This window comes from Trichosurus vulpecula, chromosome 1, assembly GCF_011100635.1.
Source record: "Trichosurus vulpecula isolate mTriVul1 chromosome 1, mTriVul1.pri, whole genome shotgun sequence".
NCBI lineage: Eukaryota > Metazoa > Chordata > Mammalia > Diprotodontia > Phalangeridae > Trichosurus > Trichosurus vulpecula.
In genome coordinates, this window is record NC_050573.1 from 522543720 (window position 1) to 522615808 (window position 72089).

General features: G+C 45.0%; 1 protein-coding gene across 1 annotated transcript; it reads right to left on the reverse strand.

Annotated features, from left to right (window-relative positions):
• Positions 1 to 1685: 1685 nt before the first annotated feature.
• On the reverse strand, positions 1686 to 56097 carry NATD1 (N-acetyltransferase domain containing 1). Its single transcript, XM_036751289.1, has 3 exons — positions 55672 to 56097; positions 16777 to 16895; positions 1686 to 4127 (listed from the first exon to the last, which is right to left on the reverse strand). Exons 1-3 carry the CDS (start codon positions 55766 to 55768, stop codon positions 4011 to 4013), a joined length of 333 nt encoding a protein of 110 aa, XP_036607184.1. The 5' UTR covers positions 55769 to 56097; the 3' UTR covers positions 1686 to 4010.
• Between the last annotated feature and the right edge of the window lie 15992 nt (positions 56098 to 72089).

Below are 72089 nucleotides of genomic sequence, written 5' to 3' on the forward strand. Positions count from 1 at the left end.
AGTAAAACCTTGGTGGTGCCTTCCAGCATTCCGCAGGTGACTCAAGAAGACAGCCTTCATGGGTATGAGACAAGACGCCCCCATGTCTATTCAAGTACTAAGGGTTTTCGTTTTTTTAATTGTGTTTATATATTTTTAAAAAAGCACAGTTACTGATAACACACAGGGTTGTCAGCTTAGCTTCAAGTTATCAAAGAACTGGGATTAAATACAAAGATTTGTGGCAAACCTTGTACTATTCCCTCGGTCATGCCATATCAACTGATCTCATCTGTCCTGGGACTCCTGACCAACCTGCAGGTGGAGTGGATACCCAGGGCAAGGCCCTGCAAGTTGCATACGCCAACATTCCATGCCAGTCCCTGTCCTCCTCCTGACTCCCTGAGATGGGTGAACAGTCCTCTCTCCCTTTGACTGTCATGAGGAGAAAGAATGGTTTTCATGATGCTGCCCATCATTACAAAAGACAGAACTAGAGGGGGGTGTGGCAGGGACTGGGCCCAGGAAGGATGTTCTAGGAAGCTAGCAAAGAGAGGGGAGAGGGAGGTAGCACGCACCTGCTGAACCAGCCTTTCACCCTAGGTCTTGCTGCCAAGGAGATTCCTAGGGAAGATGCTTCCTACTTAAGCTTGCTAACCCCCAAGGCGCCAGCTTGAGTAGAGGAAATGAAGAGTCCTGACCCTGACACTCCCTCCCACCCCGAGCCTGGAAAGCACCATTTCTGTGTGTGTGGGGTTTGGGGGGTGGTGGGGGGAGGAAGGCATCCCAGCTTCCAACTCCACTTTCCATTGGTCAGTCTTTATCCACACCACTCTCTTTCCTCCCTGATACTCAAAATTTTTAAACACAACTTAAAATTCCAGGGGCTTTCCTTTTTTCCCTGACTGGCTCTAACCTGTACAGGCCTCACCTGCTGGAAGACCACCCCACTGGTGGTACCCAGCCTGTCCCATGAAAGGCAGTGTCATGTCATGACCTGCAGAGGTATGTGGAGGGCAGAACTGGGTAAGAGTGGGGTAGGGTAGGGTGTCACTGTGGCCTCATCCCTTGCAACCTCCTAGAAGGGAGGGGGCAAGGAGAACATGTCCTGGAAGGGCCTCTTCCACAGAAGGGTGGGTGTACAACAGGGGCAGCAGTTAGGAATACGGCACCCTCGCCACAAGGCCTACAAAAGTATCCATCATAACCAGCTGCAATATGATAGATCTACTTTGGGGAAACCTCAATTTACGTCACCAGCCCAGAAGCACTAAGAATGGACAGCTGATGAGCCCTGGGACCACTGTGTTCCGGGTCTCCTTTCAGGGCCCCTGGAGAATGGGGGCAGGGGGCAGTTTCTATACGGAAGACCAGCTAGAGTGGCTTTGAGCACAAGGCTGAGAGAGAGGTGTCCCAGTAGTGCGGGACTAGTGAAGGCAGTACCTCGGCAAATGGAAAATATGACTCTGCAGTACTGCCTTTTAATCTAAACAGAGACCAAACAAAGGAAGCATTAACGCTGAAACCTGAGGCCCAGTCTGTGCGTTCCCTCCACCCCACCCCAGCATCAACTCTTCGGACCTAAGCCATGGCACAGAGAGGGTGGGAGGCCTGTTAAAAATCACCAGGCACCCTTTCCCTGGCCCCTTCTCCACCCTCCCCCCCTCTACTTCCCAGCACTCTGGATCAGGGCAATAAAGCTCCCACCGACCACTAACACACACACACACACACACACACGCCAGTCTTGGCTCACTCGGCACCAGGCGGCTTTCCTTGCACACTTGAGGATGCAATGCCACAGGAAGTCTCAGTTTGATAGCCCTTAGCACTGGTGAGCTTCTCATCCAGTCTCACAGAGGAATTGAGGCCCATCATCCCCCAGCCCATTCTTGTCAGTGTTTCTTCTAAGGTAGCTGCCTCTTCTGCCAAAGACCAGGAGGAAGGCAAAGATATAATACTGAGCCAGCGAATGAAAGACGTGTGAGAGGAGGAAGAGTTTAAAATGGGAAGATCTGATCTCTGCGAGTGCTACTGGTGACCAGGGATGGGGAATGGAATGAATTGGCTATTCAGGAAATACTGTTAAGTGAAGAACACACCCAGGCTGTGGAGGGACAGACAGAAGCACAGCTCTATCCATTAACATGGATTACTGATGTCTCATGACACAAAGAAAATATCCTTTGGGAGTGAGAGTTGAGCAATGGGGGTTGGGATGCCAAGACTGACACTGTTTCCTTCTCCCATCTTCACTCAATTACTTCCAAGCATCAGCATGATGTCCTGTCCAAAGCCCAGCTTTTAAGCAGGCAAAATAATGTTTTGTGGAAGGCAGAGGTAACAAAAACGCTGAGCTTGGTCTCTCAGCAAGAACTGGTTGCTTAGTCCCAGGATGGGTGATACCAACAGTCTACCACCAGGCTAGCTTGGCAGCTGCACTATTAATAGGGCAAAGAGCAGGGAGCATGGCATATTTTAGGACCAGATAGAAGGAAGGTGTACAAAGAGAGGCTGGCACCAAGATCAACCACATTGAATAGAAATTGTCTCCATGCAGAGAATCCCATGGGTGCCACAGTAGGACCCTTGGCTGTACAAGTCATATTCCTCTGAGGCATTTACCCAATCTGCTTATTATTCAGCGTAGATGTACACTTAGGTGCATGTGTTTGACAATGCAGGATAGAGAATCTTAAACTTTAGCTGACACAATTTTTTTTCTTTTTTTGTTTTAATCAAATAGGCCCGTGTATCATCCTGAAAAGAGAAACGGCCTCTTGTGCTTCACCCACCTTTGTTCTCTGAGATGGCTAGAGAGGGAAGTGTAAAAGGAGTGTGGGGGGAGGGGCTGTGTGAGGGCAGCATCTGGGATTTGACGCACCAAGGTCAATGGAGAGGGACCCTCCAATCACTAATGATGCTTATTGCTCCTAGATTCAAGCCACCATGTTCAAAGGGAGAGGGGAAAAAAAAAAGATGGGGATTCAAATGAACGTGGAAGAGAGTGGATCAAGAATCGTCCTTCCATCCAAAGACATAGTCAAGTTAACTTCCTGTCCCCTGACTGGGAGAAGTGCATCACTCCTGGAGGGCCAGGAGGGCTCTAGAGATAGCCACAGATGAATTCCCTTCCTCTTCTCCTTGTGCCCCTCACCCCCACCTCAATCTCATCCACGTCAGCCTCGGCAGTAGAACATGGCACCCAGGACCTTGGCTTACTGCAGGCGGGGAGGTAGGTGTGCACCTGATTCTTGCGGCTCATTGGTGTAAGCCGGTGAGAGAGCCACATCCTACTCCCACTCGGACAAGATGCGGGCTAGGACCTGCTTTGATGAATCCATTCCTGGTGTATCCCCTTGATGACTGGTGGCCTTTATTCCTGAGGGATTGGAAGGAAGAGCACTGTCTCTCCCCCTCTGACTCCTTTCCCTGCCCTTCCCATCTTCTGCCCCTGTTTCCCTTTGCTGCAACAAAGGGAAGGGAGAGCGAGGAGGGCTAGATTTGTCCTCCCTTGCCCTGGTAAAAATCCAGTGGTTGACAAACATTTTGCTTGCAGACCTAAAAAGGGAGGGAGTGATGGTCCTGAAGTAAAGCCCAGGAGGTGATGAAGGATGGAAAGGGAAAAAAACCCAAACCAAAGAACTGCCCCAAATCCTTTCTCCAGGTACCTCCCTGGGTAGGACATTAGGCAGTAAGATTCAGACAGGAACAGTACCTCTCCCTAGTTTCCACGACCCACCATGGGGATGTGGCAGAGAGACGAGAGGGGTAGAGAGGAGGGACACGGGAGAGAACCCCATGGCAGCCACAGTTGGTCCCCACAGAAGAGGAGGGGCAGCTTCCCTATGAGGTTTCGAGCATCCTTAGAAAAATAATTCTGAGTCTGTTCCCTGGCGGGGAAGATGTTTCCTGAGACCATACGGAAGCAAAGGCCGCACTGAACAGTCAGGAACAGAGTGTGCTGGTGAGACAAAGGAAGACAGAGGGAGCTGAAGAAGCGAGCGTCCCAGGCTCTGTCCGGGCTGGGATTAAGGCTGCAAACGTTCCAGGTATTGGGGCAATGGGTTTTCCTTGACATACTTCTGAATGTACCAGCAGGTCAGGTGGGCTTTCAGATCCTCCTCCACTACGAAGTCCAGGGCAGCCTGGGAATCCGAGGGGAGAGAAAAACAAAACAAAATGCAAGAGACATCATCAGCATCCAGAAATATAACTAATTAAATATAATTAAGCATTAATACTTAATATTATTAATAATGGACAAAATATTAATTACAGCGATCATTGGCATTTCATATAGCACTTTAGGGTTGGCAAAGTACTTGGCAAATATTCACTCATTTTACCCTCCGGGCCGGGGCTCCATCCACTGCACCAGCTGGCTGCCTCTATCTGTGTCTCAGCCAATGGCAGAGACAGTTTTGGGCAAGCGGAACCACCACGTTACTCTGTGAGCCTGCCTCAAGGTCAGTAGTGCCTGTGGTTGTCTCAGAGATATTTTGAATCTATCTTACCCCTCACTTAACGCCGTCTTCCCACCCTGACCCCAGGTCTCCCAGCAATGACAAAGTGGGAAGTACCAAAACGTTTAGGGCAGAACTACTGTCGGGAAGAAGTGGGCCAAATATGGGGTTTTTTTTACTTTGATTCTTATTTGCCTTACACCCTGATTTCCCTTCATTGGGACCCCCTTATCCTCTGGAAGGACTCAAGGACCGTAGGGGACAATCTGAGGCGCACCTACCCCTCCTTCCCAAAAGAGGCCCTATTTGCTCTGGACTCTCCAGAATCCTCCTCTTTTTCCTCTCCCACCCCACTGCCGCCACCCTGAGACCCTCCTTTCCTCCCTGGTGACTCTCTCCTCAGCACCGCCACTTTAGGAAGGATACCAGCCATTCTCTACCTTACTTATGTCTAGCTTCTTCCCAGAATCCCCAGGGGCCCTTCACAGGCACCATTCCTCACCGCCCTCCCACTTCTTTATGAGTTATCTCACCACATCCTCCGTCTCTCCCCACCTCCCCCCACTAGAACCTAAGCTCCTTCAGAGCAGGGCTTTCACACTTGCTTGTATTTGAATCCCAATTCCTTAGTACAGTTCCTGGCACACCATAAGCACCTAACAAATGTTCTAACTTTAACAACAAGAGAAGGGGGTTGTTGGGTGGTCTGGTCCACCATCTGGAGACCCAGTGGACACTCAGGCTTGATCCTAATAGGCTCATCGATTTAAAGCTAGGCAGAGTATCCCACAACACCCTCCTTTTTCAGATGAGAAAACTCAGATTCAGAGCCAGGGTCACACAGGCAGTAAAGAGCGCTATGGTAGGGATCCCTGCTGCAGCAGAAATAACTGTTCTATGCTAAGAGGAAACCAGACTCTAAGTCATCGTAAGGACTGGTGTGGGTCTCAGAAAACATGTAAGTAAACACACCTTCCTCTTCCTGACTGAGAGGTGGGGGAATATGGGACTAGAACACGGCATACATTCATCAAACGCAGCCACGGAGTCAGCTGCTTGGTTTTTGTTATTAGGGAACCTTCCTCGACAGGGGTGGTGGGTCAGAGCTTTATCTGGAAAATGGCTATATTTTAAAAAACAGTAAGTTGTTTTAACTTGTCTGAAGGTCTGCAAAGCCCTTCACAAATGTGATCCTCTCAACAACTTTGGGAGGGAGGTGCCGTTATCATCCCTGTTTAACACATGAGGAAGCTAGTATGAGTCTGAGGACACGTTTGAACTCAGGGCTTCCTGACTCCAGGCCCAGCACTCTAACCACCGTGCCACCGTGAGCTGGTCTGGCCTGGACACCTAAGCCTCAAGGACAAGCCACAGCCCAGTATGGAAAACAATCAGGGTATATCTGAATGGCACAATTTATTGCCGAGTAATGTATACTGAAATATTAGGAACAAGCAAACTATTATATATAATCAAACCTCAATGAAACTTAGCTAACCAGAACTTATAACTTACTGGAATATGTGTGTGTGTGTGTGTGTGTGTGTGTGAAAGAAAGAGAGACTGAGAGAGAGAGAGAGAGGCCAAGTGGGGGAGGGAGAAGAGAAACAATAACCAGGGCTTGCACATGGTGCCTAATAAATGCTCGATGAATTGAATGCGATTTACAAAACTGTTTACTATTTTCAACACGTATATACTTATATACAAAAAAAAATACATTTTGTTTGTGATGCTCTCCATAATAATGGCCCTAAGGCAACCCAAGATCCCACCCCATCCCCCCATTAAAAAAATTCAATGGTATTCCACATACTCTAATTACTAAGGCAGGAAAGCATGGTGGTACAGTTTAGAAACAAACAAAAGATGTTCTAGTTAAATCTCCCTTAGCTAAAATTTAAATTCATCTCACCCTCCCCCCCCCCCCCCCGCCACCCTCCTCCCCAAATCCTAATCATTCTAGGTAAGTAAGCTATCACTGTTTTTAAGTTCTAGCTGAAATGTCCATGAATTCCTCTGAGGCGAAGGTGACCTTCTTTCCAGATGCTAGAAATCCCTTTCCACTTTATACCCTACCCCCCTCCAAAGTGGTTGCTGTTCTCTCCACCCCATCCCCTCCACCCCCACTTCTCTTTAAGACCAACTGAACTTTGAGTTACTCTTATTCAACTCTGGCCCAGCAAATACTCCTGTTTTCAGGGAGTGGGGGGAACAAGAGAGAATGGAGGGAAAACAAAAATATGAAATGGGACACTGTGGCCTGTTGCCAGTATAAGGCAGAGTCTAATCTTACAGACAAAAGGCATAGTATATTCAAAGAAAGAAGTTAAAAATTCAATGCACATGCATGTACTTTGTAAGCTGTAAACTGGTGTTTATATAGAATAGATGCTTTAGGGCATAAATTAGAGGGAATGAAAAGGAAGTCTAAGAATAAGATGAAGAAAGAAAAGTATAATCTTGGGCCCAGAGAACGGAAAAAGCTTGTTCTCCTCTCGGTTAAGAGGTGGAGGGCAGCAGGTGCAGAATACCACATACCCTGTTGGAGGGGGTTATTTTGCTGGTTGCTTGTCATAACAGTTTTTCTTTATTATAAGGAAGAGTCCATTGGATGAGAAAACAAATTGGGAAATGACTGTGGCTTAAGAAAAATGGTGTAAACAGTGACAGCCATAGTGTGTGATGACTGACTGATAGACTTAGCTCTTCTCAGCAATGCAAAGACAGAAACAACTCCAAAAGACTCATGATGGAAAATGCCATCCACATCTGGAAGAAGGAACATGGAATCTGAATGCAGACCGAAGCAGACTATTTTCTTTTTTTGTTTTGTTTTACGTTTTTCTTTCTCGTGGTTCATTCCCTTGGTTATAATTCTTTTATACAACATGACTAATGTGAAAATGTTTAATGTATATGTAGGGCCTATATTGGACCGCACGCCATCTTGGGAAGAGAGAGGGGAAGAAAATAGAAAACTTATGGAAATGAATGTTGAAAACTAAAAATAAATAAACTTATTTGAAAAAAGAAACTAAAAAAAGAAAGGAAAATGGTATAAAAAAGCTTTAAAAGGAGAAAGGGGAGGTCAATGGATTGGACTGAGGTTTCCATTTACATCGAGTATGAAGTCAAGGGGGTCAACGACTGACTGGCAGCAGATGTATGGGCACAGGACGGCTGAAAAGGAACAAGAGGAGTGTAGCCGAAGACCTTGTCCATCTGATACCGGCTATTTCACTCCATCTGGTTGCTTCATGGCTCATACTTTATAAAAGAACTGAGCATCATACTCCATGTTTCCATCTCATCCAGACAAACACATCTTCAGCATCATGTGCAGCCATCTGTATTCTCATGGGATACATGCAGTCTGTAACTTGGATGGTCCATCTTTCACTCAATTATCCTGGTTAAGTAACCAAACCAGCATCTCTTTGCAATATAAACTGTCTCCAATGCAACTGCCACAGAGAACTTTCTGTTCTCTTCACTCATGACCAGAATACAGAAAGATTCTGCTAGGTTCTTTCAACCCTGCACTTGGGATCAAAGGACCAGATTTTAAGCTGGAAGGGACATTAGAAGCCACCGAACCCAACTCCCTCATTTTACAGGAGGCTAAGAAAGGTTAAGCAACTTGCCTGGCATCACACAGCTATTGTACATGGCAGGATTTGTACTCAGGTCTTCCTGACTCCTAACCCAAGTCTCTGATCATTGAGCCACCTTATCGCCTCAGTGATCATATACTTCTGCTCTTTGTTCTTTGGAGACCGACACATATGCATAGTTATCCCTTCCACTTTGAGGGGGATTAGGTCTTTACAGCTGTTATACCTGCTCCCCTACATCTCTGGGGGCCTGGGGAGAGGACCTGTGTAAAGAGTCCACTTTCTTTTCAATTACTCCCCCCCCCCCCGAACTCACTTCAATAGAATTTCCTTTAGCAGCTCCAGACAAAGGCAGCAGCAATTTCATTACCGAGAGTGACCTTTCTTCCTTCTCTCTTCTCCCAGCGTCTTAGTTCACCAGCTTCCTATTCCTGCATCTCCCCTTTCTAGGGGCTGGCTGCCAATCAATTAATCTTAACTAATCAATTCATCTTGCATTTATCAAGTGCCCACCATGTGTCAGGCTCTAGGGACACAAAGACAAAACCTCTGCCTTTCAGGAGCAAACACTCTTACCGGGAGAGACAACACGTATGTGTGAGCACGCATATATGTACAAATTTAAAAACAGACACAAGGTGATTTTGTGGGAAAGGCTGTAGCAGCCGGGGGAGGTGAGAGGGGAAAATCAGGAAAGGGTTTGTGGAGAAGGCGGTGCCCGAGCTAAGCTTTGAAGGAAATTGTTATCACCATTATCACACATGCAAAGGAACCCATCTATCCAAGTCAACAGGAAAAAAACAAACCCAGAAATCAGAGAAAGAACACATTAGAGATTATATATCAGACAAGTCAGGGGGAAGGAGCTCCCTCACTGGGAGTGAAGGAAATTAAAGATTCTAGGAGATAGATGTGAACAGCGGGTACATTCCAGGTATTGGGAACAGCTAGTGTAATGGTCTGGAAGTAGGAGATTGGAGTGTCTCCTATGAGGAACAGGAAGAAAGTTGTTTTGGACAGAGCATGGTATTCAGGCAGCTAGGTGGAGCAATGGATAGAGCCTGGCCTGAAGTTAGCAAGACTCAACTACCTGAGTTCAAATCTGGTCCCAAACACTTACTAGCTGTATGACCCTGGACAAGTCACTGAACCCTGTTTGCCTCAGTTTCCTCATCTGTAAAATGAGCTGGAGAAGGAAATGGCAAAACCATTCCAGTCTCTTTGTTAAGAAAACCCCAAATGGGGCCACAAAGAGATGACCAAAATGACTTAACCACAAACACAATATGCAGGAAGAATTATACGAAATAAGCAAGAAAGCTACGTTGAAGCCATGTTGTGAAATGGAGACAAAGTATCGACATTACGCTGTCATCACTGCTGAAGGGACTACTCACAATGGAGAGGAAGGGAGGCACTCACCATGAGACTGTCAGTTCTTAAACATAATTACAGAAGGCCACCCGATAAAACTGGACAGCAGTCCTGCTGGTTCCAGAAAGGCCCTGAACCACTAAGGACTCCATCGGCTGAGAGCTCCCCAGCAGGAGCTTTTCCTAGAGGGCTAGGTTAGGCAGTATTGGCTTTGTTTTTATTTAAACAACACTGAGCTTTTTTTCTTTTTTTAGGAGGGGGAAGGCAGGGGTTAAGTGACTTGCCCAAGGTCACACAGCTAGTAAGTACGTCAAGTGTCTGAGGCTGGATTTGAACTCAAGTCCTCCTGACTCCAGGGCCAGTACTCTACTCGCTGTGCCACCTAGCTGCCTCCCAGTATTGGCTTTTAAGATGCTACCAACTACCCACAAAGAAACCTCCTGGATGAGGCATTCATTGCGGATCTCCATGCTATTTTTGTCATCAAGAACACCCCCAGCTCCCAGATCAATGTCTCCAGGGTAGCCAGAGATATTCAGAGGAGCTGGGATCCCCCTGCCCAATTCCCTTCCAGATGATGACCTGATATGGTTCTGCTAAGAGTTTTATTTCAGGGTTATGGATTGCTTCAGTAACGTCAACAGATGCTGGATTGACCCCACTGTGGGAGGATGCTTTTGGCACTTGCCATTCCTTTGTAAAAAGCCTCTTAACAGTCTATAAATGCAAAGAATACCAAGTTCTCCATGAGCTGGCTGAAAAGTCACCACAAGGGCTCTCCTGCTGACAGCTGGGAGAGTCCTTGTAAACCCCTCTCAGAAGGGGAGAGGATGAGTCCAGTCATCCGGGGGAAATTCTGACATTGTGCATTGGCTAGGAAGGAGAAAGAGAGAGAGTGAGAGTGCAAGAGGAGGGGAGAGAGGGAGAGGGGGAGGGAGGGAGAGAGAAAGAGAGAAGGGGAGAGAGAAAGGGAGAGAGAGAGAGAAGGGGAGAGAGAAGGGGGGAGAGAGGGAGACAGAGGGAGAGACAGAGGGAGAGACAAAGGCCTGAGTGTGAAGTGACTGAATAAATGTGCCCCAGGACCCTGAAAAGGGGCCAGAGAACCGGTAATGGCTGCAGTCAGGAGGGGAGAGAAAGAGAAAAGTGGTTGGGAATGATAAAGAAGATGGTTTCCCAGGTTCCTATTCTTTGATAACACTGCCAGATATGATGCCACACCCCTCGAGGGGAGGAGATGGGGAGGGCAGAGCAAAGAGGGGGTAGCTAGGTGGCACGGCAGACAAGCGCGCAGGCCCTGCGATCAAGAGGACCCGAATACAAATCTAGCCTCAGCTACTTGCTTAGCTGTGTGACCTTGGGCAAGTCACCTAACCCTGTCTCAGTTTCCTCATTAGCAACGCCATCCGGAGAAAGAAATGGCAAATATCTTTGCCAAGAAAACCCCAAATGGGGTCACAAGGGGTCAGACAGGACTGAAATAACTGAACAACAGAACGCAGACCTTTCATTTCCACAGTGCACTGTGACTAAGGGTCCTGGAGGCTTTACCGCCACAGACTCATTCGAACTAATGGCAGATGGAGGCAGGAGAGAAATGGATGCATCCTCCATCTGCCCTCTCTTGGAGTCAGGAGAGCAGGGCCTCAATCCTTCCTAAGCCTGTGCGATGCCTCTGGGACATCTAGCTGTAAATGTTCAGTAAACAGTTGTGGTCCAAATCTCAGGGATTGTAACTATCAGTCTCTGGAGAAGGCAATTGAGAAGCTAGGAAGAAAAGGAAGGCTTTAAAGCAAAGGAGTCTTAGTCCTTAGTCCCCAGTCACAGAATTTAAATCCCTTCCACCATCCAGTTTCCTAGGACCACGGTGAGTCAGTAAAGTAGGACTCTAGTAACCAGGAAGTAATCACTCACTCATTCAACAAGAATTAACAGCCTGCTTTGTCAGACACTGAGAATACAGGGACAATTAAAAAAAAAAAAAGAAACAGTTCTTGCCTTCAAGGAGTGTACATTCTATTAGAAGAAAACAACAGAGAGGAAGATTAGTGAAAACAAAGTAACTTGGGGGATTGATTGAGGGTGATCCCAAAAGGCGGTACTAGAGTGCGGGAGGAGGCGGTATGAGGGTGGAAGTCTGAGGGACATGAGGGATTGGAAGAGGAGGTGAATAGGCAGGGAGGACATTCAGGGGAGGAGGGCCAGGCCACGTGGTCTGCGGCCCAGACTGGCTTCCTGCCCCCCCCCCCCCCATCTCTTCCCTCTGGAACCCCTGGTTCACCAGATCCCCATCCTGCCTGCACCAGGAAAGCCCTAGCAGCTCCCTCATCCCTGCATGATCAAATCAGCTCCTCCGATGTTTAAAACCCTCCCAAATCGGGCTCCAGCCAATCTTCTAGGCTTCTTATGCATCATTGTACTCCTCATCCCCAACTCTTAACCTGCCAAGCTGGTCTACTTTCTGTTTCTACTCTGAGTTCCAATCTGGCTTCAATCAATCTGCCAACATCTGTTAAGCACCTACTGCATGCCAGGTACTGTGCTAAACACCGGTGACGCAAACAGAGGCAAAAGACAGCCTCTACTAGCTGTGTGACCCTGGGCGAGTCACTGGACCTCTTTGCTGGCTTCAATCTTCTCATCTGCAAAATGTCACTGATAACAGCACCTGCTTCCTAGGTTCCTAGGTGAGGAACAGATGAGGTAATGCTTGTACAAGTGCTCTCTGCATGCCTTAAAGCACTGCAGCTGTTGTTACAGGGTGTCCCAAAAGTCTTAGTGCGGCTAAGGAGCCGGTTGGGGCAGCTCAGGACCTGGAGTCGGTTTGACCCAAGTTCAAATCCAGCCTCAGACACGGACAGGCCTCCTGCTAGCTGCATGCCCAGGCAAGTCACTTAACCTCTGCCTGCCTCGGTTTCTCCAACTGTAAATTGCAGATAACAATAGGACCTGGCAGGGTTGTTGTGAGGGTCAAGCAAGATGATATGAGTGCAGTTTTAAGCTTTCACGGTTTAACACCGCACTAAGACTTGAGGGGCAGGGAGGGCTGGATATGGAAAGCTGGACGGGATCGTCTAGTCCAATCCCTTCATGTTACAGATGAGGGAAACTGAGACCCAAGGAGGTGCAGTGATTTTTACCAAGATGGCACAGGTGGTGAGGGATGGCGGGGCTGGATTCGAACTCGGCAACCATAACTGACACATTCTACATTCAAATTTGAGCTCCAGGGAGGATCCCCACTTCACCCACGACAAAACTGAGGTCAAGAGCAGTTATGTGACTCGCCAAAGTGTCAGAGTCAGGACTCGAACCGAGGTCTTCCTGACTCCAGTCACCATGGCTCTCCAAGGAGTAACTCACCTCGAAAGATTCAGTAAAAATTCTTTATAGGCTAAAGAAAAGTTGAATCCTCTTCCTCTAAAGAGAGGAGAGCCATCAGGCGTATGTTTCTGTCTCCTCTCGAGGCAGGAGTTAAAGGGCCGAACCTGTGATGTCTTCTAGCACAGCTACAGTAGTGAAGCAAATCAACCCAGATCTGGGGGCCCATTCCCACCAGGAGGAGAAAGAAAGAAAGAGGTGACAGTTCCAGGCACCACGAGTCAGCCGGTCGGTCGGTCAGCCAACAAACATGTATTAAACACCTACTATGTGTCAGGCACTATGCTAAGCACGCCCCAAGCACATAGTGCTTTTCGGTTGAAAGCACTTTCTTCAAAGCAGCCCTGTGAGGTGGGTTATCTCCTTTTTAATAATAGTCAGCATCTCCCTCATGCTTTAAAGTTTGCATTATCTCATGAGGCTCAATTAAGTGACTTATCCACAGCCACACAATTCGGTTTGTCATGGAGTCAGCTTTCAAACCCAGGTCTTATGACTTAAAATCCAGTGTCCTTTCCATACACACCATGTCTCAGGCATTTGATGGAGGAAGATGACAAATAGCCCCATGAACACAAGATTACACACAAGGCCTCTCTGGTAGTTCCTAGGATGAGGTCAGTTTAGCTCATACATATTCTCAGCCAGTGAGCCAGGCTGTGTCACCCAAGTTAATCAATGCCTGATCCTCTCCACCCCTGCCCACCTGTACTTACGAGAGTCCAGTGCAATTCTGTCTCTGAGTGTGACGTCTGAAACGGAAAACTCTGACCCCTTACCCCACAAATTAGAGTTGATGCTTCATTCATTTCACCTACATTTAGAGAGGATAACCGCTACCCTGCCTAGCCATCTTCTCAACAGCGTCTCCAGCTGCATGCATGGCCGCTTCAGATGAGAGACCATGCCCTGAAGGTTTTCAGCCTTTCATCTCTGAAACTTCCTCAATGGCGACTGCCTTCCGTGGCCCACTGTCTCAGGCTGGCTCTCAAACATGCTTCACTTTTCACTCTGATCTTTGACAATCTCACCAAACACCTTGCCTTCAAGCACCCTTCTTCCCGCCATGATCAAATGAATCCTACCATTGTTCCTGGAAGGGATGTGCCAAAATCTACTCCGCTAGGACCAGTGCCCCCCTCACCCTGTCCCTAGTAACTTTCCAAAAGTGACTCTCCCTGGACACCCACTTTCCTATGGGTGTTTTTTCCTCCTATTAGACTGTAGGTTCCTTGAGACAGGAATGATCTTTTTAAAAAAATTTGTATCCCCAGGATTTTGCAAATGTTTTTTGACTGACTGCTTGGTAGAGAGTAAATGTTTAATAAATGCATTTTCATCCATCCATCCATCCCCTTCTAACTTGGGAGAGAAAAGGGAGAATAAAAAATTATTTAGAAAGAAAAAGATATGGCCCTTCTCAGCAATGCAAGGTTCTAAGACAACTGCAAAGGCTCATGATGGAAAATGCCATCCACATCCAGAGAAAGAAGTACAGAGTCTGAATGCAGATCGAAGCAAACTATTTGCTCTCTCTCTTTTTTGTTTCTTCGTCCTAATAGTTCATTCCATTGGTTATAATTCTTCTTTGTAACATGACTAATGTGAAAATATATTTAATTTGAATGTGTATGTAGAGGCTATATCTGATTGCATGCCATTTTGGGGAGCAGGGGAGGGGGGAGGAGAGAGGAGGGGAAAAATTTGGTACTTAAAAGCTTGTGGAATTGAATGTTATAAACCAAAAATAAATAAATTAATTTAAAAGAAAAGGACGGGGGAGGGAGAAAGAGCTGCTCAAGAAAGAATGTAGAATGATTGACAAATATCTCACCTAAAGGGAGGTAAGAAAACAGTAGAGAAAGCAGAAGGATCTGGGGAAGAGACGTCAAAGGTTTCATTCATCCCCGCCCCTCCTTAGCAACTCCCAGACAGAAGGGAACACACCATCTAGGCTCTGGTTAGCACCACCACTGTACCATTCCACCTACCCCAAACAGAGTCAGGGTTAGGGCTAACCTCTAAGAGTTATGCCTCTAAGAATTCACTCAGGAGACTGACTTCCCTCTAATTTCTCATGGAGTCTGGGCTTCTAAGGTAGGACTCAAGCTTTGTTTTGGATTACAGATGGCAACAGGCTGACTAATCACTGTGAAAAGTGCTATTTCTCTAATGTGCAGTTCTGTTACGTGCCAAATGCTTCCCCCAGAATGGGGCACTGATGCCCTCAAGGTGGGCAGGTTGGCTCTCCCCTGGATGGGTTGGTTTGGGCCGCTGCCTTTGTTAACTGCTTTGCTCTTTATGCAAAACTCAAAGGCCTGCAGGCAGAACTACAGCATCCACAGCTCTGCTGCCTGAGTCAGAGGGACTTTTGGGCAAGGTTCTGGCTTCATTTGTTGTCACCCATAACCAGTCAAAGAAATCCCATTAGCTACATGAACCCTAAGGCCTAATGAGCTGGGCTGCCTCGGACTGATTTTCCCAGCTAAACCCTTCACGGGGCAACTAGGTGGCGAAGTGGATACAGCACCACCCCTGTAGTGAGGAGGACCTGAGTTCAAATCCAGCCTCAGACACTTACTAGCTGTGTGACCCTGGGCAAGTCACTTAATCCCGATGGCCTCCAAAAAAATAAAAATAAACCCTTCAGGTCATGATATTTGATTCCAAGACCAATTAAGGCAATTTATCACTCACAACTTCAAGAAGGTCCTGGGGACCAGTAACTGCTCCTCTTCGGTGCCTCTCAGTACCCCAGCACTAGTGCAGCAAATGCCCTGGGGCTCTGACATTTTTTGTAAGGACTTTTTTTTTAAATAATTAAATTTTATTTTATTGTCTTTCTCTTAAGTACTTTTAGACATGGGATCATTGAAGCTTTAGGACCCTAAATTGCTCAACTGTCCATAATGCTTCACCTTGGACAGCGGCTCAGGTCTGAATGGCAGCAGACAATCAATCAACCAACCAACCAACCAACCAACAAGCATTCATGGAGCCTCTACTCTGGCTCAGGCACTGTGTGCCATGTGCTGAGAATACAAAGTGAAAAATACAATCGTCCTTCACCTCTAAGAACTTACAATCTAACTTAACCTCTTTTCCACCTTGATCCTTACCTACAAGGACTTCCCAATCTAGTCCAAAAAGGAATGGAAGAAACCACATAGAAACTATCATAGTTATTCTAAAATACCCTCCCAGCAGTAGCATAAAATTAGTGTCCACACTCATAAATTATTTCTGATTAAGGATTTTAAAAGTGGCCATTTCAGTCTGAACATTAGCCTTTGCAAAATACAAAACGATGAATTCTTTTTAAAATCACTGTTTTATATCCCAAGAATCTGGATCCTGAAAACAGATGAGAAAAATGCATCTTCCTTCCTTTCTTTTTTGCAGAGATGGGGGACCATGGGTATGGAACAGTATAGACAGATAGATCTACATATATCTATCTCTCTATCTACTATCAAACTCAGTTGATATGTTGGTTGGTTTTGTTGAACTACTTTGCTTCCTCCTCCTCCTCCTCCTCCTTTTTGAAACAAAATATATAATTTTAGTCACTATTTTGTTAAATAAAAATTAAGAGTACACCTGGGCCAGAAAAAAAAAAACCAGAGAAACAGGTTCTGAATAACAAAGAAAACTTGGGAGGTGAAATCTAGCATGGAAAAAAAAGTCAGATTACCAAGAGCTCTGAGCCTGGAATAAAAAAATTCAGGGTTTGAATCTCTGTTCTGCCACTTGCTAGCCTGGGAAAATCACTTTATTTCTTGGGGGGCTCAGTTTCCCCTTCGGTAAAACAAGGGAGATGATCTTGGTGGTTCCCCTGATCTCCAGCATCTTGGGATTCTACCGCTTCCTCTCCTGAGCCATCTCCAAATTCTCCCCTCCAAAAAAGACGACCTTGCCGGCATCACTCTCCAGGGAAATCTGGAAGGCAGAGCTGGTGATACCTTAGCTAAGTGCTTGGCTATTCCCCTCCCTCGATAGGCATCAGGGACTTCTGTGTGCTGCAGATCCACAATCCTCTTCCCCACATACTCGTAGAGCAGGACCGCTCGGTCATGACAACCTGGAGAGAGACACAAAGAGACAGAAATCAATGCAGAGGGTCAACTTTGACAGAGCCTTCACCTAACCACCTGTGACAGCAGAGATCTTAAAATCCAAAGGGGTTTACACACACACACACACACATTGCCCTTGGACTGTGCTCAGAACTACACAGGGCTGGGTGGGGGAATTTCTACAGATCCTCTCTCCAGAGCTGGCAGAGATCTGTCTTCACCGTAGAAACAACAAACACAAGTTTAGAATCAGAATGGAGTTCGGAGGTCATTTGTCCCACCCTCACTTTACAAATGAGAAGACTGAGGCCGAGGGAAGGTAAGTGATTTGCCCAACATCACTCAGGTGTAGTGGCGCTGTCAGGATTTGGACCTGGGCACTCTAACTCCAAATCAGCATTTTTCCCAGTGAGGCCGAACCAGAGACATTTAATCCAACAAGCATTGAGTACCTGCTATGGGTCTGGCATTGGGGATACAAAGACAAAAAAAAACCAAAAAACCAGAATAGTCCCTGCCCTCAAGAAGCTTATAGTCTATTGGGATGAAACAACACATACACAGATAATAGAAAAATCTATGTAAAGCAAATACAAAGTGTGTTTTGTTTTTTTTTTGCTAAGCGTCTGAACCAATGTTCCTTTCCCCTTGCCTTTACTTATTCCTTCTCATTCTTCCCCCCCTCCTTTCTTCTTTCTATGGCATCCCTAAATTTTTAGGGCCTTGGATTCTTCAACTCCTTTAATTCCAAGTCTTCATTGTGGCAAGAGGTTGAGGTCATGGTGTCAATAGACAATCACTTGATGAGCACCTGCTAAACCAGCTGGATGCCGTGCTATTCCTGGGGCACAATGACACAGTCCCTGCCCCACAAGGAGGTTACTTTGGTACCTTTGGGGCTCAGTTAGATTAACTGTGGCTTAGGGCTGGGAGCACTTAACAACGTGAGGGGAGTAGAACCTAATCTAAAGCAAGGAAGATTCTTGGAATCGTGCCGATGATGGGGAACAGGTGGAGAAGAGGGCAGAAGAGCTGGGTTTTCATCTTCATCTTAGGCAATCTGTTAAACTGTACTGCCTCAGCTGTCTCCTTGAGAAATCCGCAGACCGTCTCCCGGCCCCTCAAGCCTACCTCTCCATCCTGGGTGAGTACGAGGGAGAGGCTGTTTGTGTGAGAAGCGCTTCAAGTTCCCGGGAGAATAGCTCCGCAAATACCCAAGGAGGTATTTCCATGATAATTAAACTAAAACAAAACACTCTGGAAGAAAGTCATTATCTCCCATCACTGGGAAGGCAATAGCTCTCCATGGGGGCACAGAGCCCTTCCGACGGGGTGACATCTGGGAGGGTAGGGGGATGCCAAATGGTACATGAAGCAGAGCATGCTCCTCGAGTGGTTTAATACAGTACGTATGATGCAGAGAGATCAGAGAACACTCTGTGTCTACTCTGACAAAGCGCCTTTGTGAAGGAGATGGTACATCCCAGGCGGGAGGGATCGTGGCTTACATCTTAAAGTACATGAGAAAAACAGAAGTGAAGACTAGATTGCATTGTGTTATGGGCTGTTGGGGAGGGAAGCAAGACACATAGCACAATGCTCTGGTGGAGAAACAGGCTCCCTGAGAGAATAGGGAGTCTTCCCCAAGCCATTCCCTCCTTCCCAAACAGAAGAACTAAAACAAATGTACACTTTTTTTGGGGTGAGGGTGGGGGGTGGGGATGGAGGGGAGAAAGACCGGAGAGAGGCAGTTAGTTAACTGTAAGTATGAAAGGGAGTGTGGTAGGGTAGAAAGAACACTGGGTTTGGGACCAGAGGCCCTCAATTCCAATCCAAGCTCAGGTCCTTAGCTAACATTTATACACATCTGCAAAGCTCTCCACAAACCTGATCCTTGCAACAACCTTGGGAAGGAGGCGCTATTATCTCCATTTTACAGATGAGGAAACTGAGGCAGAGGTTACATGATTTTGCCTATAGTCACACAGCTAATAAGGGTCTGAGGCAGGATTTGCTCTCGGGTATTGCTGGTTGCAGATCCAGTACTCCATGCACTGTGCCTCTCTAGTGGGACCTTCATTAGGCAAGTCGCTTAACCTCTCTGGACCTCTCTTTCCTCATCTTTAAAATGAAAGAGGTTGGAGGATCTCCAAGACCCCTTTTCTACTGTAAACCTATGACTGTGCAGTCAGATGGCCCACCATCATGAATACAGAAGTTAATCAATCAACATTTATTACGTGGCTGCTGTTTGCCAGGAGGCAGCTAGGGTGGCTCAATGGATAGAGCACTGGGCCTGGAGTCAGGAAGACCCAAGTTCAAATTTGACCTCAGACGCTTACTAACTGTGTGACCCTTGGAAAGTCACAACCTCACAGTGAACCACTCCAGTATCTTTGTCAAGAAAAGGCCGCATGTGGTCACAAAGAATTGGATACGACTGAATGACAACTAATGTGCCAGGCACAGTGCTAAGTGCTGGGGATCCATAAAGCAGCAAAAGACAGCCCCTGCCCTCAAGGAGCTTCCAATCTAGTGGGAGAGTCAACATGCAAACAAATATATACAAAGCAAGCTATGTGAACAGGGTAAATAGGAAATCATTAACAGAGGGAAAACGTTAGAATTTATTGGGTTTGGGGAAGGCTTCCAGTAAAAGATGGGATTTTAGTGTGGCACACAAAGGAAGCCAGAGAGGGAGGAAGGAGGAGGAGGGATATTCCAGGCATGGGGGGTAGCTGGAGAAAATGCCTGGAGCTGAGAGATGAATGGTCTTGTTCATGGAACAGCCAGAAGGCCAGTGTCACTGGATCAAAGAGTATATAGCCAAGCTCCAACATCAACTTCCTCAGAGTGCCTTAGCTTTTCTCCATCTATAACCTGGACCTAACAACCCCGCCACCCAAAACTAAAGTAACAAGAGTGCTTACCAAAAATTCATGTCTTCAGATGGCCAAACCTCTTTATACACATTCCCTTCCTGGAACTAAGGAGTATGAAGGCTCATACAAACCGTACGGTAGCAATTTGCCGGCATTGTTTGCTGGTGGCTCATCATGACAGCTATAGAAATCAGGCAGCAAAGATTCTGGGAAGAAGACCAGCCAGGAGGAAGTCAGAGCAGGATGGTGAGTGGGGAAAGAGCCCCCAAGAGACCCTGTAGATAGAGCAGCTTGAGATTTGGAGGACCAGGATACTGGCAGAGGGTCAAAGGTTCTGTCCTTCAACAAGCATTTAAAAGTCTACTACATGCCAGGCTTGGGGCTGAGGATATACAGACGAAAACGAAGTTATCTGCCCTCAGAGAGTTTGTATTCTTTCTAATGCTTCCCAATAAAAACGGAGGTAATGAGTGAGTGGTTAAAGGTGAGCAGAGGGAAAGTCTGTAATGAAACCACTTCAAAAATCAGGTACAATGACGTAGGTTCATCACAGATCAGGGGATTCTGTGTGTCGTGGAACCCTTGGCAGTCTGGTGAAGCCTATGGACCTTTTCTCAGAATAATGTTTTGTTTTGTTTTTTAAAGATTAGGTCTTTAAAACTATGCTAGATTTAAAAGCGGGTGGCTGCCTTGATCCCACACTGATTGCCACTGTAGCTTAGACCCTCTGCAGCTCTATTTCCCACCTGTACCACTTTGACCCTCCTTAGGCAACCTGGCAGCCCCCTACTTCTGGGATTCAACAAATTAATGCTGAACTTAGTGGGATGCCCAATTGGCCCAGACCACTGCAGCTTAGAACTCCTGAGCTCAAGAGATCTGCTAGCCTCAGTCTCCCTTGTATTAGGAATTAAAGGCCTGTGGCCATAATGATGCCCAGTAGAATGAGGTTTTTAAATGCATAAGATAAAAATGGTTTACAAAAGAAACAAATTATACTGAAGTACAGTTACTAAAATAATAAAAAAAACCCAAATACACACTTTACATGTATAATCAGGATCATACTGCTTGCCTTCTCAATGGGTGGGGAAGGGGAGGGAGGGAATTTGGAACTCAAGATTTTAAAAAATGAATGTTAAATTCTTACAAATGTAATTGGCAAGTATTTAATAAATAAAGCTATATTTAAAGACCAAACAAGTTCACAGACTCCAGGCTAAGGACCCTTGACCACAGAGCCTTCCTTGTGCATTGCAAAGCAAACCTCATTTTAAGCCAATCCATGTTTATGGGAGATGGGAGGTCTGTTTTGCAGGAATTTTCTTTGTCTTAGATGAGTTAATTCCTTGAATAGATTTCAAATCTCACTCTAAAAAGCCTCCTTGGGGTGTGGAGGTGACTCTAGCCTCTCAAGGGCTCTTTCAGCAGAGTGCAAACTTTGGGCGAGGCCTGCCAGGATGAAAAGGTTTCTAATCCAGGATAGGTGAAGGTAGGTCATACCACCTGAGGGCCTGCAGACAGAGCCTTTCATCCCCAGGCTGGATGCAGGATGATTTTTCTGCCCCCTGCGACCCTTGAAAACCATTCTACTAAGTTACAGAGGAGCTGTAATCTGCGCTGGTGGAGAGCATACCTACACTGACAAAATCATGGGAGCTCTGAAGGAAATATTTAAAATTTTATTTTATATAGGTACTCCCCCCCCACTAAAGTCTGTGAATTCAAATCCTCTTTTCCTAATCAGAAGATTATAGGATCATGATTTTAGAGCCGCAAGGGACCTAAATTAGCACCAAGCTTAATGTCTGTTTCACAGATAAGAAAAACTGCAGCCCAGAAAAGCTAGATGGCTTAAGAAAGTCAAGGTCAAACAAAGTCAGGCTGTTAAATTTTTGGTGTGAGCATTTACACCTTGGAAATCAGGAAACCCTACTGATCAGGGCTTGATTTGCTGTTTTGTTGACTGTCTAGACTTAAGAAAACATGGAGAAACATGTCAATCATCAGGGGACATGGACTGACAGCATGATTCTGATTCTTGCTATTTGTGTGACTTTGGGCAAATCCCTTCTTCCTCCCCAGGCCTTCTCTGTAAAACAAGAGGGTGGTAGGAGATGACCTCCCAGCTCTAAATCTATGACTCTGGGAGAACAGGTTCCTCTACCCTGTGAAGATAATTAAAGGAACTGGGGATGTTTCACCTGGAGAAGAGAAGATTAAAGGTGAGGGTGGGGAACAATAGCATAGGAAAGGCTGCCACATTGAAATGGTGACAGATCCAAGAGACACTAAGGAGGCAGAATTAACATTTTTAATTTAACTGGCTGTGGGGAATCAAGATGGAGGGAAGAGTCACAGAGAAGTCCAGGGCTGTGAACCTGGGACACTAGAAAGATGGAAGGTAGTGATCTGAAGAGAAATAGGAAAGTATGAAGGAAAGGTAAAGTCTGAGGAGGGTACGGGGTTGGGAGGTGTAGGTGGGAGCGGGGAGAAAAGATAATGAATTCCATTCTGGACATGCTGAATTTGAGATGCTGATGGGAATACTAGAGATGAAGGCAGTTTGATGGTGCTCCTGAGAAGGGTTAAGGCTAGATATAAGAATAGTAACAGTTACAGCTAGAATTTATATAGCACCTACGAACGTTGGAGGTCCTATCTGAACTCAGGTCTTCCTGACTCCAGGCTCTCTGCCCTCTATCCACTGAGCCACCTAGCTGCCATGTACATAATTACCTACCTACCTACATACAAACAGTTAAGGGCTGTTACGGGGTCCCCTAAACTTGTCTTTTTGAGTTGTCATATTTTCCAGAAACACTGAACCCAGAGCATGAAGGAGGGCCTTGCATGTGTCAAGGATCAAGCACCCCCATTAGCACCCCCACAGCTGGCATAATTTGTTGTTTGCATCCCAAACTGGACTCCCTGTGTGTCCTTGGGAGTCAAGACAGGCACCAGCCACTCTGTGCCAGGCTGGGAAATTTGCTTGTGCAGCTGGGACCCTGTATATATGCAGACCATCCTGTCTTTATAGTCTAGCAGCTCCCAAGGGAAAAGAATGAGGCTTTTGCCATCACCTAGCTCCTCCCTTTCAGGAGAGATTTTCCACGCCTTTACTGCACCTTTCTCCAGCCTATGCAATGCCCCTTCCTGGTATCTCCTCCTTCCTTTGTCCTGCTGTCATAAATATGCAAACACCTGTATGGATTGTGAACTCTGGGTTCCACATGCATGTTCATTTCCCTTGTAATAAACCTGGTTTTCACATAAATCTCATGATATGACTGCCTGTTTGACAATACACATGCTGCATATATATGACCTCCTTTCCAGCTCTAAGAGTACACGCACACACACATTCCCATGTATATATGTACGCATAGATACACATATATACAGATCTGTTTTGTCTGCTTTGATCATAATAAGATCCATGGAGACTAGCCACATCAACGAGAAAATGTAGGGGAAAAGAAAGAAGAGGGTCCAGAATTGAGACTTGGGAAAGAAGTCTGATCAGTGGGTGGAAGATAGATGATGATCCAGCACGAGATCGAAAGCAACTGGGGTCAGACGGGCAGCAGGAAGACCAGGGCAGAGGTTGAAGCCAAGAGAGGTCTGAAGCCCAGAGATGAGAAAGAATCCAGCAGGAGGGGCTGGGATACAGCACCAAAAGTTGTAGAAATGTTAAACAAGATGGAATTGGAGAAAAGGCCATTGAACTCAGCAGTCAAGATGTTATTGGTAACCTGGGTGAGAACAGTTTTGGTCAAGAGGTGAGATTGGAAGCCTGACTGTAAGGGGTGATGAATCGAGTAGGGAGATAAGAAAATGGAAGTTAACAAGTGTATAAGACCAAATTTGTCTAGGAGGTGGGCTGCAAAAAGGTGAACAATTCAGTACTGGACAGTAACCCAAGGGGATGGAAGAGTTAAATGAAGGCAAAGGTGGGGGAGTCCCAAGCTGTACATAACAGAGATCCGCAGCCTCAGGTACAATCTTGTTCTGTTTTACTATGTTGATGCAAATGCCCATTCTGTTTGTTAGGTTCAGAATAAAAATGTCAATTCTTTAAAAAAAAAATAAATAAAAGCATGGGGGAGGACCTTTACATGTCTGTAGGAAGCAGGGACAAAACAGTGACACCAGAAGATACTGAGGAGAGCAGAAGGAGGATGTATTCGCTCGCTGATCAGGCCAGCTACAGAGCAAGTACAAAGGGGTGTCAAATTCACAAGCCCCTAAAACTCCAGAGTGTGATGTGAACCAAGTCAAAACAGAACTGCGAAGTGTTTAACAAAATAGATAAAAATATGACACACCGTTAATGGGTGGTTTTTTAAGTCAATGTGCAGCCCATGGGGATCCACTTCTATTTGAGTTTGATACCAGTTGACCACAACAGGAATGATGGATAGTGCATCAAATAAGGAGTCAGCAAAACCTGGTTCAAATCTCACCTTGAACCTTTACTAGCCCCATGAGTCTGAGCAAGTCATAAGACTTCTGGGTATTTGTTTCCTCTAGAAGTCAATAAACAACAAGCATTTGTTAAGTACTAACAGGGTGCTGGGCATTGTGCTAAACACGGGGAATATAAATAAAGCTGAAAGGACAATCCCTGCTTACCTTCTAACGGAGGAAGACAACACAGAGAAAGGGGAGGGACAGGAAAAGGTGGGCAGCTAGGAGGCACAGCGGACGGAGCACTGGGCTTGGGATTGGGAAGACATCTTCCCGAGTTCACATCTATCCTCTGACGCTAAGAACTCTGGATGGAACTGATTGTGTGACATAGGAGATACTGACATAGGACCGCTCAGTATGGCATGCCCTCATCAGAGAAGGTGCTGTGCTCTATGAGCAAAGCAGAATTTGAAGTGGCTCAAAAAACAAAAACAAAAACAAAAAAAACCCCAAAACCCCAACAAAAACAAAATTGTGATGCACAAATTTAAAGAATCCACCCCAAATGTACACACCAACTATTTGTGCCCGACCTGCAGTAGAACATTCCAAGCTTGTATTGGTCTGATCAGCCACACTGTAACTTGACTCTAACACAGTGACATCACTTTGGTCCTCTTCAAGAATAAAGGACAGCAACCAGCTCTGTGACCCTGAGCGAGTCACTTACCTTTGCCTGCCTCAGTTTCCTCATCTGTAAAGTGAGCTGGAGAAGGAAATGGCAAACCTCTCCAGTGGTTTGAATCCCTTGAAGTGGTTATGAATTTAAATTCACACTATGTGAAGTTTTAATTATGTAAAATGTGGTAATCGAGTCTAGCCCAACGGAAATATGAAGTGCAAACTGTAATGATGGAACCACTTCAGAGGATTCATTGTTCGCACTAATACAGAAGTTCTAGAGCAGCGCTGTCCAAACCCCATATGGGGGCTGCATGAATGAATACGAGGGTCCTGAAAAATCTGTAACAGTAAAAGGCTTCTGAATGTACAAGGGCCAAAAATTAATTCAAAATCATATGCGTAATGAACCCAAGGTGCTTCTGGCGGTGCTTTTCTGTGTTGCATCACACGACTTCACTGCAGCTTTTGTTCTGAACACACAGCATGCCATCACACCGTGCAACGCCAGTGAACTCGGCCAGAGATACCTCTCAGCTCTGATTTGGGACTACTGTATGTCATGAATTTCTGTGTTTTACTGTCTGTCCATGCAAAATTGTTAAATGAACTTTGGTTTAGGATTAGGACAGAACTTCCAACAACTTCTGAAATGGCCCTAAACACACTTCTGCCATTTTGTACTACGTATTTATGCGAATTGGTGTTCTCAGTATTGGTGATTATAAAAACAAAACACCAACCAATTCTAAAAAACACTGAAGATGCTCTACGTCCTGCAGTATCAACTATTCTGCCAAGATTTAATTCTTTATGTAAAAATAAACAAGCATACCCATCTCATTAGTAGGCAAATTTGTTTTCGTCTTTAATAAATGGTAAAATTATATGTATACCAAAGAATTGTTTTAAAATAAATTTCTTTAAGATTTATTATCAGTATATGTTTGATTCGTATACCTATTTTATAGCCAGGGTCTCATCAAATTTTCTCGAGTGAAAAGGGGTCACGAGCAGAAAAAGTTTAACAAGGCCTGTTCTAGAGCATCAAGGCAGAAGATTATGAGGCAGACACTGAACTTCTTACAGTAAGAGGAAGAGTAACCTAGAACTTGGGAAGTTGATTGGGACAGGGTTGAATTGGACAGGGTGACATAGAGAGATAGAATGAACCTCAGAGCAGGAGTGAGGATGGCAAAGGGGCAGTCTGGATACGGCAGAGAAGATCAAGAAGCCTGCTTTTTCTTCTTCATTCTCCAGTCTCAGCGTGTTGGGAACAGCCCTGGAGAGTGTGGCCAAGAACTCAGGGTCTCCCGGAGGGAGCCAGGTTTCCATAAAGTGCGAGATGGAAAGCATGGGAGGAAAGGAGGCCATAGTATGAAGGGAAGGTCCAGAGAGCACAGTGGAAGGGGTGAGCAGTGGAGTACGTGGATTGGGGAGGTATAAGGATGAAGTGCGTGGGCAGGAAACAACAGGGGAGGGTTGCTATTTCTGTGGTTCAGCACATGATGACTGAATTACAGGGATCAGAGGAAGACTCAGGAATTTGCTAGCCCTTGAATTAGTGAAATACTAATTGACTAGGCCTCTCAGACTCTAGGGTCTTGTTATGACAGATTACTGTCATTCAGTCTTTTTTCAGTCAGGGCTGACCCCATTGGGGTTTTCTTCAGGAAAGATACTGTCATTTCTTTCTCCGGCAAATAGGGTGAATTGACTCTCCCAGGGTCACCCACCTAGGAAACGCGGGAGGCCAGATTTGAACTCAGGAAGATGAGTCTGCTGCTGGCCCTGTTATTATACTCAAACATTAAGGATGGGTGTGGAGACAGCAAAGAGAGTGGATCAGGCACTGGGATGACGCCTTCTGTCTCTTGATGGGTGCCGATGCCAGAGGCCCTGGTCCTGGACTCTCATCACTGAGAGACCTCACGTCTGAGCCCTAGATGGCTCCGGAGGACTGAGGCATGACTGCTTAGTTCAGATGGAACAATGAAGCAGGGCAAGGGAACAAGCCTTTATTAAGCACTTTATTATCTCATTCAATGCTCACAACAGCGCTGGGTGCCATTATCATCAGCTCCATCTCATGGTTGAGGAAATTGAGGCCGAGAGAATTTAAGTGACCTGCTAGAAAGCAAGGAGGCCTTTGTTTTCAGTCCCTGGGAAGGGTCTGGGCTAAAGCCCAGGTTCCATCCGCCACTGACTGAAAAGACACAGAGGCTGGAGCTTTGAGGTCGGCTACCATGATTTGGGGCCGCTAGGTGGTGCCGTAGTGCATAAAGGGCCAGGCCTGGAGTCAGGAAGACTCATCTTCCTGAGTTCAAATCCAGCCTCAGACACTTAATAGCTGTGTGACCCTGGACAAGTCACTTAACTGTTTGCCGCAGTTTCCTCCTCCGTAAAATGAGCTGGAGAAGGAAATGGCAAACCACTCCAGTATCTCTGCCAAGAAAACCCCCAACCAGGAGTTGCCAACTCAATGATTAGGTGCTGGTCCAGCCTGGCTAACACAGAGCCAACTCTGAACCTATAGTTTTACAAATAACCAACATTCTCTCCAGAGACCTTGTGCTTTTTAACACTGGCTTTTCCCCCATGTCTGCAATGCACTTCCCTTCATCTTCTGGAATCCCTAGCTCCCTTCAAAACGCAGCTCAAATGATGCCTCCTTGTAGAAGGCTGTTCCTGACCCAGCGCCAACCAGCCCTCAGGTGTTTAGTGTACTCTTCCCCACTGGAAAATTATCTTGTTTTCATTTGGTATGTGCTTATACATGTCGTCTCCCGTCAGAACAGGAGCTCCTAGAGGGCCCTTTGTCTCTGTCTCCCCAACACAGTGCCTGGCACGTAGCAATCAACACTGACGGTCAAGTAACACCGCCCTGACCAATCATTCCATCACAACCTCGTTCAGTCACCACAATCACTCATTATTTTTTTTTAAGAGGCAACTGGGGTTAAGTGACTTACCCAGGGTCATGAAGCTAGTAAGTGAATGAGGCTGAATTTGAACTCAGGTCCTTCTGACTCAGGACTACCCCCATCACTAGAACCAAAATCTCACTTGAACAATGGGAAACCTCAATGTCTCATCATTTGGCCAAATGCCCACTGATAACTGCTCCTATCAAATCCTTGCAGCCTATAACCTCATTTTATCTAACATCTTATTTTTGTGGAACCAATTAATGATTTGAGGTAAGCTATTCGTGTTTATGTGGTAATAATAATACCACCTCAAATTTCTTTCTATAATGCTGTAGGGCTTATAAAGCGCTTTTTAAAATAATATATATTTTTTCCAATTACATGTGAAAACAATTTTTAACATTCTTTTTTTTAAATATTGAGTTTCAAATTATCTCCCTCTCCCCTCCCTAAGTTGGCAAGCAATTTGATATAGATTATCCATTTGGAGTCATATAAAACATATTTCCATATTGGTCATGTTATGAAAGAAAACAGACCAACCCTTCCCCCCACAAAAAAAAAGAAAAAAAGAAAGTGAAAAAAAAAGTACGCTTTGATCTGCATTCAGACTCCATCAGTTCTTTCTTTCTCTGGAGGTGGATGGCATTTTTCATCACGAGTCCTTATAAAGCACTTTCTTTACAAAAACCCGGTGAGGTGGGGCATATAAGTATTATTGGCCTCATATTATAGATGAAGAAGCTGAGCTTGAGAGAAGTAATGATCGGTCCAGGGTCAAGCAGCCAATAAGCATTTACTGTTAATCTTTAGTCTAAGAAGCCGACTCTTCCCTCGCTATGTGACGATGTTCTTTCCTCCTGCCTGGTTAACTTCCCTCTGCACCTCCGCTTCAGACCCTTCCCTGGAATACTCCTCCACCCTCACCCCCACCCCCGGCCATGTCAGGAAACTCCTATACCTGGATCACTCCCAAGCAGAAATGTCCAGTTTTCTGGCCAATTGATGTCTCCCTGGCCTGTGACCTCTTCCCATAAAAGACCTTAATGGCTTTAATGGGGAAAAAAAATTAGCCGAGTCTCCAGAAGCAATGACCCCCAAACTCACTGAGCTTCTCTAAAACATAAACCCAGGATCCTAAACCACTGCGGCCTCTCTCTTCTTGCATGGCCTTGCCATTGTCCCACAGGCTTCCTGGTAACATGTCCGATTGCACCCCTTCCCAGATCTCCTTGGGGGGTGCCGGTCTAGGCCCCGGCATGGAGGGAGAAAGTGAGCTACCCTCACTTGGAGGCGTCAGCGCTAGTCCCAGCATGGTGAGCTCACTGGGCTGCCCTGGTGGTCTTCTCTTTTCCCTTTTATCTCGTACTCCCTCACACGTCTCCACATGACCTTCCCTTTAGGAGCCTTCCTTTAAATACGCCAAATAAAAGGATTTAACCGCTTTTGGCCCTGACTAGCTCATTGAATTCTGATGCTCCATTTTGTCCCAGCAACAAACTTTTGACAGTGTTGGAGGCAAGATCTGAACCCAGGCCTTATCTACGTCCAACACCCTTTTTCTCCTATACCCCATTGCCTCTGTTTGGTGGTTCGGTTTGTCAGCCTGTAAACTGGTTTATTTTTGTATCTGAATCTGGACACGGATCAACCGTGAGGGGGCTGTTGGGAAAACATGCACTTTGAGTGGTTTTCCCGGTAAGGGGGACGGTTTTCTATAGGGTCATCTAGACATCTGTGTGATGAACAACCCACAATTCCAAGGAGGAGGCCTGGGATGATCAGGGATAGCCGGACCATGAAGAAATCAAGCCCAAGACTTCCGCTCACCAAACCCTCCTAGTTAAGCACCGTGGCACCACAGCCTGCAGTAAGGCATGGTGGATAAAACAGTGGACTTGGGCATCAGGAAGACCTGATTTCAAAACCCCCTTTACCAGCTGTGTGACCCCAGGCAAGTCATTAAGTTCTCAGCCTGTTACCTCATCTGTAAAATAAAGATCACAGCGTTGTTGTGAGGGCCAAATGAAATACTTCATGGTAACGCAATTATGTTAAGATTACGGGAGGGGAAAAGAGGAAGGGAACAAGCACCTACTATGTGCTAGGCACTGGACTATTATTATAATATATATTGTCATACACATTATATGCTATACATATTCCTCATTCAACTGATTTGACAGGAACCTCGATCTAGAGAGGGAAGAGCACAGAGAACAATTATTCCAACCCCTTCATTTTATAGATGAGCCAAGACTCAGTGTTGCCGAGCTAGATTTCAATGCAGTTGAGAAATATTTAATGAAATAAATAAGAATAGGACAGAACCTAGCTAATGCTAATTATATGGTTTTTCTAAGTCAGTATGTGGCCCGAGGGGATCCTTATATACAGTTCTATTTGAGATTGGTTAGGCGACCCCCCCCAGGGTCACACGGGCAGTACATAAACAACCCGAATCAAGATGTAAACCCAGCTAGGTCCTCTGACTTCAAAGCCAATCTTCTTTTCACTGTGGTATGCAGCCTCTTTGCAAGCCTTAAGTATCACATAAAATGAGAGCTATTAGAAATGGAAGGGGGGCAGCTAGGTGGCACAGAGCACTGGCTGTGGAGTCAGAAGGACCCCAGTTCAAATCCAGCCTCGACAATTACTGTGTGACCCTAGGAAAGTCACTTAACCCCAATTGCCCCCCCCCATTCATAAATGAATGAACAAATAAATAAATGGAAGAGTTCTTAAGAGATCATCTGGTGGGGCGGGGGGGGGGGTCTTAACCAGGGGTCCATGAATCTGTTGTTGTTTATTTTTTTAAAAATATTTTCCTAACTATTTCAAAAGAATTGATTTCCTCTGTAAATCTTATCTACTTTATGCATTAAAAAACATGATGGTGAGGAGGGGTCTGTAGATTTCACCAGACAGAGAGCCCAAGGGGTCCATGACACAAAAAAGGTTAAGTGCCCATGGCCTAAGTCCAGCTTCTTTACTTTAGAGATGAAGTGGAAGCCCAGAAAGGAAGAGTAATTTGTCTAAGGACACAAAGCCGGTTAGTGCCAGAGCTGGAATTAAAATCAGGAATTTGTTTTTGTTTTTAAATTTCAAGTTCAGGGCAGTCTCCAGTCCATTCCATTGCCTGCCTTTCAGTCCGGGAAAGCCTGAAGGAAACCAGTCTGTGGCCAGAGGCTCCATCCTTTTCAACTCCTCTATTTGGTCTTGTTCCTCCAAGGCCTTTCAGAATCCCCATTTAACAGAACTGGGGAAAGATGACACTGAAGACCCCAGCAAACTTTCATAGTTTGTTACATCCAGTCACAAGGTCCCTCTCCCTTCTCAGCGACAACATCCTAAAATTTTAAGTGCTGGTCCTTGCTGCCTCTTAGCCATCCCAGCAGGTGGCAAAGTTCTTTTAAAAAAGAGAGGCCATGTGAGGACAGGCCAGGAACTACAGAGCAGAACAGTACGGAGCCTTTTAAAGAGGCAAGCTCTTTCGTGGTGGCCAAGAACTGGAAATTGAGGGGATGCCCATCAATTGAGGAATGGCTGAACAAGTTGCGGTGTATGAATGTAATGGAATACCATTGGGCTATAAGAAATGATGAACAGGCCGACTTCAGAAAAACCTGGAAAGACTTACGTGAACTGATGCTGAGTGAGGGGAGCAGGACCAGGAGAACACAGTAACAGTAATATTGTGTGATGACTGACTTTGATGGACTCTTCTCAGCAATGCAAGAATCTAAGACAATTCCAAAAGACTCAGGATGGAAAATGCTGTCCACATCCAGAGAAAGAACTACGGAGTGTGAATGCAGATTGAAGCACAGTATTCTCTCTCTCTCTCTCTCAGTTTCTTTCTCATGGTTTTCCCCTTTGGTTCAAATTCTTCTTTATAACAGGACTAATGTGGAAAGGTGTTTAATGTGATTGTATACGTATGGCCTATATCAGATTGCATGTTATCTTGGGGAGGGGGAGAAAAAATTTAAAACTCAAAATCTTATAAAAGTAAATGTTGAAAACTAAAAATAATTTTTTTAAAAAATGAAAAAAATAATAAAGAGACAAGCTCCCCAAAACTAGCTCTAAGGGCTGACTCATAGACTTTTGTGGGTTGAAAGGCACCCCTCTGAGGTAGATCATCTAAGCTCCAACCCTTTGTTGTTCAGTGTTTTTCCCCTCTTGTGTCTGACTCTTTGTGACTCCATCTGAGGTTTTCTTGGCAGAGGTACTAGAATGGTTTGCCATTTCCTTCTCCAGGTCACTTTACAGATGAGGAAACTGAGGCAAACAGGGTGAAGTGCCTTGCCCAAGGTCACATAGCTCATTAGTGTCTAGGGCCAGATTTGAACTCAGGAAAATGACTCCAGGCCTGGCGTTCTATCTACTGCACCATGAGCTCTAAGTTCAAACCCTACCCAATGTATAACTTCCATCCCACATCTTGGACAAGTTGTCTGTCAGTTTCTGCTTCAATGGCTGGCTCTCCTCACAGAGACTCACATAAGACGACAGTCGCCCTCACTGCTGGACCCCTCTCACTGTTAGGAAATTCTTCCTCGGGCTGAGCCCAAACCCACTCCTACACCTCGCATGCATGCAAGGCCCGCTCCTGCCCTCTGGGGCCAAGCAGAAGTCTATGCCTTGCACCTAACACGACAACCACCACAGTGGCTTCTCTTTGCCAAGAGACATCCTCTAACTGCTTCAACTCACTGGACATAGCATCCAATCTCCTCAGCATGCAGGTTGCCCTCCTAGCCTAGGACCCAGCCTCTCAATGCCTTTACTGAAATGTGGCCCCAGAAACTGAACACAATGCTCCAGATTACGGACTCCCCAGGGCACATTGGGAATATCAGCTCTCTTGACTCTCTGCATTGCCTTTAATGCAGCCTAATAACCCATTGCCAAGAGGCACTGGGGGATGGTAGAGGATCGGGCATGAAGCCGGGAAGACCCGTGTTCAAGTCCTGATTCTGACTCAGAATTGGCTGATCTTGGGTAACTCACTTAAGCTCTCTGTTTCCTCACCTGTAAAATGGGGGTCATAATACCATCTACTTCCCCACGTTGTTGTGAGGCTCACAATGAAACAACAATTGTAAAGCGCTACAAGGGGCAGCTGGGTGGCACAGTGGGTAGTGCACTGGGCTTGGAGTCTGCAAGATTATCTTCGTGAGTTCAAATCTGGCCTCGCACACTTACCATCCATGTGACCCTGGGCAAGTCACTTCACCCTGTTTGCCTCAGTTTCCTCATCTGTAAATTGAGCTGGAGAAGGAAATGCCAAACCATTCTAGTATCTCTGTCGAGAAAAACCCAAAATGGGGTCACAGAGAGTCAGACGCAGCTCAAACAACTCAACAACAAAAACTACACATTGCCAATGTCGCTATCAGCATCTCCCTTACCGGATTATAAATTGCTAGAGAACAGGGACTGTATCATTTTCCCGTGGCTCCTAGCACAAGGTCTTATGCTTAATGGGCATGCCGAATGGAATAATTAATCAATGGAGACAGATTTGTCTTGGGCACCCATCTCCTCTTTTCCCTTTCCTGGCATCTTCCTATTTTTGGTTGACCTTCTTTTTAAGCTGAATGTTAAGCTAATCCCAGCTGCACTTTTAAGGTGCGTGACCTGGGGCAATTCATTTCGATTCTCTGAACCTCAGTTTCCTCAAGGTAGGGGAGGACTAGATTAGATGATCCCCAAAGGTCCCTTCCAACTTGGACGGCCTATGATTTGATGACGGGCGATGACACCGTGACTCTTGGCTGGGGGCCTGCCTACCTGTGGCCTTTCTTGTCCTACGGAGTAGGCAGACACTCATTTGCAAGGCCAGACCTTGGTCCAGGCTGATACTAGGAGCAGCGGGTGGAGACCAAAGAAGTGGAGAGACTAGTCCTTAGAGGAAGGTGTTTGGTAGCTGGGACTGGGCAAAGAAGAACACTGCCATAGTTCAAATTGGGGGGAAGACTGGAGTCTTTTAGTGATAGCAAGCTTAAGATGAGTCAAGGCTATTACATAAAAGCCAACAAGTTAATGAGATCACAAGGACTTGACTTAAATAATGTAGGGATATGACTAAGATTAGACCTGTGATTTCATGGAGACGGGGAATTCCTAAGTGAGGAAACTCTCTCTACCAACTGCAGGCTGGCAACTTGTGGTCCCAGAGAGTTGCCTAGAATGCTGAGAGAGGTTAAGTGATTTACCTGGGGTCATATAGACAGTGTCTGTTAGAGCTAGGATTTGAACCCAGGTCTAACTTACAGTTGGCAAGCATCTACAACAGGATCTGAACCCAGGATTTAATGACCCTAAGTCCAGCACTACCCACTATATTATAATGATCTCCTGGAGATAAGAGTCTCCAATGACAACTTTCTATCCAAACTGTCCTATTCTCTCATTCACACGAAGTTTACTCTATCCTTATTGGTGACCTTCGAGTCCCCTAACTCATCCCTAGTCTCCATCTTGTCTCATTGCCTCCATACCCATCCTTGACCTCCGCGGTCAAGGCCTCACTGTCCATTAACCACTACCACAGAATTGATGTCATGACCCTGCCAACTTCCTCCATTACTGCCTGTCAAATCCTCACCCCTAAGCGATCCCTACACGGCTTTTTCCACCTGGACTTCCATTTCAACATGCCCCAAACTGAGCTAATTCAGGAACTTTCCCCCTAAACCTGTTCTTCCTTCAGCCTTCACTATTCTGTTGGTGGCACCACCATTCACGGGCTTATTCACATATTTGTAACTCTGGGGCTTTCGTAGACCTTCTCTTCTCCTTCACCTACCATATTCAATCAGTTACCAAGTCCCGTAATTCCGGCTCTTGAATTTATTCCCACCTTTTAATGCCCACTGCACCTTCTTCACCCCCAAGTACAAGCCTTCATCACCACCCACCTGGACCAGAATGTAACAGGCATTTTACTCACCCACGACTTCACACGATCAGGGTTCAAATCGTGGGTGGTCATTTGCTTTATCTGGCTCATTTGCCTGAACCCCATTTGAGACTGGGGCCTTCTAAATCACGCTGGTCTAGTTATTTAGCTGTGTACTATAATAAAGGTCCCCAGGGAAAAGACAGCATCGAATAAGGAAAACATTTCATCAGTACAAACAGTAAGGAAACTATTCTTTCTCTCTCTCTCTCTCTCTCTCTCTCTCTCACAATCTCATTTTCCCCTTGAGAAAAGCTCCTTTGACACTCACAGTTCCAACATGGTGGCAGTGGTGGGTATATGGATAGGCTGCACAATACAGCCAAGCTTTGCTGTTCCTGCTCAAAAGCCGATCCGATCAGTAACCCTCGTTCGTTTGCTTTTCATCTCTACACACTTCTCAGCTTGGCTGGCCTTGGGTACTCTTCAGGACCCTGATCAGCTCCGGTCTGTCTCTCTTTTTTAACCGCTATTCTGCCCCCCCACCCCTTCTCTTCTCTTCTCACCTTCCCTTCCCCCCCCATCCCCCACTCCCACCCCAGCAGAGACAGCCAAGATCCCTCTGCCTCACCCCAGGTATTATCCTATCATGACACAACGTATGACCCTGGGCAAGTCACTTAGCCTCTGCTCACCTCGGTTTCCCTATCTGTATATGAGGATAATAGCTCCCACCTCCCAGGGTGGTTTTGAGGATCAGATGAGATAATACTTGCAAAGCACTTAGCACAGAGCCTAGGCACACAGTAAGCACTATATAAATGTGAATTATTATCATTCCTCCCTCTAATCCATCCTTTTTAAAATTACGTAATTTATTTTTAGTTTTCAACATTCAGTTCCACAAGCTTTGGAGTTTTACATTTTCTCCGCCTCCCTCCCTTGCCCCCTCCCCAAGAGGTGCAATCTGCTCATCCGTCTTTCTTACGGAGGCCAGAATAATTCCTGTTATGTGCAGACCCGACCTTTTCATTTCCTCTGCACAAAAACCTGGAGCGGTTCTCTAATACCCACAGAATACAGCTCAAACGAATCGTCCTGGTATTCCGAGCCCTCCACGAACCCGAGGCAACGCTACCTTTCCAGACATCTCACGCTATTCCCTTTAACAGGCAACGTGGAGTAGATGAAAGCAGGCTGGACCAGGGAGTCAGAGAGACGGGCTCCAACCTCGGCCCTTGTATCCTTAGGCGACTCTCTGGACTCTCTCTCCTCATTTGTAAAGTGAGAACAATTAATATCTGCAAGCGCTACCATACAGGGTATGCTATATGCTATTATCGTTAATTATTGCTACTACCAGCATACAGCCACCTAACATACATATATGTATCAGTATATACACTAGGATATATGATAACACAGTTACATATAAATATATAACATGAAATTATAAAATAATACGTTAATAGCGACATTAGCCTATAGCTATATAATGATTTGGTATTATGTTTGCTGTCGTTTTTTTTTAATACCCCCCAAAATATGGACAACACACTACCCTGCCCTGTTTGTTCACTCACAAGCTCCCAGCCTCTGTCTTGGCCCACCCTATTTCTTATTTCTGGAAGACTCGCCTCCCTACCCCTATACCTCTATTCATTCTTTAAACCCCACCTTAAATGCCACCTCTTTCAGGAAGCCTTCCCCGATTCTCCTCGGTTGGTAACAATCTTTAACCTCAGATTTCATTTTGTTTTCTACAGCCTAATGCAGCATGTCAAGTATGTGACAGCTCTCTGGGTCGGTGTCTTTATCCTTCTACTCGACTGTCAACTCCTGGAAGGCGGATACCACGTCGTAGCTAAGCTCTATACTTCATCCTGGCTCTAGTATACAGTAGGAGCTTAAAAAGTGCTTATTGTTAAAACATGGACAAAAAAAAATAACCTAAATTGCTTTCTCTGCTCCTGTCTGATTACAAGTGAATGCCTTGGAAATTAGTGAAGCAGGTGCGTCCCAGTGGTCATTACTTTTCAGCAGTTACCAAACTACCAGGCTACTGCAAAGGCTCTCCCCTAGGATATCAAAGATTTCATAAATACTAAATCCAGGGACTGTGCTATTCCCCTCATTCCTCACCAACCTCTGTGAATTCTGCTGCTGCTGCTGCTCATGCTTACCAATTAGATACTTATTCCATTTTTTTTTGAGGGGGGAAGGCAGGGCAATTAGGGTTAAGTGACTTGCCCAAAGTCACACAGCCAGTAAGTGGGTCAAGATTTGAACTCACGTCCTCCTGACTCCAGGGCCGTGCTCTATTCACTGCACCACCTAGCTGCCCCTACTTATTCCTTTCAATGGGCAACATACAGCAATTGGAAGCATGCTGGATTTGAAATCAGGAGAGACCTAGTTCAAATCCCAACTCCGACACCTAACTGGTTGTGCCACCTTGGGGCTCCTCTCTGAGGCTGATTCCTCACCTGTAAAGTGAGGATGGTAACATTTGCTTGACTACATGTATTGATTTAAAGAATCTTTTTTTCTTTGTTTTCTGGGGGTGGGGTTTAGAAAGAGAGGGATATAGGGAGAGGGTAACAAAAAAAAAAAAGAAAGAAAAGAGGGTCACTGAAACAAGGCACAGAAAAAAGCCAAAGAGAATCATAAACAAGTAAGCTTTCAAACCTGCATGTTGAATTCATTATATATCCAAAAAGAAAAAAAGCAAACCGTACACAAGAGACTCACAGGTTCATTTGTCATCTCCTTTTTCTGTTCTACTGTGTCTACAGAAATGACCGTTTTATTTAGCAAATTTGGAATAAAATAAACTTAGAAACCAAAGTTTGGATGCTGTTCACCGATCAGTTATGATTCCAGACTGGGAGGCAGAAAACGGGAATTTCACTTCACCCCACTTCCCCCACACACCCCAACTCACTGATTCTCTTGGATCTATTTTCTTTCTCTCTCTGGCCCTCAGTCTTCCTTCATCTGCAAAATGGGCTGACTTTGACCTACGGCAGTCAGGCACACCAGCTGAGAAACTGAGCTTCTTGGAGGAAAGGTACAGGAGAAATCCAAGCTGTCCAACTGTGTCACTGTCTGACAAGGGTCTCTTTCAGAATCAAAGTGGGGCACACGTCACCACCTGCTCAGACAGGGTAACCTCCTCAAAGCTAAGGCAGACAGGGAGACCGGCTGGCCGTCAGCAAGGGTCTCCTTATCTCTTTCATCTGCCAATGCCTGTACTAAGAGATGACTAATCTCTTAGGAAAAGGTCTGGAAAAACACAAGAGGAGAGGGGGGAAGATCTAGGCTGGGTTTTTCCTTGGAAGACCGGAGCTGCTTAAGAGCCTGGGGTAAAGGAAGAGGGTATGAGGTTTGTGGAAGGAAACTGATAAATCATGACAATTTTCTTCAGAAAATGCTGAAGAGTCAGGCAACCAACACTGTTAAAGCCGTTTGCTGCTGGTGTTTTTAAATTTAAACTCACTACAAGGAACATTTTTATCTCCTATTCTCTTCCCCTTATCCCCAACTCTGCCCCCAGAGATCTCACTTGACTTATACTCATTCACCTCAAAGGGCTGAGACCCTCTTTGCCTCTACTAACCAAACAGTTAATGCAGGGAAGATGTTGCTACAAATAGATTAGCGGCCTCTATGTCCGTATTTTCCCAGAAAAGATCCTAAGCAAGGATTCTTAACTGAGGGTCTGTGAACTTTTTTTTTTTAAATATTCTGACATGACTTCATGTGTAGAAACAGAATTTGGAACTCAAAATTTTAACAAATGATTGAAGACATTTTTACATGTAATTGGGAAATATTTAAGAATAATTTTAAAAACATAAAAGATATATTTTGATAACTCCATTTTGATGTAATTGGTTTCCTTCGTAACCCTGTGCATTTTAAAATGTTATTCTGAGGGATCTATGGGCTGCCCTATTCTAACTGAAGAAATCCATGACACAAAAAAGGTTAGGAACCCCTGTCCAAGAGGAGGATTATCTCTGGGAAAATTTTAGGGTCAGGAATGATGTTTTTGTTTTTTAAGCTGACAGACTGCACTCGGCACTGGGGTATTTTCATTCATAAATTCAACTTCCTGTTAATTCAGTTCTTATAAACAAGTTGACTCTTTTCCCAGGCGATCCGGAATGGCTGTGGTTCAATGGCATTGAATGAAAAGGGAAGAAATAATACCACCACCAACAGGATGGCTTTAGAGAGTGTGTTCCTTCCCTCCAAAGTATTTCTGCACATGTGAACTCATTCATTTCCCTAATACTCCCGTGAACTACTGAAGTTGATTATCCTTCCTCTGTTTTGCAAATGACGAGACTGAGATCCAGAGAGGGTGACGCAATTTGCCCGAGGTAGACACTGTGAGCTAGGAGCAGGTCAGCCAGTCACGGGGGACACAAAAAGGGGCAAAAGACAATCCCTACCCTCAAGGAGCTTACACTCTAATTACTGGTCTAACTCCTAGGCCAGTGCACTCCTGTGGACCAGACTTTACCCCATACATAGATTCTCAAAAAAAACCCAAAAAACCCACATAAATCAAGAAAACGGTAAAATATGTTTGTCATTTAAAAGTACCCTGTGGCGAAATTTTCAACAAAGCAAGGAATCTCAAAGCTAAAATATCACACTCTTAATGTGAATTTATGTTCAATTTTTTTTGGTCTAAAAAATAAATCTTACAGCAAGAGTCAAAGAAATCCCAACGGCCAGGTGAGTAGGGCAGGCTGACTGTAGCCTCTAAGTGGGAAAAACAAACCAACACAGAAGTCAGAAGATCTACCTAGGTTCAAATCCTAACTCTGTTGGGCAAGCCACTCTTTGGATCCCAGTTTCTTCCTTCTAAAAAGGAGAATGTTGGGGCAGCTAGGTGGCTCGGTGAGTCGAGCACTGGCCCTGGAGTCAGGAGGACCTGAGTTCAAATCCAACCTCAGACACTTGACACACCTACTAACTTGGGCAAGTCACTTAACCCCAACTGCCCTGCCTTCCCTCCTCCAAAAATTAAAAAAAAAAAATAAAAAGGAGAATGTTGGAGTAAATGGCCTCTAAAGTATAGTTCAACTCAGATCCTACAATCTTATGTGATGTCGGTAGGACATTGGGAAATAAAAAGGAATAAAATCCCTTAAAAATATAATTGTATCTTTTCTGGCCAGGATTTATTTCCGTCTGAGGAGATCGCCTGCACCAGATGAAAGTAACTTTCCATAGATCTCTTGGCACTCTCAGCGATGGATGGTTTTTTTCCTGCTTTGACTCTGGAAAGGTGGGGTGGGTGGAGGGGGAGAGAGGAAGAGGTCTGATGTAAGGGAAGATACAAGTTAGAAAATTCTAAAGAGGGAAGGGACTTCTTGCCAAACTCTAAAGAAGACACTAGACTGAATATGGATCAAGAAACCTAATGTAAATCTAAACTATGTGACTTCTTCCACTCCAGAACTACACAGAACACCAGCCAGGAGTCCAAACGCAAGAGGGTTCTTCCAACAGATCAAGCACCATAGACACCAGAGACAGGATATGCACAGCCTGGATAGTTCTAAGTACCACAAGCAGAGAGCTCCCAGGGTGGGGAAAAGCCCGAAGTGCCAAGGAACAGGAGCAAGAGGGGGACCAATGACCAGCACAGCTCAGGGATGACCACTCTGGCTCAGTGCCATCGAGCTCAGACCAGGACAGCCCAGGCACCCAGACCGAGCATTCTGTCCTAAGACACCAGAGAGGGAAGTTTCCAGTCTGGAAAACTGCGATTTCTGGTCCTATGAACCTCAAAGATCCAGCAGGGCTTAACCTCAAAAGAGAAAATAACTCCACAATAGCTGCAAGCAGAGAGTCAAAGGAAAAATGCATTTTCTACAAAGACTACATGAATACCTAGAAGAAATGAAGCAATAGATAAAAAAGCAAAATAAACACTCCAGAGGAAAGAACTGGAAGGAGAATAAGTAGCTTAGAACAGAAACCTTACAAAAGAAATGGACTCCATGTAAATTATAATAGGCCAAATCAATGACTTTATGAGACAGCAAGAAATATTAGAACAAAAAAAACAAAAGATTGAGAAAAAAATCAGAAGAAAATATAAGATAGCTGACACTAAAAAAATAACCTGCCTGGAAAAACAAGTCAAAGAGAGATACTTTAAGAGTCATTGAATTGAAAATCAAGATTTTTTTTTTTTTAAAGCTTGGGTACTATATTCAAGAAATCAGAAATGAAAATTGCCTAGATCAATTAGAACCAGAGGATAAATATGGAATCTGTCAATCATCTCCTGAAAGGAACCCCAAAAGGAATAGTCAAAGAACATCATGGCCAAAATCTAGAGCTCTCACAGAAAAGAATACTACAAATATCTACAAGAAGCAATTCAAGTACCATGGAACCACAGTCAGAATCATGTAAGACTTAGCAACTTCTACCACAAACAAGAGGAGATCTTGGAATACAATATTCCAAAAGATGAAAGATACAGGCATATAACCAGGAAAAACTTACCCTATAAAGTTGAAAATAATCCTCTTGAGGGGAAAAAATAGACCTCTATTTTAATTAAAAGAGGATTTTTCAAGCATTTTTTTTTAAAAGGCCAGAACTAATTTTAAAAGACAAACACAAGAGTCCAGAGAAACCTAGAAAGGCAAATGTATTTTAACTGGGAGGAGTTGTATAATTGCTCGTAACTGGAGTTCATGAGAAGAGAATTCAAACACTGAAGAAGGGGTAAGGGGGAGTGGGCATCAGATGAAACTCACTCTCATCTAAAATGGATAAAGGATTCTTGAACACACAGAGTTTGGTATAGAAATACATCACACTTAACTGAGACGTAAATAGGGATGGGGGAGTGCTTAAGAGGTAGGAAAATACCAGGAAAGGAACAGTCATAACTAAAACAAAACTTCTTGATCCTAAAGTGTGGATTACAAGAATGAAGGTGGGAGGAAAGAAAAGCAAATAACCAGAACTAAAGGGGTACCTTATATTGATTCTTAGACAATTAGGGAACGGCTGAACAAATTGTTACATATGACTATAAGGAAATATTATTTTGTCATAAAATTATGAAAGAAATTATTTTAGAGAATCCCCATTAGTTATGAATTGATGTATATATAGTAAAGTAAGCAGAGCCAAGAGAACAATTTTTAAGGATAGCAATTCTGTAGAGAAAAATGATTTTGAAAGATTTGAAAACTCTGACCAATGCCATGACCTCCTGAGGACCTATGATGGAGCATGTTACCCCTTCTCCTGACAGAGAGGTGATAGACTCAAGAAACAGGGAAATATAGTTCTGGACATGGCTACTGTGAAGATTTGTTTGCTTGACTTTATTTGTTATGGTTTTTTGTTTGTTTTAAATTGGAGGAAAGTTAGCAATAGTGATGCCAAAAAAAAAAAAAAAGGCCATTGTAACTTTTTTTAAAATGACATTACAGAACAGAAAGTTTAGAGTTTTGAAAGTAATGTATAGAATTTATCATATACTTTAAAAAAAAAGGCAAGCATTACTAAGTAGAGCTTCAGTTTCCATACAGAATCTTTTTGCATCCTGCTGAATCTTTTCTGGTGTCTAAGCTGGGAATTAAAAAAAAAAAAAACTTTCAAAAACAAATTTCGTACCTAAAATGCATTTTCCTGACAGCACCAGGATACTACCAAGAAACGTACCCCCAACTGTCACAAAGAGTGGGACATCTTTTCAAAAACAAATAAATTCCCCACTGCTTTAGGTCTAAGAAATTCAAAATCTGGGTGCCTGACTTGAGCTTCAGACCCAAAGCTTTCATTCGGGGAACCCACTCGCTCCACCTCAACTCCCAGCAAAAGGGCTCAAATAGCAACAAACATCTCTCTAGTGCTCCCCCACACAGCCCTGAGGATGCAGGCAGAGAGGCTACATGGCGTAAGGGAACTGGACTTAGAATCAGGGGTCCCAGGTTTAAAACTTACTGTGTGTTACCTAGGCAAGTCAATGAATTCTCTGAGCCTGTTTCCTCATCCACCAAAGGACAGATCCTAACTATTGCACTGTCTTCCTCAAGAGGGCTGTTGTAAAAAAAAAAAAAAAAAAGCCATTTGTAAACCTTGAGAAGCAGAACCCCACCATGTACTAATGGACAGGGGGGATGCTCCCAACCTGTGATCTCACCATTGTGAGAAACTCCCTCTACCAATGCAGAGTGTTAGAGTCTTACAGGGCTGTCAGGGGAATTGAGAGGTTACGTGGCCTGTCCAGGGTCATACAGCCAAAAAGGGACTGAACTGACGTCTTCCATGCTCTAAGACCAACCTTCTATCCAGTATGCCCCACACAGTGCTATACAAATGTGAGTTATCGATGACAGACTGTAACAATAACTGATAATAATAATAAACAGCAGTTGGGTACATAGTAGATAGAATGCCAAGTCTGAAGTCAGGAAGACCTGAGTTCAAATGTGACCTCAGACACTTAGTAGTTATGTGACCCTGGGCAAGTCACTTAACCTTGTTTGCCTCACTTTCTTCATCTGTAACATGAGCTGGAGAAGGAAATGGCAAACTCTACTATCTTTGCCAAGAAAACCCCAAGTGGAGTCACAGAGAGTCAAGACACAACTGAAATAACCGAACCACAATAATAGAGGAAGGGTAATGAAAACACCTCTCTCCTCGAAAGATTATAAGGATCAACTGAAGTAAAGAGCTTTGCCAACCTTTAAGTGATACACACACACACACACACACACACACACACACACACACACACACACGGCTGATGGATAAACGAGAGACACAGGTCAGGTGTGAGGGGATGGCCTAGAGGAGGAAGGGACCCATACTTCCCAGGCAAAGAACCGCTGGGCATTAGCATGGGTTGTCTAGAACACTGTGGAACTCTTCCGCCAGTAACCTAAAAGAAAACGCATTGCTTATTAGAGGTTTTTCTCCTCATAATCACAATAGCTAGAATCTAGAGAAGATTTAAAGGTTTACAAAGCACTTCACATACAATACGTTAATTCCTATGATCCTAATAAGAACTTTGTGAGAACAGGAAGGAAATAAGCATTTGTTAAGTGCCTACTAAGCGCCAGGCACTGTGCCAAGCACTTCACAAATATCTCATTGGGTCCTCACAACAATCTTATGAGACAGGTGCTCTCATTACTCCCATTTTAAAAGGGATGAAACTGAGTTTTCAGAGAGGGACTTGCCCAAGACCACAATGTGTCGTTCAGTCCTTTTTCAGTCACGGCTGATTCTCTGCGACCCCCTTTGGGGTTTTCTTCGCAAAGATACTGCAGGGGTTTGCCATTTCCTTCTCCAGCTCATTTTACAGATGAGGAAACTGAGGCAACCAAAGTCAAGTGACTTGCCCAGGGTCACACGACCAGCCCATTTGAACTCAGGAAGATGAGTCTTCCTGACTCCAAGCCCGGTGCTCTATCCATTTTACACCCAGCCGCCCGTCGTTTCACAACCCAGAAATCTCCAAGTCTTATCACCCGCATTTTACAGAGGAGGAAACTAACTTGTGAAATGACTTGTCCATGGTCATACGGTCAGTAAGCATCAGAGGCAGGCCTGGACCTCAGATTTTTCTGCTTCTAGGTCCAGCAGTCAACTGAAGATTAGCCTCTCTCCGGTTTAGCCCTTCTGTCCATCCCCTGGGAGGGAGCAGAGTGCTGGCCGAGTCTCCGTGACCAACCGGCCACCTGTTAGGGGTTTAATTAGGCACACACAGTCTGTGCTGAGAAAGGACACAGGAGGCTATTTCAGGGTCCTCACGGAGCAGCCTGGCCCAGCCTTCTGCAGCTACTAGCTCCACATGGGGCGACAAAGCTGGCCACAGGATTCCTGCACGGCCGAGTCATCAGGCAGTTTCCAGGGGCTCAGGCCATTGCTGCTTTTTTCAAACAAAATGCAATAGAACCTGGGTTTCCTCAATATCTTATACTGCTTTTTCTTTTTTTTTTGTCTTTGTTGTTTCCCACCACCCGTTAGATTATAAACTCCAGGAGGGCAAGGACCACACCTTAAAGCAGGGGCATGCAGGGAAATGTTTAACAATCAGATCTCCAGAAGAAAAAAATGTATAAAGGACACACTTGTAAGTTTAACCTGCATTGCTCATGTTTTCTCCATCAATTTCCTAAATCTAGACAACCAACAAAACAATACACCAAGCTCTGATTTCAGGGTGTAAATTCTCATGCTAAAAATTTAACAATTGGCTCTTCTCTTTGAAGTGGCTCCAACACACCCCTGGCCTTCAAGCTCTAAATAAAATTGGCTTAGATTTCTATAGAATTTATAGTTTTCAGACACAGATATTCACAATGAATCTTTCTTTGCCGGTCACAACACTCACAATGGCCATCTACTAAGGTGAAGAGGGGTCATAATCTGTACTGGTGGAGGGACTACCTATTACACACAACCCTGGAAATATGGAAACATTACAATTTACAAAATGCTTCCTTTACGTCCACCCTGTTGAGGTAAGTGATGAAAGCAGTACTATATCCATTTTGCAAATAAACAAACTGAGGCTTAGAGAAATAAAGGGACTTCCCCGAGGTCACAACACCAGTAAATGGGCAGTAAACAGGTGTCCCGATCCTAAGTTCATGGCTCTTTCCCCTAGATCAGGACAGTCCAAAATGCGGCCTGCCTACTAGCACAGAAAGTTACATAAACGCTTTAATAAAGGAAGTCGAGCTACGGCACAGCTCTCACTAAAATGGCAAATCAAAATACACGGTCTACTGTTTCACTAAAAACCTAAGGTTGGACAGCCCTGCCCTAGATCATGCTATACTTCTGCATTCCCCACCCCCATGGCTCTAGTACTGGAAGCATCCTCAGAGACTGGCTAATAGAACTTCTTCTTTTTACAGACTCCGATAGCACCTCCTTATTTCACCAGGCTGTAAGGAGGACATTTCGGCAAACCTTATAGCCCTCCAGGGCTGGGCCATCTGCAGTTGTCCTGATCTGTATCTGGCCACTGGACCCAGATGGCACCGGCTGGTGACTTTGCACAGCCCTACCTCACTTAAATGCAATTCACTTGCAAGTCATGGCATCTCCTCTCCGATGTCATGGTCCTCTTTGAGAACGAAGGACAAAACCACGTAGCCCCCCAGAAACGTACTCTGTGGGTGCTGAATGATTTCGCCCACAAAGACCCGAAGGGTGTCTGCACTTTGGAGAGATCTCTTCTCTGTTCCCCCGACATATTCAGGGTCTCCACATCCTCTTCTCTGCAGGGAAAAGGGCTGGGGGAGGTAGGAAACAAGCATCTATTAACCCTACGATGTGGGAGGCACTGTGCTAAGCACTTTACAACTATATTATCATCCGACCTCAACAATCCTGGGAGAAAGGGGCTATCATTATCCCCATTTCACAGTTGAGTAAACTGAGGCAGACGGAGGCTAATTGGCTTGCCCGGGGTCACACAGCTAGGAAGTATCTGAGGCTGCATTTGAATAAAGGTCTTTTTGACTCTAGGCCCAGGCCACCTAGCTGCTTCAGGAAAGAGCTGGTCCTTTTCCAGCTGAGAAGAAATCTCAATGACCCCTTGGCCATCATAAATACAGAACAGAACAGAAACAGGCTGGTGCTTAAAAGGTAGTTCACATTGTTCTATTAAATGAAACCACCAGATGGGGTCTGACCGAACCTAGCACTGGGCTAGAAGAATCAATTCTAGACTTGAATATCAGTCAGAAAGAATTCTATCTAAGTCCCTATCCACTCCCCCCAGGCTGCCTGCCCCCCAGAGGCAGGGTCTGTCCCCTCTCAAACCCAGCTTGATCTACCATCCCCACTCACTCCTCCACCCACCCAGCCTGCCACGGTCACACAGCTGGCTGGGTCTGGCAGGGTGATCACTTTAAACGTCAGTCTGAAGTCACCAGGGCAGGTGGGTGTGCCAAGAGGCAAACAAACAAACAAAAAATTAAAAACAAAACAACAAAAAACAACCCGGTATAATTTCTACAGCCTCTCTGACTAGTGATCATGCATTCTCTATTGGAATACTCCCAGGGATGGGGAGCTCACCACCTCTTCTAAGAAAAACTGGTGAGAAGGTGCACACATTTCTCAGGATGTGGCTATCCCTGGCTGTCTATCCAGGCGGCACGCTTTGCAAAGCAAAGCGGCTACTGCTAAGAGAGATGAGGCCACAGAGGGCAGGGGCGAGGCCCTCAGCCCATCACTTATTAGACACCCTCTCAGGTTCTGAATGCCCCTGTTCTGTGTGGGGCAGGAGAGCACCAGAGGCAGCTGTGCCCTTCTGATAGAGCTATCACACCCTCCCATCCCAACCGGGCATGGCCCAGTTTTGGTGTATCCTTGATAGAACTGGTGGCATCACAGAACAGCTTCCCTCCTTCTCCAGCTGACACCATGGTGTGTGGGGAGCCAGCTACAGCTCCTCAGAATGTGGCAGAAGTCACTGGAACAAGCTGTTAGCTCAGCCACAGCACGGCAGGAGGGTCTGGTGGGACAGGTCCAGAGATGGCATTCCTCCCTAGAGACAAGAGTTCTGGTCCCGAGCTCTGCCCTTAACTAGCTCATCTGTAAAGTGGCCAGAGTAATTCCCACCCTACCTATCTCTCAGGGTTGTTATGTTGCTCAAATGGATGTAAAAGGGCTGAAAACTTACTTAAAAGTACCCTGTTATCACTACTATGATGTGTGTGTGCATCTGCACATGCAAACAAACCTTTAGGGTTTGCTAAGGCCCTTACAAATGTTATCTCAGTTAATTCTCACAACAATACTGGGAGACAAGTGCTATCATTATTATTGGTAGGTGTTATTATTAACCTTGCTTTGTGAAAACTATTGCTGCAAAACAGGTTAACTGACTTGCCCAGGGTCACACAGCTGGTAAGTGTCTGAGGCAGGATCTGAATCCAGGTCTTCTCAATTCTTTACCAGGACACACAGCTGCCTCAGTACATCACCTCATTTGATCCCCTCACTAACCCAATGAGTTAAGTATTCCAGCTGTTTATCACCAGCATTTTTAGATGTAGACAAATGATCTGAGGTAAGGAACCATTTCTACCGATTTAGCTCAATGAGTGATGGGCTTAGAGAATTTCTCGGGGGTATGGAGAGGATAAGGGTCCAGTGCAGAGGCAGCCAGCTGGTATGGATGTGTAAGAGGTGGGACCTGACCCTAGCTCTACCTGGCTTTGAGGTCAGATCTCTGACGGATGAGGAAACAGAAGTTAAGGAAGTCCTCCTGGGTACACAGCTGGTATGTGACTAGGTAGAGATTGGAACCAAGGTGCTCCTGACTCCAGCTCACTATCCCCCTCTCCCCCCCACCACAGGCTGCCTCCTCCACAAAGGCAGGGTCTGTCCCCTCTCAAACCCAGCTTGATCAACCATCCCCACTCACTCCTCCTTCCACCCAGCCTGCCACAGTCACACAACTGGCTTGGTCTGGCAGGGTGATCACTTTAAACGTCAATCTGAAGTTACCAGGGCAGGTGGGTGTGCAGAAAACAAACAAATAAATAATAAAAAAAAAACCAACTGGTTCTGGCAACGAAGGGAACCAAAGGTTCTGGAGAAGTGCCCGCATGAGCTGCCTGCTGTGGGGTGGGGCTGGGAGGGGATGGAAAGGTAGAAACTCTGTGCATAAATGATTCTCTCCCTCCCTGTATTGATACTTCTGGGCAGCTGAATGTTCCTATGGAGAGAAAATAAACAGACCCATTAGACACACCAGCAGATGCAATGCAAACATCCCAGGAAGGGGATTTTTAGCTCCAGGCATAGGGGAGAGACAGGAAACAAGACAGGAGAGGAGGTTCACTCATCTTGTATGGTTACCTGCGTTCAGACAGCCTAGCCAAGGAGGCGATTTACAGCCTGGTCATCAGTTCCACACCCGAAGAACCACTGATCTTGACGCAAGTCTCAGCTCTGCCACTAAGTAGCTATACCAAGTCAATTTCCTCTTTCAGATTTTAGTTCATTGTTACTCAGTCATTTCAGTCATGTCCAACTCTTCATCACCCCATTTATGTTTTTCTTGGCAAAGATACTGGAGTGGTTTGTGCCATTTCCTTCTCCAGCTCATTTTACAGATGAGGAAACTGAGGCAAACAGAGTGAAGGGATTTGCCCAGGGTCACACAGCTACTGATTTCTATCTCCTTACCAGCAAATGGAAGAGTTGGACCAGATGCTAACAATACCTTCATTACCCTCTAGCTTCCTTTCCTGATTGTACCTATGGTCTTTGAGGCAGGGACTGCCTTATGGCTTTCTTTGTATCCCCAGGGCTTAGCAAAGTACCTGGTACACAGTAGGTACTAAAGTTTACTGACTGACAATAGGTCATGTTTCTGTAGCCCTGTTAGGTTTACAAAACAACCTCCTTGCAACAACACCTCAATAATGCAGGTATTAGAGTTTCCATTTAAAAAGTGAAGAAACAGAATTTAAGTGACTCACTTGTGCTTATATATCTAGTAACTGTGAGCACCTGAACTCAAATCCAGACAAGGACTTTCTCCATTATCCAATTTCTTGTTGCTCTAACATTCTAGAATTCTGTTTCTATGGCCTCCTGGCCAGTCAGTAGGACAGGAGAATGTAAGCCCCTCACTTTGCTTTTGGCTGTTCCTATTCCTAGCACTCACGATACTGTGCACATAGTAGGTTTTTAATAAATTTTTGTTGCATTGACCTTGCTTGGGTGTTCCAAAGATCATAAGTTGCTGACAACTGTCTGCCACAGCTCCCTCAGGTGCAGGGTATTTCCCAGCTTGATTCTGGGTTTAACAACGTCAATGGGGACCCCCTTCCACCCATTCAGTTCCATTGGGAACTCGGAATCTGTGGGATAGCCCAAAAGGTTGGATTCTCACCTGAGACAAGCAAATATTTTTGCCTTCCCAGGCTATCCCCAAACAGAGTACCAAACAAAAACAGGTTCTTCCTTGAGTTCAAAACATTTACTCACTTAGCACATGACCATTTATTGCCTTGTGCCAGGGGTGGCAATGAGGTGTGGTGGGGAACAGCTTAGACTAAAGGGTAAGAGACTTGGGTTCTATTCATCCACAAGCATTTCTTTTCTTTTTCCTCTTCCACGGTGTTTAATAGGATCAAACCACGCTTGCCACCCCAGATCAATTCCCAAATGCAAGCATTTCTTAAGCACCTTCTATGTGCCCAGCACAGGACTCCCAACTGGTATGACAAAGACAACAACACAACTGTCCCTGCCCTTGAGAAGCTTATATTCTGGGCCTATAGCTCTACCACTGGGTGAGGAAGGATAACTATATAGTACCCACTCCATACCAGGGACTATGCTAAGCATTTTTTACAAATATCATCTCATTTGACAGTCACAATAACCTTGGAAGATATGTGCTATTATTATCAGTATCCCCACTTTACAGCTGAGGAAACTGAGGCAAACAGTGGTTAAGTGACTTGCTCAGTCATGCAGCTAGTAAAAGTCTGGGGCTGGATTTGAACTCGGGTCTTCCTGACTCCTGGCCCAACACTGTCCAGCTGCTTCTAACTTACAGTGTGACCTTAGAAAAGTCTCTTATCCTTTCTGGGTCTCAGTTGTTTAATCTGTAACATGAGGGTGGCTGGCTGGAGGATCTCAGGTTCCTTCAGGTACTGACACCCTACGATTCCTGGGCCTTCGGCCAAAGTAGGCAGACCACATAAAGGCATCAATCACTCCCTGGTTACCAGCATCGAGTCTAAATTATTTCTAGCTGGCATCATGACCATTTGTCCCAATCTTTGTCCTGGCTCAACTTGTTCTAGGAACATCCACATTCAATTCAACTCAACAAACATTTTTACAAACACTGACAGCCGTACCCTCTACCCACAAGCTCTTACCAGTCATAAGTGCCCTCTGAGAATACAAGGCACCCCAAAAGTCTTAGTTCAGTTTTGAGATTTTGGGATCAAGACACTTTATAAATCAAACCCCATGGCACTTTTTCTATGTTCACTGGCACCATTTTCAGTATTAAGCATTGTGCCGGGGATAAAAAAAGGAATATGACTCAAAGCTCGTCCTCTCGCTTCTTAATAGTCTAAGGCAGCAGTCAAACCCAAACGGAAAAGGGGAGGGAGCAGGCACCAATCTGTACATAAGGATCCCTGCGGGCCACATATCGACTTAGAAATAACACATATCAACATCGGCTAGATTCTATTGCATGGGCTGATACCTCTGATCTAAGACAAGCCAGCCAGCCTGCCGACATCATCACTGACCCCTAAATCACATAGGAGTGCCCCCTTTGCCCCCTTGCTCATATTATTTCTGCTGCCTAGAAGACCCTCCTCATCTCTCCTAAGTTTATACAGTTTAATCCTCGGGCCAAGGTCCACTTCTTCCAGGTAGCCTTCCTTCACTATTACATCCCTCACTGACCTATCGTAGGATCAGAGCTTTACAGACAAAAAGGGCCTTCGAGGCCATTTAGTCCAACCCTTTCAGTACGGAGCAGAACTGGAATTTGAACCCAGGTCCTCTTATTCCAAATCCACTATTCTCTGCACTGTGTCACCATCTTCATCCCTTCCTCTGATCTTCTAGGGGAAGGGGTGCCTCATGGGCACTTACTTATGACAAGCTACCATCTACTTGTGGTGCCAGGTTATCTTTTTAGATGTACGTGTTACAGTCTTAGCTCCCTGATTACATTAAAAGCTCTTTGGAGATATCAACTACGTCCTACACTTCTCTCCTATCTCCTCACATGACGCAGAGTAAGCATGTAATACATCTTTGGCAATTAAATATACACATATACTTCTACTAGTCTGCTGGGGAGACCCAGAGAGCATTCCGGACCACTTACCTGACCAGCATACATCTTGACTCACCCTAGTAAGTAAGTAACCATAGGGCACAGCTGGTCAGATAGGAGGAAGCACTCTTTGAGCCAAGCCCTTGCACACATCATAAAAGGTCAGAGCTGGGAGGGCCTCTGGAGGTCACTGATTCCAACCTTCTCAATCAATGAGTGAAGAAACCAAGGCCCAGATGTGAGCATATTCGGATTTGCAGGAAACTCAAGTACAACCAAAGAAACTAGAAACCAGGCCGAAGAGAAGAGATCCAAGAATTCTTAATGCTTTTCTTAGGAGGTCCTCTGGCAAGATAATGCCATTCTGTGAGTTAGGTCTTCCTGGTAACTATAGTCACAGCTAACATCTATCAGTGTTAGCTTTAAGATTCACAAAGCACTTTCATATTCATTATTTTTGGTAGAAATTGTGGAGTTAGTGCTTTTATCATAATTTTCATTTTATGGCTAGGGAAATTGAGGCTGAGAGAAGTTAGATAATTTACCTAAGATCACACTGACGGATAGATATCTAGTGTCTGAGGTAGGAATCAAACCTATGTCTTTCTAACCCCAAGCCCAACTATCTATCCATTACGCCTTTCCAGGACAAAATAATGACAAGAATTCCCACATCATGATCGTTGTGGGTAGGGATAGGGGGATTCAGTCTTCCTAGACTCTTAATTATTGAAATTTCTCCCAATTTCACCTATTGGACAAAGGCCTCCAATCTAAGGACCAATTTTACTCACACTTGTAGAGTTAATGAATGTTGAATAGCAAAAACCAGCCCATTAGCTCTTGGGTTTGGTTTTTTTATTGCCTAGTGAAAAGCAAGAATCCTGGATTCCATTCTTGGCTCTGACAAGAATTCACTGGTACCTTGGGGAAGTCACCTCCTTACCCTAGGCCTGTTTCATCACTACCTTGTGAAATTATAAAGGATATTCCAAAAGACTTAGTGCAGTTTTACCCTTTAGGAGTTTAAAACTGTGCTAAGATTACACACACAGGTGTGCATGTGTGTGTGTCTGATTGTCTTAAAACACACCTGTCTATAACAGAACTTGACAGTTTCATATACAACTGTGTTCCTTGCTCTTCTTTGCTTATGGAAATATTTGTTGATGATTAAAATTGCAATAAAAAAAGAAAATTTCAAATGAAGGGGTCAGTCTGGTTGCCAACTCTGACATTTTGTAACTCCACAGGCTGATTGGCTCCCATTCCCATAGGGAGCCAAGAGCCAGGGCAGCACCAGAGGCTCCCATGTGGGGCAGACTACCTTGGTTTCTCCCCAAAAGAGAAAACAAGGACAAAGGGCAGGAGTGCTGGCTCATGAATTCGGCATTTAGGTAGACAACTGTCCCCCTCCTCTCCTGCCCTGGGTATTTTGTAATAATGCTGCTTTAGGGTCTATAAAGTGCTTGGCTCACAAGAAGCCATTCATTCATTCATCAGCCAGATTGTAAGGCCAGTAGAAACCTTGTATTTTTGACAGGCATTTCAGCTGCATACAATCAGCCCCCTCTGTCAAGTTCCTTCCCTTTGGCAGCTGGGATAATCGAGGCCCAGGAAGGTGGAGGGTCTTACCCAATGCTGCCCAAGGTTTGGAAGGTCCTAGAGGACAGAGGCTGGCCCTTGCTTGGCCCATGTTGGTAAGCCAATCAATCTGAAATCACCACCTAAGGGCAGCAATAGAGTCAGATGTGGGCCAAAGAGAATTTGGTGTCTTTCTGTTCTGGACTCAAGCCAGGCTTTGCTCTTTCTGTTTGATTTCTTGCCTTTTATTCACAGTCTTTAATCACTCTCTCAACAACCCCTCATCCGGCCCCCTGGATTTGTCTTGCTTTCTCTTCACCCAGGGCTGACTTAGGGAGTACACTTTATAATTAGTGGTCTGGAGTGGGGGAAGGGAAAGAAAGGGAGGAGAAAGTTTAGAAATATCCCTGTGAACTAGTCTGGCTCTCTGATTGAAGCTGTCTCTAGGGGATAACTCCAGGGCCGCATCAATTTAAAAACAAAACAAAACTTTTTTTCCTCTTTCCTTTTTTTTTTTTTTTTGCATCCCTGCCTACAATTTCTGTGGGTCTAAAAATGGACTACTGTTTCTACCCGAAAAGTTCTGAACCAGATGCAGCAAGGAGACTGCCATCTTTGTATATGTTTAGAACAAACAATTAGGGTGCTCACCAAGAAACTGTGGTTCTTCCGACTGCAAAAAACAAACAAAACACAAAAAACCCCACCAGAATCATAGGGTTGTCTCTGATCTCCAGGGGGCTGGTTGGCTGTGTTTCTCCCTCACCTTGACTCTTTCCTGTCAATGCCCCCATAATTAGGCTTGGAAAAGCCTAATTTGGGCTTTTTTTTTTTTTAAACAAACACAGGACAGTTCACTTCAACCCAGGGCCATCTGTTGTACAGTACGGGGCAGCTATGGTGTAAAGGGCAGTGGACTGAAGTTCAGAAGTGTTGGGTTCAAATTTCTCCTCTGCCACGTACTGTGCCTAAGTGACTTTGGGAAAAAAAAAAACAACACTTTTTTCTCTGGGCCCTCTTTAATGGGAGTGGCGGGGGCGGGGAAGGGCACGGTTTGGGCTAGGTCATCTCTAAGGACTCTTCCAGTTCAAAATCTCATGATCCTTTCTCCAACGTGTGTGTAGCACATAGTGAAGGAATTCTAAGACAAGAATGAGGCCAAAAGTTTGTGGGAAAGAGGGAGCTCCAAATCTCAGCCTTCAAAGAGGAAAAAGGGAAAGGGTGGATCTGTAAGTGGTGAGAACTTTACAAAACAAGAGAAAAGTTAATAGCATCTTTAAGTTCAGAAAAAGTCATCAGAGTCTTAATTCAATTCATCAAGCATTTACTGAAGACCTGTTCGTGAGAAAGGAAGGCCCTGCCTGCGCTGGACACCTTCTCTCGCCAGTCTCTTCCCACTCTGCTCTCCTGCCCTTTATAAAGTCACGCTTGCTAAGTGGTATTTCTGTCCCGGGCCTTTTCCTGGGCTCCACTCAGGCCCCTCCATTCAGCACACAGCACTCTCAGAGTTTAACTTAAGCACAGGGTTTCCCACCCGGAGTTCAAAAGGTACTCAGCTTGGTATGTACCCATGAAATGCCCCTATAGACCTGAACCTGAAAAGACAATGCACTAGAGATAATCTTTCCTGCCTGGGTGTAAATTGCAGAAAGAAAACTTTTCACAGTCGGTGACTTTCCACCAGTAATACTGCCCCAGGGCTGAAAGAGGAAAGGAATGCAATTCGGACCCTACAACCTGTCAGGATTCAGGCGGCGGCACATGGGGAGTGGGGGTGGGAGGTGGGGAGGAGGGGAGAGGGGGCGCAAAGCCTCTCAAAAGAGCTTTCCAAGAGTCTGGGACCTTGTTTCATAATGAAAAAAAAATCACCAGGAGGGAAATGGGTCTCTGTTCGTACCCCTTAACTCGGAATTGAAAATAAAGCCACGACCCTGAGAACAAGTACAGCCTCAACCGATTTAGCTTGTTTACAAACACAAGTTGTGTAGGCAGGTGCTCTGCCACCCACTTTCCGCACACAGAGGCACCAACCAAGCTTCTGGTTGGCACAGGAGGGCAGAGAGGTAGAAACAAAGCAAAGATCTCTGAGACAGGGGGATGGTAACAGGAGATCAGCTGGGAGCACTCATTACTTGTCCTTCCAGAAGGGATGAGACTCCAATACATTTCACAGATTCTCCCTGCCATCCCCCCTCCCTCCCACCCTTTTGGGGTTTCCAGTTGTTCAGTTGACACTGTAATTCCATTGCATAACCAGCCCCACCGCTGCTGCAAAATAAAATAAAATAATAATAAAAAGAAAGAAAGAGAGACAGAGGAGAGAGAACTCGGTTCTAAGGGAAAAAAATCAATCCCGGTTTAGCTAGAGGGCACTCTTTGCATTAGCTCGCTAGCTTCTTGCTTTCCGTGCAAACAAAAGATAGAAAAGGAGGGGAGAGGGGTGGTGATGACTGGGGGGGGGGGGGAAGAGGAGAAAAGGGGGAGGGGGGATGAGAGAAAAGTGAGACTTGGCTACCGCTACATTACCATTCAGTTTGACCGTGAACTGCCTCCGCTTTCGATCGTGCTCCACCTGGATGGGGCAGTTCTGCTCCAAAATGTTCAGCTGGGCAGAGTGTGCCATGATGGGGGTCGGGTTTGGGGGGGGTGGGTTCTGGTTCCTCGAGGGTCGTCGGTCCGAGCGGGAAGGGAAGAAGCCCCGGCGGCTGGGGGCGGCGCTGGCAGCGTGCTGCACCCCCTCTCTGGTGTCTCCGGGTGAAGCGGGAGCAGGGACACGCGAGGGTCGCTCCGGGAGCCGCGGGCTGGAGGAGCGAGGTTTGAAACTGACACACAGCAGAGAGCAGCGGGGCAGCGGCGGGGACGGCGAAGGCAGCAGCAGCAGCGGCGGCTGCAGCAGCAGCAGCACCAACAAAAAGCCAGGAAATCAGCTGTGAATTCACGTGCTGGTCGTCTGACCAATGGGCGCGCGGCCTTTTTGTTTTGATACATTCCATTTGACTCTTAAAGGGACACCGCACCTCTTCGAAGGCTTTCTCGCCTTCTCAGCTACGACCCCTCCCCCTCCCCCTCCTCCAACCCACTATTTATTTTTTATTTTTTGGTGTGTGTTGTTCTCCCCCCCTCCCCCTTTGTGTCCAGCGCTGGACACACAACTTCTTGGCTATTAAAATACCCACCTCAGAAAAGGCCACGGTAATCTATGGGAGGAATGTTGAATGAAAAGGGGATCATTATCATATTACTTGCCTTCTCAATGGGTGGGGGAGGTGGGGGAAAAAATTTGGAACTCAACATTAAAAAAAGAATGCTATAAATGAATGAAAAAGAAATAAATGATTTTTTAAAAAAGAAAGATGATCATTCTCTTCTATCCTCACAGCCCTCCCCTCCCCTCTCCTCCCCCGGTAAATCGATCCTCCCCTTACCTACCGGTATCCTGGGCATTATCCACACCAGACTCTTAAGAACCTTGGGCGTTGGGATGTGTGTGTAGGGACCGCCTACACAACTCTTTAAACTTTTATTCATCAAATCTACCCAAAGATGCCTTTCCCCCCAGCTGAACACCTGAGGGAGAAATCGTTGATATCAATTAATTTCAATTCACCTGCGCAGAAAACCTTGTTCCTGCGATTAGCACAGTGCCTGGCATGTAGTAGGTGCTTAATGAGTGTTTATTGGATTGATTCTAGGTGCTGGGGGAAATAAAAGTTTAGATAAAATAACCTGTCCTCATCGAACTGTCCACTCCAGTAGGGAGTAAAAAAATATGAGAGGGAATTAAGTATCACAGTTAAAAATTAGAGCACTGGACGGAAGTCTAGACAGACCTGAGTTAAAATCCAGTATCAGATGCTTCCTGGTTAGTGACCGTTTTTTCTCTTCCCCTCCCCTCCCCCTACCTCTCCCGTCCCCCCCTCTCCTCTCCTCTCCCCTCTTCTCCTCTCTTCACCTGCCAAGGAGCATTAGGGAATTCTTCTTGGTAGAGATGATATAGGAGTTGAGTTTTAAAAGATGAGTAGAAATTAAAGAGAAGAGAGTGATCGAATGTCCTAGCCTATGTAATCTGTGAAGCATGTAGCTGCTCACATTTAAGAGAAATTGTAGGTGCTCCCTGCATAAAAAAAAGGCAAAGCACTCTCGAAGAAATATTAGCTGATTTGGCCTGACTACCCAGGTCTAGAGCAAGCACTCTGCCTATGACCTTAAATGCAGGGTCTGCCTGCGTAAATGTTCTATATTAAGTTCATGATACTTAATTGCATCACAAACAAATTCTGGAGCCTGAAGCACAAACATATAATAGTTTCCTGTACCATTACAGTAGAGAAAAATAAAAAACATGGCCGGCAAGAGGAAGTGTCATTTGTTGGAGACATCTAACAGAGTTTAGATGGTTAAAAGGAGTTAGTTTCATTTGCTCTTCTAACACTGACTTACAGTGAGTGAGTCGACCAGCTTGCCCCTAGGGCTCAGACTTCCCACCTTTAGGTCTGAGACTGTAAGGTATCCAGGGAATAGTCTAAGGTGACATGGAAGGATCACTTGACGCGTGATCCCCTTGGCTCCTAGTACCTTTCTCTCCCCTCCCCAACTCTTGTATTTGCATTGTAAATATTTTGAATTTAATTGCAAATGTACAAATAGCTTCTCCTACGAAGAATGTAAGCATCCCGAGGGCAGGAATGGTTTTATTTTTATCTTTGTAAGCCCATCTTCTAGCAGGAAGTCTGATAGACTTCTGATAGAGCAAGGTAGGTTGCTTTATAAAAGCTAGATCAAATGTTGGCTCTGTCTCTGCTACTATGGTTGATTCGCTTCCCCACCCCCACCGCCACCCCCCCACAGATGCCAGAAGCTTAGGGTAGGAAAACACCTTACAGGATATCTTGTCCACGTCTCTCACTTTACAGAGAAGGAAACTGAGCTTCTAAACAGTGATTTGTCCAAGATCGCGCGCGATCCTTAAACAAGAGAGGGACCTGGGTCTTGAATCCAGTCCTTTTCACTAGAAGATTTCTTGTGGGCAGGTAGTCTTTCCGCTTTGATAACACTCCGTTCGACTCTTACAATGACCACATCTACTTGGAGGCTTTCTCATCTCAGCTAAGACCCCTTCCTCCCCACTACTAAATGACGCTTTGGGAGACTCTCAGTTGTCATCTATAAAAATGGGGGTGGGGGCAGCTGGGTGGCTCAGTGAATAGAGCGTCAGCCCTGGAGTCAGGAGCACCTGAGTTCAAATCCAGACTCAGACACTTCTCACACTAGTTGGGCAATCGCCCTGCCTTCCCCCTCAAAAAAATTTTTTTTTTTTTTAAAAATGGAGATGAAACCCTGCACGAGGGCTCGCTCAATTCGATTCAATAGACAATGTTGCAGGCACTAGGCAAGGTGGTAAAGATACAAAGATTAAAAAATGGCCCGGTCCTTGTTCTTAAGGACCTAGCCAGCGGACTAAGATCAGACGAGCACATGACAACATGACGAATAAATATTTTTAAAAAGGCATATTTGTTGAAGTGGCGAGAGGCTATGGGTGCGATGTTACAAGTGCCATCAGACTTGGTCAATCAATGCGTCTTTTGGTTTTCTGGTGGTTGCTATCTTTGTTACCTTCGAAGAGTTGGGGGATGTCTCCCCCCAAGCGTATGAAGACTTCTCCCCGAGGAATGGGATTTGTTCCAATGGCCATGAAGGCAGCTGAAGCAGGCACTGAAGGGCACTCAGAGCCTGGTCAGACTTGGGAGACACCAAGGTCATTGACCGCATCCTGGGGACATTACCAGCGGTCTTGACTTTCATCTTTGGACTTCGATGACTCTGGAAGAGTGAGTGATGACTTTGTGCAGCTCTGCCTCACTTAAACCTAATTCATAAGCGAGTCAAGAGATCACCCAATCATGACATCACTGGTCCTCTTTGGGGGAGGGGAGGACGGCCGATGGATGAACAGCATCTTCTATTCCTCTGATTAGAGAATGGAGTCAAGGATTTCTCAACCTCCATTTAAAGAGAGGAAACAGGTAAGACATGTCCTCAGACCTCCACTCATTTTCCTCCTTTCCCACCCAGATGCACACATTTTAGATTTCTTTGACCTCTCCAGGCCAAGTACTTTCCCTTTCCACCCCTGCCTCCTTGCCTCCTCATCCTTACCCCTACTCTGCTTTTTAGTCTTCTTTTGTGTACTGTCTTTCCTCATTAGATTGTAAGTTCCTTGTAAGAGGGACTGTCTTTTTTATATTTGTATCTGTAGTGCTTAGCACCTACCTGGTACATATATAGTAGGCACTTAAAAAATGTTTATTGACTTTTGTGGCCCAGGTCTGGAGTCAGGAAGACCTGAGTTTAAATTTGGCCTAAGATCCTTACTAGCCGTGTGACCCTGGGCAAGTCACTTCATCCTGTTTGCCTCAGTTTCCTCAACTGTAAAATGAGCTGGAGAAGGAAATGGCAAACCACCCTAGTATCTCTGCCAAGAAAACCCCAAATGAGGCCACAAAGAGTCAGATACAACTGAAACAACTGAATAACAACAGTTTACTTACTGAGTTTCTATTATATGTGAAATCTTAACATGTACAATGTGGTAGAGTGGAAAGTAGACCGGACAGGCAGTCAGGACTGACCTGAGTTTAAATTTTGCTTTAGACATTTAGCTGTGTGACCCTGGGCAACTTATTTAATCTCTCTGAGGTATACTTTCCTCCTTCAAAAGGGCAACGCACGCCATGGGGTGGGGGGAAGGTGGAGAAAATTTAAAACTCAAAATTTTACGGAAGTGAATGTTGAAAACTAAAAATCCATTAATTGATTTTTTTAAAAAAGGGCAATGATAAATTCACCTACTTCACTGGATGGTTTTGAGACTCCTTTGAGATAATGTATATAAAAGACTTTGGAAACTGTAATAACTGACATTTTCATAGTGCTTTAAAGGTTCCAAGTAAGCTAGTTTTTCCTCAGAAGGTATCGAAACTGTCCTTGAGGTCTGCTTATCTTAAAGGACTCACCTCCTGGTCACCTGAGCACAAGACAGCCACAGGGCTTTGTAAGCTTGGGTGGTGGACCAACATGGGCAATTCAGAGGCAGGGGAGCTTTGCTCAGCTGAATCAACTCCTAGCATCCTTGATGCATACCCTTGTTGAACATCCTTCCCCTGATTTGTCTAATTAAATGTCCTTTGGTTAACTGTTGAGTGACTTAAGTATTTCTCATTTTATTGAAGTATTGAACCTAAATTATCTGGAGACTGCTTGAGCAAGGCCCAGTCTAGAAAACCAATTAATCAATGAGCATGTATTAATGCTTACTGTGCTCCAGGGCACCTAGGTATGGAAGTAGAGTTCGGGTCCTGGAGTCAGGAAGACTTCTCTTCCTGAGTTCAAATTTGTCCTCATCCACTTCCAGGGAAATAACTGATAAAAAGAAGTATGTATAGTATGGTTTTACGTATATGTGTGTATGTGTATGTATATGTGTATCTATATATATAGATACACATATGCACACACAGGTATATATATATATATATATATATATACATATATACACACATATACACGCACACACAGGTATATATATATATACATATATACACACATATACACACACAAACACACAGATATATACATATACACATACATACATCCATATGTATATTATATATATAAAATCTGTGTCTAATGGTGGCCTTCTCTAGTGTGGGGTGGGGAAGGAGGGAGTGAAGGAGGAAAAAGTAAAAGCACAACTGAGAACAAGAGAAAACTCAGAGGGAAGCACAGAAAAGTGGGGTAGCTTTGAAAATGATGCGTAGTATTCATTACATGATTTTTTAAAAAAGTAAAACAGTATGAAATGAAGATTCATGGTTTTGTATTGAATCCTCTTTTTATGTTGTGTACATGAAAATGTCTTTTTTGTCTTTTTGAAGTTCAAAATTAATTTAAAAATTAAAAAAAATCTGTCCTCAGATATTTACTAGCTGTGTGACCCTGGGCAACTCACTTAAAATCCTGTTTGCCTCAGTTTTCTCATCTGTAAAATGACCTGGAAGAGAAAACAGAAAAGCACTCCAGTATCTTTGTCAAGCCAACCCCAAATGGGGTTACAAAGAGTCTGACGCTATGGAAAAACGGCAGTGGTCCAGGGGATTCTAGTGGGAAGGGAAAGGGGAGGCAGATGAGTGGGGGAAACATGTACAGGTAAGTGAATACAAAATACATGCAAATACAAGTAAATATAAGGTAATTTTTGGTGTGCTGTGGGGAGGCAGTAGCAGCTGGGAGGGGAGGTAAGTCAGAAAAGGCCTCTTGTGGAAGGCTATCCTTCAGCTAAGCTTCCAAGGGAAGAAAGGATTCTAAGAGGCTGAGGTGAGAGAGAGTTTATTTTCTAGGCTTTGGGGATGATGGAGATGGGAGATGGAATGTCTTGGGTGAGGAGCTCTAAGTGGGCCAGTTTGACCTAAACATAGGAAGCATAAAAAGGAGTAATGTTGAATAAATAAACCTAGTAGGGTAAGCTAGAGACAGTCAAGGACTTCATATGCCAAAGAAAAAAATATTTTATTCTAGAGGCAATAGGGAGCCAGTGAGGGTTTTTGAGCAGGTTGGTGATACTGTCAAACCATTGCTTTAGTAATATCAAGTCGACAGGTATATGGAGAGAGGAGAGACTGGCATGAGAATAGATTATTTAGGAGGCTGTGGCAATAATCTAGGCAGGGGTGATGAGGTTCTACGCTAGGAAGGTTGGGCTGTGAGTGGAGAGAAGGTAACTGTGAGAGATGTTGTACAGATACGATTGATAGGACTTGACAACTCTTTAGCTAGAGGTGGTGGGTGGTGGGGAGGGAACTGGACGAGATGAGAATGACTTTTAGGGGAGGTGGAATATAGAAATTAAAAGAGACCAAGTGGATGAGCTAAGTGCCCAGGGGGAGGGGCAGTGCGTTCTAGATGAGTTCAGAGGAGGCAGTGATCACCGTGGCTGAGGGTCATCATGGAAGTCTTCATGGGAGTTGTGTCTGACACTTCGTGATCCCTCGGGCCATATTGTCCGTGCAGTTTTCTTGGCAGAAATACTGGAATGTTTTGCCATTCCCTTCTCAGGCAAACAGAGGTTAAGTGGCTTGCTCAGGGTTACACAACTAGTAAGTATCTGAAGCTGGATTTGAATTCGGGTCTTCCTAACTCCAGGCCCAGAACTCTGTCCATCTAGTGGTCCAGAAGGCTATGAGATGGGCCTTAGTAGTTGAGTGGGATCATAGGCTAATGGAGCTGGGACTTTAGAGGTCACCTTTTCCTACATTTATTGAATTTATTTTGGTCATTAAATATTTATTAACTAAATAAATTTATTTAAATTTACTAAAATGTGGCCCTGGGGGAGGCATTTGATCATGTGATCTTCCAGCTCTAAATCTGTGACCTTATGAAACTGAGGCCTGTAGGGTTCAAAGACCTACCCAAGGTCCCACAGGATAGCAAAGCTGAGACTCAAAATCAGGCCCCCTGACTCCAAATTTGAGTGCAAAGGAATAAAGAAGAAAAGGGTGAATATTCATGGACTCATGAAATGTCAGAGCTGGAAAGATCATTCGGTCCACTGCTGAGGAAGCTGAGGCCCAGAGTCGTGAAGGGTCTCAGGGTCTCGCCCAACGTCTCAGAGCACTCACTCCATCCCTCATCTCCTGACTGCCAGGATTAGCGTTCTTCGTGTTCCAGCCAGGAAGGGGAACAGTAGTGAATTGGGGAAGCAGTCCAACTCAAACACACCCAGAGCCAGGTTACCTGCACTAATGAAGAATGAAAAGCAGCCCGGAGTTGAAGAAAAGCTTCTGTTTGGCCTTGGGTGAATAATTAAATGTTGCTCATGCAGATAGGTTCCCAATGACTTTGGCCAATATTAAAACAGATCTCCGTCTCCGGAACACACAGAGCCTCGAGTGTGTTGCTTGGGAGTTGGGACCTGGTTGGGGAGAAGGAAATAACTCTGGACAATTCACCTAAGGAGAGTCTAGAAAAGGAATATAGAATAGAGTCTAAAAAAAGGACAAGTGTCTGCCCAGATGGTTGGGGAAGCAAAACAAAATATGCTGCTCTAATAGAAAATGGAGGCAGTGAGGGAGATGAATCACTCTGGGCAAGGACACAGAGAAAGAGTCAGGGGTCATAGTAAACCGTGAGCAAAGAATGAATCAGCTGTGGGATGATGTAACTGAAAAAGCAGATATGTCTATATGGTGGATAAACAGGAACAGTCATCTAGGAACCAGTCTATCTAGTGCCACATGAGAAACACTAAACTAGAAGCCCAGGGTCCTGGGTTCTAGTCTCAGCTCTGTCACTAACTCATTGTATGATTTTGGGCAATTCTCCATTCCCCTCTGTCATCCTCCGTTTCCCCATCTGTAAAATAAATGTATTGGACTATATAATTTCTAAATTCCTTTCTAGTTGAGACATTCCTGGTTCTATGAAACTACAATTTATAGCTATTAGAGGCAGTTAGGTGGCCTGTTGCATAGGAGTTAGAGAGACCTGAGTTCTAATCCTGCCTCTGATACTTACTCGTTGTATGACCCTGGGCAAGTCACTTAACCTCTATCATCCTCAGTTTCCTCATCTGTAAAAAATGGATAATAATAGCCCCTAACTCAGAGGGTTGTCACAATGGAGAAAGCATTTTATGTCAACTATTAACATTATTATCTCATCTGGATCCTCAACTTATGGAAAACTTGGAAGGCTCTGAGAGAACTCTTCCAATGATTCAAAGTCTAGAAAAAAGGACTTACTTCATAGTTGTTAAAAGAGCCGGTGTTGTGCAACTGTGATGTGAAGACTGGCAAGTGTCTTTACCAGCATCTTCTGCACAGTGCACTGGATTTAGAGTCGGAGGTCCTGGGTTTGAATTTGAACTTTCCTCCTTTTCTGGATCAATTCAAAAGTTATATAATCTCTCAGGGTCTCATCTTCTTCACTGCAAAAGGAAGCTGTTGGCCTGGGTCATTTCTAAGCCCCCGTTCAATCCCTAAATCCTCTGAACCTATACAAATGGGGATAGGCCAACTTGGTTCTCGGACCTCCTCTTCCCCTCCTCCCCTTGCTGTGTGTATGCTTTGTTCCAACCTGGTCGGTTGGCTTACTACCTCCTAAACATACTTTGCCCAGTCCTTTCCTTCAGCCTTTGTCCACTTCATTTCTCCCACCTGGATGGCCTTCATATAATTCAGGTGGTTATGTAAATTTATAAAATCTTCTCTGTGTAACCTGGTCTCGTAGTTACTATCTGTGGCCCTTATATCTATATTTGGAAGTGTCTTATCCTCTTACTGGATTGTAAACCCTTTGAAGGAAGGCACTTGTGTCTTTTATAAATTTCTTACTTTCTCTCAGCACTTTCTAACACAGAGGGTATTTCCTACGCAGAGGGTCCAAATTTGAGTCTGGAGGGTGTTTAATATATGTTTGTTTAATAGGTGTTTAATAAATGTTTGTTATATTGTGGGCAGCTGGGTGCAGTGGAGAGGGTCCTGGGACTGGAATCAGGAAGACTCATCTTCTAGACTTCAAATCTGGCCTCAGCTAATTACCAGCTATGTGACCCTGGGCAAGTCACCTCCCCCTATTTCTTCATCTGTAAAATGAGTCGGAGAAGGGGTAAAACCACTCCAGTATCTTTGCCAAGCAGCCCCCCAGATGGTGTCACAAAGAGTCAGACGCAACTGAAAGATGACTCAATAACAACAACAGCAAATATTGTGGTGTGTTCTAGGTAACATGGTATAGTAGAAGGAACAGTAGTATTTGGAGTCAGGAGTCCTGGACTTCTGGAGTCAAACAGTGAGGTGTAAACAGCACTGGCACTGGAGTCCTGGACAGCTGAGTTCTAATCCTGCCTCTGATACTTACAAATTGCGTGATCCTGGCTGAATGAGTTAACTTGTCTGCCTCAGTTTCCCCAATTGTAAAATGAAGATCATAATAGTGCCTACCCACCAGGATCAAATAAGGTAGTATTGGTAAAGAGCCTGGAGCAGTGCCTGGCACACCTTGGACTCTTCATAGGCGTTTGTTTTTTCCTTTCCTTTCTGGGTTTGAATCTCAGCTTGGACACTCAGGGCGAGACACTTAACCTTTCTTTGCCTCAGTGTCCTCATTTATAAAATGGTGATAATACCTGGGAAAGTCACTTAACCAATTGTTTCTCATCTGTAAACGAGAGGTTGGACTCAACACCATCTAAAAGTCTCTTCCAGCTTTGATCCAATGAACAAGAGTGAAAACTCCCTCTGCAACTCCTCTGGAACTTAGAAATTCTGAAAGTTGCCTGGGACATTTGATATGTGTCAGAGGTAAGACTTGAACCCAGGTCTTTTTTTTTTCATCAGAGGCCCAGAATTCTACACTGACTTGAACAAAATAGCTGCTTAAAATGTTTGTTGAATTTTTAAACTGGTGTTTTTCAGTGGACAGAGCATCAGACTGAGGTCAGGAAGACTTCAGGAAGTCAGGAAAATAACTCACAAAGATGAGTTCAAATATCTTCCCCTCCTCTCTTCCAACCTGGTTGGTTCAAATGAGTTCAAATCTGGCCTTAGATACTTCCTACCTGTGTGACCCTGGGCAAGTCACTACACCCTGTTTCCCTCAGTTTCCTTATCTGTAAAATGAGCTGGAGAAGGAAATGGCAAAGCACTCAAGTTTCTTGCCAAGAAAATCCCAAAAAGGGTCATGAAGGGACATGACTGAAAAAGTGACTGAACAAAGAACAAAGGCAATAATATTAATGCTACTCAGCTCACAGGGAGTTTTGAGAGTCAGAAGAGATGATGGGGGGGGGGGGGAATAACACTTTGTAGACTTAAAAATGAGTTGTGAGTTTGAGCAGCAGAGGCCGGGGCTGGGGAAAGAAGGGGCTCAGGAAGGAGGAAAAATTGTGCATGAGTCTTAGAAGGGAAGGGAGCAGCTGGTGGTGATGCCTGGGGGGGAAGCCAGGGTTGATAACCAGGGCTGCTGGTGGAGGAGCGGAGCAGCACAGGCCATGAAGGGGACGCTGAGCGCGGCCAAGTCCACAAGAGCCACCTGTAAGGAAGCCTTGGGAGAGGTAGGGCCACGTGGGGTGGAGCAGTGGGTGAATGTCAGGTGTGTGGGCCCAACAAAGAGAATTCCAGTTTATCAGACTTGCCTCTCTGCTAGCTCGAGGGAGGGAGTGTACCAGGCCGGGCCCTGCCCTCCAGCTTCCTTTATTTTCCCTTCAAGAAGAAAGCTCCCAATGCCGGCGCCTCATTATCTTCCCTAGCAACCCTGAACTCTACTTGGCAGCCGACTCTAGGTGACCTGGTACAAGGTTCTTCAGATTTCTGGCCTGAAGTTTCCTGATCTCTGAAAGTTGGGGTCTGGGTGAGATGATCCCCAAAGTCTCTCCTAAACTGAAATCCTATTATTCTATGAAGGGACAGCAGGAGAGGAAAGAGGCATTTATCCAGGGCCATGGTGCTGGTGCTTTTTACACAAGCATTATCTCATGTGATCCTCGAGACAATCCAGTGAAGCAGGTGCTATCTTTTTTCCCATTTTACAGACGAAGAGACCGAGGCAAACAGAGGTTAAGTGACTTGCCCAGGGTCACGCTGCTAGTAGGCATTGGAGGCTTGATTTGAACTCAGGTCTTTCCTGGCTCTATGTCACTTAGCTGCCTTATCCAGGCCACAAAGTAGAGGGATTAGCCTGAGAGAGGAAAGAGGTTACTTCATCCTCCGGGTTTGGAGGGGAGAAGAGGGGTATAAGTGAGAATTCAGAAAGGTTTTGAGGAACAAAAGCAGCCTCCAGCTGTTTCTGGGACTGTGATTTCATTAGTACTGGGAACTCCCAGACGAGCAAATTCCCTCTGTTAATGGAAGTGTGCAAATTATAGCCTGAGAGAGTTGCTTAGAGCAGCGGTCGCATGGGTCCATAATTCTCCCAAGGGCTCTGGAGATCAGATTAAAATATAATTGGAAAATATTTGACAAATACAATAAAACACAGATAATATTACATTTTAACAGAGTCAATATGTGGCCTACAGGTATCCTTATGTATGGATTAGTAGCCTCCCCCCTTTTTTTGGAGGGGGGGAATGCAGGGCAATTGGGGTTAAATGACTTGCCCAAGGTCACACAGCTAGTAAGTGTGTTGTCAAGTGTCTGAGGCCAGATTTGAACTCAGGTCTTCCTGACTCCAGGGCCGGTGTTCTTCTCACTGTGTCATCTAGCTGCCCCAAGTGGCCCCCTTTTTTTATTTGAGTTTGATATTACTGGTTTAGAGATGTTGTCGTCACTGAGAAGTTAAGTGACTTGCCCAGGGTCACACAGTCAGAGGCAAACCTTGAATCCTGTTCATATCTATATTTATGTCTCTCTATGTCTATGTTTACATCTATGTCTATGTCTTTATCCATCTGTATTTCTGTCTTTCTCGCTTTCTCTCTTTGCTTGGTTTCTTTCTCAAAAACAAATAATATACTAAGTGATTGGGGGTGGGGAAGGAAATGAAAATTGTGTTAATTTCCTCAGTTTTGCTCCAGAATTCCCCAGTCCCTCTTTATCAGCAGCTAGAGTACAGAACAAGGAGTCAGGAAGACATGAGGTTCAAATACCACCTCTGATGCTGTCTAGCTGTGTGACTCTGGACAAGTCATTTAACCTTTTTTTTTTAATTCAATGTTTTATTAAACATGTTCTATCTGCAAGGTACGGGGGAAACAAAGATGGAATTCACTTTTCTGCTTTTTAGCCAGTACCATTTTAAAAAAAAAAATTCCTATCTAATTTTTTGTCTTTATTTGTATAAAGAGTGCTTAGTTGTAACCACATAATTTCTGTGTGTGTATGTGGATTCACACATGTATTGGTATCATTTAACCTTTCCCTGACTCAGTTTCCTCACTGTAAAATGAAAATAATAGCGCTGACCTCACAGGGTCATTGGGAGGATCAGATAAGTTCACATATGTAAGTCCTTTGCAAACTTAAAGCACTCTATAAAATTCTAGCTATCATTATCATTGATGGGTAGTTTACTTCAAGTTCAGGAGTATTCTGAGTCTGAAGAAGTTTGGGAAATGCTTTAGAGACTGGAAGATCTCTAAGACGACTTCTAGCTCCTAGTACGCAAAGAGACTAGATCTGAGAGATCAGTAGTTTCATGAGCAAGCCTCTTTTATTTTCTATTCTACTATGCTATGGAAATGCTTGTTTTATGTCTCAAGTTCAGCATAAAAAACCAATGACAAGGCAAATGAGGATAATTAACAGAAAAAAAAGGAAATTAGGGTAATCTACCTTTGTCGGTTATTAGCAGGGTGACCCCTTGGGCAAGTCCAGAACTTCTTAGGGTCTTCTTAGAGTTCTCATCTATAAAACAAAGAGGTTTGAATAGATGGTCTCTAATATTCATCCTAGCTCTAGGCCTAGGATCCCATTTCAATTCCGACTTATCGATTCATTTTAGCGAAGATAGTGATAAGCTGACAAGGGTCCAAAGGAGGGAGGTTTGGATGTTGAGGGGACTGGAAATCTGGCCTTTGTAAGGATGAGTCAAAGAAACTGGAAATACTTAGTCTGATGAAAGGAGAATATTTAACTTCGTGTGTGTGTGTGTGTGTGTGTGTGTGGCAGGGGTGTATGTGTGGTATATATGCGCGCGTGTGTGTGTGTGGGGGGGGTATATGTGTGTGGTGTATGTGTGTAGGTATGTGTATGGGTGTGTGTGTGTGTGTGTGTGTGTGTGTGTGCCTTTGTGCATGCGTAGTGTATGTGTATAGACACAATCATTGTCTTCAAAAGGAGGAACAAGTAGATTTGTTCTGCTTGGCCTAGAAGACCTAGGACCAAACCCCAAAGCTTCCTCAGAACTAGAGCTGTTCCAGCTTGGATGGTAATGAGTCTTCTTTGCATCTCTGGAGGTAAAGCAGAGCCAGGCCGGCCCCTGATTGCAGGCATTGTAAAGTGGATTCCTGCGTTGGACTAGATGATCTCTGAGGTCCCTTGGAAGGGTATGATTAGATCATTCTGTTTTGTTTTTTTTTTGGGGGGGTTGGAAGTAATTGGGGTTAAGGGACTTGCTCAGGGTCACACAGCTAGTAAGTGTCTGAGGCTGGATTTGAACTCCGGTCCTCCTGCCTTCAGCACCGGTGCTCTATCCCTGTGCCACCTAGCTGCCCCGAGGAAATGGAGACTCAGACAATTACAGTTAAATTTAACAAGCACTTATTTAGTTTGTGCCATGGTCAGACATCAGAGTTGATGCTTTCCAATTGTGGTACCGGAGGAGATTTTGGAGAGTTCCCTGGAGAACAAGAAGATAAATCGATCAATACTTAAAGAAATTGACTCTGACTATTCATTGGAAGGACTAATGCTGAAACTGAAACTGACACTGAAATACTTCGGCCACATAGTAAGAACACGGGAGGCAACACGGGAGGACACAAGGCAAAAGGAGAAGTGCGTGGCAGAATGAGATGGACAGATGGTGTCATGGAAGTGATGAACACGAGCTTGGACAGACTTTGGGAGATAGTGGAGGACAGAAGGGCCTGGTGTGCTATGGTCCATGGGGTCACAAAGGGGCTGTGACTGAAAAACAACAGTGAGCAGACAGGCAGGGGTGGGGAACCTGTGGCCTTGAGACCACACTGTGGCCTTGAGAGGCCATCTGTGATCTCTTTAGGTCCTCAAGTGCAGCACCATGGCCTCAAGGCCACAGGTTCCCCACCCTGGAAAGGGATAGGAATCAGGAAGGTCTAAGTTGAAATCCCAGCTTTTGGCCAATGAATCATTTAACTTCACCGTGCCTCAGTTTTCCCATCTATAAAACCAGAGGTTGACCTGTAAGGTCGCTTTCAGCTCTAAATCGATGATAACACGAAAGCCTTGGGCTCCGTACTGAGGGAGACACCGCATTTAGGTAAAACACATTTCCTGCTTCCTCATGAAGCTTCTAGTCTAGTGGGGAGATAGAACACCACTGTCCTCCTGGGTTAGCATACAGTAGAATCCACATGTTCTGACTCAGGGACCAGGACTCTCTTAGGTGCTGCCTTATTGCTAGAGTTCTGCAGTGCGGGGAAGGAGAAAGGATAAGAGTCTGAGGGAATAAAAAGACCAAGGAAAGGTTGAGTTTTGTTTGTGGAGTTTGGTGGGGTTTTTTCCTTTTAGAAATCAGGGACCTATAGAAAGAGGTACTTGGTGGTGGGCAGTGGTAAAAGGACCTGCAGGGAGGGAGGGATTGAAGACGGAAGAAAGGGAATGATGAAGCAAGGTTCTGGAGGAAGGAGTGAATGCGATGGGATCCAAGAAAGACAGGAAGGAAACGAGTATTTATTAAGCACCTACTGTGTGCCAGGCCCTGTACTAAGTGCTTTATAAACATATTTCAATGGCTCTTCCCAACAACTCTGGGAGATGGATGGTGTTATTATCCCCCTTTTACAGATGAGGGAATTAAGGCAAACAGAGGTTAAGTGATTTGCCCAAGATCACACACCTAACATGGGTCTGAGGTCACATTTGAACTCAGGTCTTCCTGACTCCAGGCCCAGGGCTCTAACTGTCGTGTTACTTAGCTGCTTTATTCAGGGAACAAAGTAGAGGAATTCTCTGGACTGGAGAGGGAGGAGGGGGACACAGGTGAGGATTCAGAGAGGTTTTGTGGTACAGAGGAGGGGCGATAATACTAATAACCATATAACGGATATCACATAGTGTCTTGAGAAAGAAGGCCCAGCTTATCAAATACGCGGTTGGACTCAGACTGGGTTCAAGCCCTGCCTAGGAACCGTGTTGGCTGTGTGATCCTAGGTAAGTCCCTAAAACCTCAGTGGCCAAAGCAACGATCTCGATCTATAAGTTTCAGAAAAGTTGCTGCCCTGGGTTTGCAGAAGGAACTTCTTCATTTGTAGTTCCCTATACCACTGAAGTCATGGTTTGGATGCCCCTCAAAAGCACTTTAAAATATGCAAAGCACTTTAAACATAGATTATCTCATTTGAACCTCACAACAAACCTTGTAAAGTAGGTGCTACGGTTATTCTTAATTTCATTTTGTGGGTAAGAAAACAGACATTTCCTCAAAAAGTTTAGGCAATTGTCCTTGGTCATATAGCTAGTAAGTGTCTGAAATGGAATTTGAACCAAGATCTTCCTGACTCCAGGACCAGAACAGCTATTATTACCAAACTGCCACCCTGTGAGATGAGAGGGCTCACAGAAAACAGCCCCAGGTTTATACAATCTTATGTTTCTTGATAACCTTCCAGAAAGATTATGGGGAAGGCATATCACAGATGCTCAATACTTCTAGGGTGACTGAACGATGCACACCGAGGTCAGGAGACAGAACTTGGCCCATGACCATGGAACAAGGAGAAGACCCAGGCCTAGTCACTTCTTTCTGGTCTCCTGGATTCTCCTTTGATTACACATATCTTGGGAGAAAATCATGCCTCCACTCTCGTTTTGCAAGCATTCTCCAGAGATCCCTAAATCGAGACAAAAGAATTTGTGGAATTGAGGTGGGTGGGAAAGAATATAAAATCTCTCTGGATGTGGGTGATTGGGTGCATATCTTACTCAACCAGATTTTTCTGCTGGCCCATTAATGAGGGGTTTTGCCATGACATCACAATTCCCCACATTCTTTCCTGTGAGAGCCCCTGGTTACCATTAATAACTTGTGGGGAGGGAGGGAAAGTGGGTGGAGTCAGGAAGTAGATGGACTTTCTCCACTTGGGGCATTCTGGTTACTTCTTTCAAGTTAATGAAGACCAGATTCATCAGCTGCAACCCCTTACCCCAAGATAAATCCTTTTAAGGAGACTTTACTGAGCTTAAAGGTCATTTGGAAATTGGCCAGCCATTGCTGTCTTCTCCCTTCTTATCCTGAAGGCTTGG

Excerpts from the sequence above, each read along its gene's own strand:
- NATD1 (XM_036751289.1), bottom strand. The coding sequence starts at position 55,768 with ATGGCACACTCTGCCCAGCTGAACATTTTGGAGCAGAACTGCCCCATC. Across the intron at positions 16,896-55,671 it reads GTTCACGGTCAAACTGAATG|GTTGTCATGACCGAGCGGTC; the intron begins GTAATGTAGCGG and ends GTCTCTCTCCAG. Across the intron at positions 4,128-16,776 it reads TAGCCAAGCACTTAGCTAAG|GCTGCCCTGGACTTCGTAGT; the intron begins GTATCACCAGCT and ends TCGGATTCCCAG.